The 61,568-nt window shown below is 38.7% G+C and overlaps 1 pseudogene; it reads left to right on the top strand.

Annotated features, from left to right (window-relative positions):
• The first annotated feature begins 27,884 nt into the window (after positions 1-27,884).
• Positions 27,885-31,883, top strand: LOC132904070 (uncharacterized; annotated as a pseudogene).
• Positions 31,884-61,568: the final 29,685 nt, after the last annotated feature.

A 61,568-nucleotide genomic window follows, 5' to 3' on the forward strand; every position in this document is an offset into this window, starting at 1 on the left:
TAATGGCTAGCCTTACCCTGGCATGCGGGGCTCTGCTGGGGCGGACAAAATTGTTCCCTTGCGTCTCGTGGGAATCGCATGGATGCAAATTTTTTGAAAGAGCACCTAAATGGCGGCGATGGTGTCCGCACCCCATCACGTCTCGTTCCCGGCGGGAGCGGTATGCGGTCTGCTGAAAGCCGCTTTGCGACGATGAATGTAAGAGGAGGAATGAAGGATAAAATTGAGGAAGTATGTCAGATGATGGGTGAAAGACGGTTGGATGTGTTGTGCGTGAATGAAACGAAGCGGAAAGGATGCGACGCGACGCAGCACGGTCCTTACACGGCGTATTGTTTTGGAATTTCCAGTACCAGCCGAGGCTGTCAAGGGGTCGGTCTAATCCTTTCTGCACGAATGGCTGAGTGTGTGAATGAGTATGAGTGTGTCAGCCCTCGTCTTCTATGGATTAGGCTGAAAGTTGGAATCACTCGGATCTTCGTTTTAGGTGTTTATGCACCGTGGGATGTGGGTTCGAGGGGTACAACATCAGCAAAAAGCGAAAACGAGGAGTTCTGGAATAGTGTAAGAGAAGTATTGAAAGTTACCAAGCCAAATGAGAAGATTATTATGTTAGGTGATTTTAATGGATGGGTGGGTGTAAAGCGTGATGGATATGAAAAGGTGCTTGGTGCGTTTGGTGACGTAAAGGTGAATGATAATGGAAGAAGTGTATTAGAAATTTGTCTAGAGTGGGATCTTTTTGTGTCGAACTCAATGTTTCAACATAAAGAGATCCACACCTATACAAGAGTGGAAGGTATTTTAAAAAGTATGATAAACTTTGTGATTGTAGATGAAAGATTGAAGAACAAAGTGCTGGATACCCGTGCATATCGCGGTGCTGGCATTGACTCGGACCATTTACTGGTGATATCCCGGATAAGGGGTATCTTCAATCGCTGGCGGCACAGGGTAAGGGAGCAAACCAGCGCTTTGGAAAGAGTGAAAGTAGAAAATTTGCAAGATATGGATGTAGGTAAGAAGTATATTAATAGACAGAAGGATGAAATTGAAGATTTAGATGAGAGGAGCAATATTGAAGATGGATGGAAGGAATTTAAAGAAAGAATTGTGAAAGTAGCTGTTGAAGTGTGTGGTGTAAGTAGAAGAAGGAAAGGGAAAAATCACAAAAATGCGTGGATGAGTAAAGATGTGCAAGAACTTGTGCGATTAAAGAAGAAAGCATGGCTGGATTTGTTAGCAGCAAAAGCTAACTTAAGAATGCAAGAGGTTATAGATGAGGATGTGAATGAAGCACGTAAGGAATATAAAAAAATGAAAGAGTTGGTTAAGAAAGCTGTGATTAGAAAGAAAGAAGAGTATAAAGAGGATTTTGATAAAAGGCTATCAGAAGACTTTCAGTCAAATCTGAAAGTATTCTGGAAATCCGTAAGGTCAGCCCGAGGAAAAACTATAACCAGAGAGCTGACTAGGATCAGATGCCAGGATGGTAGCGTTGTGAAAGGAGAAGAATGTGTGCTAAAGATATGGAAGGACTATTTTGAGAGTTTATTTGAAAAAAAGGAAGAAAATAAGAAAGAGTTCTGCTATAGCGAAGAAAAAGAGAATGAGATGGAAGGCGAAATTGAAATGTTTGAAATTGTGGAAGCACTTAAGAGTATGAAAGCGGGTAAGGCTGCCGGGTATGATAGAGTGTCGGTCGAGATGCTTAAAGCAGGAAAAGGCGTCGTAGCTAGACAGTTGTACTGCCTTTTCAATTTGTGTTGGAGAAGCGGCCGAGTACCAAAAGATTGGTGTAAGGCTGTTATTGTGCCACTTTACAAAGGAAAAGGGTCACAACTGGACTGCAAAAATTATCGTGGTATAAGCCTGCTTAGCGTCGTCGGCAAATTGTATGCTAAGGTATTGATTAATAGAGTCAGGAATGAAACTGATGACAAAATATGGGATGCTCAAGCGGGATTTCGAAAGGGAATGGGATGTACTGATCAGGTCTTTTCTTTGCGGTGCATAGCCGAAAAGTTTTTGACCAAGAGTCAAAAAGTCTATTGCACATTCGTGGATTTGGAAAAGGCCTATGACAGAGTTGAGAGGAATGAATTGTGGTCAGCACTTTCTATGCATGGGGTGAGCAGTCTCTTGATACGAGCACTGAAATCCTTATATGAGGATTCGAGTGCTTGTGTTAGGATAAACGGAGCGCACACTGAGTGGTTTAAGATTGAGAAAGGTGTTAGGCAGGGATGTGTTGCGTCACCGTGGCTGTTCAACCTATTTATGGATAGTTGTTTGACAGATTTGAAAGAGTCTGAAAGTGGATTAAGGATGAATGAATTACTCGTCAAATGTCTGCTCTATGCCGACGATCAGGTTATACTGGCGTCATCAGCGGAGGACTTACAGGAGATGCTAAACTGTATGCATGAAGCTTTAAAAGAGAAAGGAATGAAAGTGAACGTAAGTAAAACTAAAACACTGGTTTCTGAAATGGAGAAAGAAATGACAGCATGTAATATTTTGATTGGAGGAGAAAAAGTTGAGCAAGTGAAAGAGTTTGTATATCTAGGATCAAAGTTTACATCAGATGGCAAATGTGATAGTGATATTGAAAGGAGAGTGAACGCGGGGAACATGGTGAATGAAGCTTTGCATGCCTTTATGAGCAGTCAGAAACTATCCAAAAAGGCTCGACTGGCTGTGCACAGGGGCGTGTTGGTCCCGACATTAATGTATGGGAGTGAAAGTTGGGTATGGCAAAAGAAGCACGAAAGCAGAATAAATGCAGTGGAAATGAGAGCGTTAAGGAGTATGTTGGGTGTGAAATTGAGTGACCGGATAAGGAACAGCGTGATAAGGGAATGTTGTGATGTGAAAGAAGATGTAGTTACAGGAATAGAAAAGGGTATGTTGAGATGGTTCGGTCATGTGGAGAGGATGAATGAAAACAGGTTGACTAAGCAGATATACAAGGAGAGTGTGGAGGGAAAGGTCGGGGTGGGAAGACCTAGACGAACATATCTTGATCAAATTAAGGACGTCCTGGTGAAGGGTCAGGTCAAAAGTGCCCGAAACCGCCGAGCTTGCATGAAGAGAGTTATGAATGTGGATGAAGCAAAGGAAGTATGCAGGGATCGTGGCAAGTGGAAAGAGGTAGTCTCTGCCTACCCCTCCGGGAAAGAGGCGTGAGTTTATGTATGTATGTATGTATTTTTCATTTCAATAGCAGAAAACCACAGATGATTTCTGTGGATCATCTACCAGGGGCAGGGACTACAAGTAACTACCCAACCTTTTGGTCTTTCAGCACTTCTAAGAGCTTGAGCTATGAGACTGATAGTTTACTAAAACAACTTTTATCTGTCTGATCAGATCAAAACAGCACTGTCGGTCTTGTGTGGTGGCAGAGAATCTAGCAAAAATTTTAGAATTCTCTGGTTGGCACATACATATATTACAAGTAATTGAGATGTCTGTTCAGATAATCAATTATCTAGTTCTCACACAGGACACCTGGGATAGCGGAAAAACAATTATTTAGGTCGCTGGAATTTTGGTAAAAAGTGAATATTGTGAAAATTGAAAAACCGAAAGGAAGAAGCGGGAAGCGGGAATGCACAACACGTACCTTAATTTCTCGTATGTTGGCTTCTTGGGCCCTGGCCAGGGTTCTTCTTGTTTCAAAGATGCGCACTTTTATTGTGCGCGTGAATGTGGATGAAGCAAAGGTCTGTCTCGTCGCGCGCGCGGTTACGCTAACTACTTGTGTACGTGCGATCTCCAGTCTTCCGTGGAAAGAATTCGTGATGGCTAATAAGCTTTTGAAATGTTCAACGTGTAATATTGTAATTAACGAGGTGTTAGCTTTCGTTAGTAATAAAATCGATGTGATGGACGAAGATAGTATCGCTCACATATGTGTCAGTGCTTTTTCCGAAAACGATATTCTAGATGCTAAAAACTTGTTGTTTGAGTCTGTGCCGACGACCAAGAAGAAAAAGCAAAGAAAACGTAACGGAAAAACACTTCGCAATATAGATGATATCATCTGTTTGCTTAAGGAAACGGACCCCGAAGAAATCCCAATCTTTGTAGCTCGTGAGTTGCAAAAGCTGCCCCCTGTACTTTTCGATCACGTAGACGTAACTCGTATTTTAAAAGACCTTCTCAAGATACAACAAGATGTTAACTTAATAAAAAGTAATTATGTCACGTCTGAACAGTTATCTATAGTAAAGGATGATATACAGTATTTAAAACATACACCTTTAATCGAGAACAATAACTGTAACATAAAGAATCGTCGAGGTGCTTGTTTAATCGACAGTTTTTCCTATAACAGCGGGCCGATGGGCTTACATCCGCTATGCGAAAACACAATTGTAGATATCAACGACCACCAACACTCAACATCCTCACCTAAATTGGTATACCGAAATATGCAATGTCCCCAAAATCATTCAACAGATCAGGGTAATATTTTAAAACAAACTCAAGTCCGAGATATCCAAGAGGCGGGTAGTCAGCGAGTGCAAATCTGCGACGGAGCGGCCGCTGTGACTCATGCGCGGGCAGAGCCGGTCCCCGCTACCGCGCACAGTATCGAAGCGTGCGATAAGACATCTACCATCGGACCCGACATACGGTCGGCCAGCCTGACAAAACATTGGTTGAGGGTCGTAATGATGATCGTCGGAGACCCATTTTGAGTAATGAGGAATGGACTCTGGTTCAAAAGAAAAGGAGATATAAGTTTGCAGGTATGAGAGGCAAGGCCATGCTCGAACCAGAGGAAAAATTTAAAGCTGCAGATGTGAAAACACCCATATACATATACAATGTGGGCAAGGAAGTTACGGAAAATGATATTTGTGACTACATCAAGAAACGGGCTAACATCAATGTGACAGTGGAGAAAGTAGTTATGAAAGTCTCAAAGGATTATCAATCTTACAAAATATTTGTACCCAAACATCATCTGGGTTCAATTCTAAAAGATGATTTTTGGCCTGAGGAAATAGCATATAGAGAATATATACATTTTAGGCCCAGAAACCGTGATCAGAAATCCTTCAATAATGGGAACAACAAAGATCGTTAGTTTTAACTGCAAGTGTGTCAGACGGTCACTGGAATGTATACGTCGGCTGTGTAGCACCGCGGACGTTATTGCGTTGCAAGAGACATGGTTGCTGCCTGAGGATATTGCTTTCCTTGATACCATAGATGAGGCATTTTCTTTCACCGGAAAGTCAGGTGTAGACATGTCTGCAGGGATATTAAAGGGAAGAAAATAGTATGACTAATCGTAGTGGTGTTATATGGGGTGAGCGCAATGATAAACAGATTGAAATGTTTATGAATTTGTGTAACACTAAATTAACTGACATTGATTTTCCCGAGGAATTACGTGTATGTGCGGACAAGGTGTGCAACGATGACAGCCATAAAGTATTATTGAACAGCATGTATTTAAATATAATAAAAATATTATCTGAAGCTGCACTTTGTACACACTTAAATAAGCAAAATAAGCAGAAAGTGGTACCTGGATGGAATAGATATGTAAGTGAGGCCCACAGGAAAGCTCGACTTTGTTTTGAAATGTGGTTATTGAACGGTAAACCAACAACAGGTCAATATTATGTTCAAATGTGTAAATCGCGTAAGATATTCAAAGCTAAATTAAAGTATTGTCAAAATAATGCACAACAGATTAAAATAAACATTATAGCCGAGCATCATAAAAATAAACAATTTGGTAAATTTTGGAAATGTACTAATAAACTTAGTCCAAAAATGGGTCTTCCTGTGAGTGTAGATGGCTTATGTGATCCGTGTGAAATAGCAAACGCCTTTCGACAACATTTTATGGTTCCGCCATCTTCTGTACCAACCCTGGCGTCCAGGTCGCTCGATGCTGAGACTTGTGATAATAACATTAAATTAAAATTTTCTGCTAAAGAAATAGCTGATGTTATTCGTAAGATGACTAGGGGAAAGTCTCCGGGTCACGATGGTCTCAGCATTGAGCACCTAAAATATGCCGGAGTTCATCTGCCAAGGGTGCTTACCTTATTTTTTAACTTTTGTCTTTCACATAGTTACCTGCCCGAGGATCTCATGCGTACACTGGTTGTCCCAATAGTCAAAAACAAAACTGGCGATGTTTCGGACCTGTCAAATTACAGGCCTATTTCTCTGGCCACCATTGTGGCTAAAGTACTGGACAGTTTGCTTGATAAACAGCTGGAGAAAAATATTAAATTACACGATGCACAGTTCGGCTTTAGGCCGAAGTTATCAACAGAGAGTGCTATCCTTTGTCTCAAGCAGACTGTCCACTATTATACGGCTAGGAACACGACGGTGTATGCATGTTATCTAGATTTCTCAAAGGCGTTCGACCTGGTGAATTATGAGGTGCTGTGGGGAAAACTTGATGGGCTTCCTTCAGAAGTAACCTGTTTGCTTAAATACTGGTACAGTAATCAGCAGAATACTGTAAGATGGGCAGGCACTTTTTCTGATGAGTACAGGTTGCAGTGCGGTGTGAGACAGGGCGGACTAAGCTCTCCGCGGCTCTTCAACCTGTACATTAATAGTTTGATTGGGGAACTCACCAGCACAGGTCTCGGTTGCTCCATAGATGGTACTTGCATCAATAATATAAGTTATGCTGATGACATGGTGCTGCTGAGTCCCTCGGTTGGTGCCTTGAGACGCATGTTGTCTATTTGTGGGCGATACGCGTTGACCCATGGACTCAGATATAACGCCAAAAAGAGTGAGTTCAAAGCCGGTACTAAACAGTACAAAGCTCCAGCTGTCACTCTTTGCGGCACTCCACTTCATCAAGTGAGCAGTTTTAAGTATCTCGGTCACTGGATCACCGAGACCATGTCAGACGATGTGGACATCGAGAGGGAACGGAGGGCGCTGTCCGTTCGCTGCAATATGCTTGCTCGTAGATTCGCACGTTGTACTAGTGACGTGAAAATAACACTATTCAAGTCGTATTGCCAGTCGCTGTACACGTGCGGCCTATGGGTGAGGTATGCGCGGAGGGCGTATGGCGCGCTCCGTGTCCAGTACAACAACGGGTTCAGGGCGATGTTGGGGTTGCCGCGGTGGTGCAGCGCATCCGCCATGTTCGCGGAGGCACACACGCAGGACTTTTTCGCTGTGACACGCGCGCGCTGCGCCTCGCTACTCAACCGCCTCCGCCGCTCCACCAACACCATCCTGATCACGTTGTCTGAGCGTTGGGACTCACCTTTTCTGCAGACATGGACGATGTATCACACACTTCGGAATAAGAGGTGAGTGGTGCATCATCTTTGTCTATGCTTTCATTTTTAATTTTAATTTAATTTCTACTAACACTAGTTATAAGATAATTTGTATTTACTAACAAAATGGAACATGATTTCTGAAAATAAATGATTTATTATTATTATTTCAATTTCTATTATTTATCTCCTCTTCTCTGAGGGTATATTCAGCAACTAACGCGGGCCTTGACCAAGCGATAGAAGCAGTAAATTAAATGGAAAAATTAGAAGAAACACTGGAAGAAGACAGAAACTTTCTTGTAATGCGACAAGTATTAAGAACGGTGGCTTTTTGTAAAAGATAACTAGTATACAATGGTATCTTTAATGTGCTAAGGCTTTGCGCAAGTGATTTTGGTATTATTCCTGTTGATGACAAAACTATAGGTACTGTGTGGACAGTGTTAGCTTTCCATTGTGATTTAAGTTCTATTGCAAGTTCCTGATATTTACTTAATTTCTCTGATATGGTTTTTTGTATATTATGTGAGTTCGAAGAATGCCAATCTAAGGTCTGCCGCGCCGATGGATGCATGGCTAGGGGCGAGCCTAGTCTCGAGCGTGCCACTTCCGCCATGGGGTTGGGCGACCCCCAGGTAATGGCTAGCCTTACCCTGGCATGCGGGGCTCTGCTGGGGCGGACAAAATTGTTCCCTTGCGTCTCGTGGGAATCGCATGGATGCAAATTTTTTGAAAGAGCACCTAAATGGCGGCGATGGTGTCCGCACCCCATCACGTCTCGTTCCCGGCGGGAGCGGTATGCGGTCTGCTGAAAGCCGCTTTGCGACGATGAATGTAAGAGGAGGAATGAAGGATAAAATTGAGGAAGTATGTCAGATGATGGATGAAAGACGGTTGGATGTGTTGTGCGTGAATGAAACGAAGCGGAAAGGATGCGACGCGACGCAGCACGGCCCTTACACGGCGTATTGGTCTGGAATTTCCAGTACCAGCCGAGGCTGTCAAGGGGTCGGTCTAATCCTTTCTGCACGAATGGCTGAGTGTGTGAATGAGTATGAGTGTGTCAGCCCTCGTCTTCTATGGATTAGGCTGAACGTTGGAATCACTCGGATCTTCGTTTTAGGTGTTTATGCACCGTGGGATGTGGGTACGAGGGGTACAACATCAGCAAAAAGCGAAAACGAGGAGTTCTGGAATAGTGTAAGAGAAGTATTGAAAGTTACCAAGCCAAATGAGAAGATTATTATGTTAGGTGATTTTAATGGATGGGTGGGTGTAAAGCGTGATGGATATGAAAAGGTGCTTGGTGCGTTTGGTGACGTAAAGGTGAATGATAATGGAAGAAGTGTATTAGAAATTTGTCTAGAGTGGGATCTTTTTGTGTCGAACTCAATGTTTCAACATAAAGAGATCCACACCTATACAAGAGTGGAAGGTATTTTAAAAAGTATGATAGACTTTGTGATTGTGGATGAAAGATTGAAGAACAAAGTGCTGGATACCCGTGCATATCGCGGTGCTGGCATTGACTCGGACCATTTACTGGTGATATCCCGGATAAGGGGTATCTTCAATCGCTGGCGGCACAGGGTAAGGGAGCAAACCAGCGCTTTGGAAAGAGTGAAAGTAGAAAATTTGCAAGATATGGATGTAGGTAAGAAGTATATTAATAGACTGAAGGATGAAATTGAAGATTTAGATGAGAGGAGCAATATTGAAGATGGATGGAAGGAATTTAAAGAAAGAATTGTGAAAGTAGCTGTTGAAGTGTGTGGTGTAAGTAGAAGAAGGAAAGGGAAAAATCACAAAAATGCGTGGATGAGTAAAGATGTGCAAGAACTTGTGCGATTAAAGAAGAAAGCATGGCTGGATTTGTTAGCAGCAAAAGCTAACTTAAGAATGCAAGAGGTTATAGATGAGGATGTGAATGAAGCACGTAAGGAATATAAAAAAATGAAAGATTTGGTTAAGAAAGCTGTGATTAGAAAGAAAGAAGAGTATAAAGAGGATTTTGATAAAAGGCTATCAGAAGACTTTCAGTCAAATCTGAAAGTATTCTGGAAATCCGTAAGGTCAGCCCGAGGAAAAACTATAACCAGAGAGCTGACTAGGATCAGATGCCAGGATGGTAGCGTTGTGAAAGGAGAAGAATGTGTGCTAAAGATATGGAAGGACTATTTTGAGAGTTTATTTGAAAAAAAGGAAGAAAATAAGAAAGAGTTCTGCTATAGCGAAGAAAAAGAGAATGAGATGGAAGGCGAAATTGAAATGTTTGAAATTGTGGAAGCACTTAAGAGTATGAAAGCGGGTAAGGCTGCCGGGTATGATAGAGTGTCGGTTGAGATGCTTAAAGCAGGAAAAGGCGTCGTAGCTAGACAGTTGTACTGCCTTTTCAATTTGTGTTGGAGAAGCGGCCGAGTACCAAAAGATTGGTGTAAGGCTGTTATTGTGCCACTTTACAAAGGAAAAGGGTCACAACTGGACTGCAAAAATTATCGTGGTATAAGCCTGCTTAGCGTCGTCGGCAAATTGTATGCTAAGGTATTGATTAATAGAGTCAGGAATGAAACTGATGACAAAATATGGGATGCTCAAGCGGGATTTCGAAAGGGAATGGGATGTACTGATCAGGTCTTTTCTTTGCGGTGCATAGCCGAAAAGTTTTTGGCCAAGAGTCAAAAAGTCTATTGCACATTCGTGGATTTGGAAAAGGCCTATGACAGAGTTGAGAGGAATGAATTGTGGTCAGCACTTTCTATGCATGGGGTGAGCAGTCTCTTGATACGAGCACTGAAATCCTTATATGAGGATTCGAGTGCTTGTGTCAGGATAAACGGAGCGCACACTGAGTGGTTTAAGATTGAGAAAGGTGTTAGGCAGGGATGTGTTGCGTCACCGTGGCTGTTCAACCTATTTATGGATAGTTGTTTGACAGTTTTGAAAGAGTCTGAAAGTGGATTAAGGATGAATGAATTACTCGTCAAATGTCTGCTCTATGCCCACGATCAGGTTATACTGGCGTCATCAGCGGAGGAGTTACAGGAGATGGTAAACTGTATGCATAAAGCTTTAAAAGAGAAAGGAATGAAAGTGAACGTAAGTAAAACTAAAACACTGGTTTTTGAAATGGAGAAAGAAATGACAGCATGTAATATTTTGATTGGAGGAGAAAATGTTGAGCAAGTGAAAGAGTTTGTATATCTAGGATCAAAGTTTACATCAGATGGCAAGTGTGATAGTGATATTGAAAGGAGAGTGAACGCGGGGAACATGGTGAATGGAGCTTTGCATGCCTTTATGAGCAGTCAGAAACTATCCAAAAAGGCTCGACTGGCTGTGCACAGGGGCGTGTTGGTCCCGACATTAATGTATGGGAGTGAAAGTTGGGTATGGCAAAAGAAGCACGAAAGCAGAATAAATGCAGTGGAAATGAGAGCGTTAAGGAGTATGTTGGGTGTGAAATTGAGTGACCGGATAAGGAACAGCGTGATAAGGGAATGTTGTGATGTGAAAGAAGATGTAGTTACAGGAATAGAAAAGGGTATGTTGAGATGGTTCGGTCATGTGGAGAGGATGAATGAAAACAGGTTGACTAAGCAGATATACAAGGAGAGTGTGGAGGGAAAGGTCGGGGTGGGAAGACCTAGACGAACATATCTTGATCAAATTAAGGACGTCCTGGTGAAGGGTCAGGTCAAAAGTGCCCGAAACCGCCGAGCTTGCATGAAGAGAGTTATGAATGTGGATGAAGCAAAGGAAGTATGCAGGGATCGTGGCAAGTGGAAAGAGGTAGTCTCTGCCTACCCCTCCGGGAAAGAGGCGTGAGTTTATGTATGTATGTATGTATGTGAGTTCGGGATGGTTATATCGATAATGTATATTGTTCTGGACTCTTTGTCATGTAGCGTTATATCCGGTCTATTATAGTAAATAGTTTTGTCGGTCAATATTGTTCTATCCCAATAGATTTTATGTTTCTGGTTTTCTAATATCGTCTCTGGTTTATATTTGTAGTATGGAGTCATTTCTTTTACAAAATTGTGTTGATAAGCGAGGTTTTGGTGAATTATAGCAGCAACCTGGTCGTGGCGGTGTTTATAGTCTGTCTGAGCAATCGCTGAACAAGCTCCAGTAATGTGTTGTATGGTTTCAGATGTGCTATTGCAGTGTCTACACATATCAGTGGTTTGGTTAACGTCTTTGATTATGTATTTGATGTAATTTCTAGTAGCTATTGTTTCATCTTGTATTGCAACCATGAAGCCTTCTGTTTCAGGAAACAGTTCTCCTTTCTTTAGCCATTCGTTCGACTTTTCTTTGTCGACGTGTGGTAGGCACAGAATGGATCGGTCGATCTGTAAATCCTGTAGATTAAGTAGTGTGAGTTTGTCATCAATTTTTGTTATATGTTGGTGTAGTAAAGAGTATTGCGATTTATTATGAAAGTATTGACGTAGTGTTTGTATCTGCTTGTTGTGTAAATTCTGAATATCGATAAGCCCTCTTCCACCTTCCTGCCGTGATAATGTAAGACGTTGTATGCATGACTTTGGGTGGTGTTTCCTGTATTTAGTGAGATGGGTGTTAATTGTGCGCTGTAACTTTTTTAAACCTGTTTGTGACCAATGAATTATTCCGAATGAATAAGTGAGAATGGGGATCGCGAAAGTATTTATGGCTTTTACTGTATTTTTTGAGTTTAAATGAGTTTTAAGTGTAATGTTAAGACGATGTTTGGATTTTTTTTGACAGCTCTTCTTTAGTTTCTTTTTGATTGATTCTTCTTGACTGTTGGAATCCCAGATATTTATAGGTACTTTGTTCTTCCATTGGTTCAATCGGTTCACCAGATTGAAGTATATAACTATTATTTTGTACTTTGCCTCTTTCGATTGACAAGACTTTGCACTTATCTACTCCAAACTGCATTTGTATATCTTGTGAGAACTGCTGGGTTATATCGGCTAAGCGGAATAACTGGTCTTTACTATTGGCAATTAATTTGATATCATCCATATAGAGTAAATGGGATAAAGTATAATGTGTGTTCTGATTGTTAATTTTAAAACCATTTTGGCTGTTATTTAATAAAGTGGATAGTGGATTAAGTGCTAAGCAAAACCATAAGGGGCTAAGAGCGTCCCCTTGAAAGATACCGCGTTTGATTTTAATCGGTTCAGTAGTTATTGGTTGGTTATTCTGCTTAATAGACAAGACAGTTTCCCATTTTTGCATAGTGATTTCGAGGAAATTAATTATGGTAGTATCTATTTTGTAAAGATGTAGAACATGTTCCAACCAACTATGTGGTACAGAATCAAATGCCTTCTGGTAATCTATAAACATTGAATAAATACTTAATTTTTTTTTGGCTACTCTATTCATAATTATTGCATCAATGGTTAGTTGCTCTTTACAGCCCTGGCTGTTTTTCTTGCACCCTTTTTGTTGTTCTGCCATAATGTCATTTTCCGAAATATGTAAGTAGATCATTTCACTAATGCAAGCGGTGAGTATTTTATATATTGTTTGAAGGCAAGTTGTGGGTCTATATTTTGCAGGATTTTTTAGGTCATTTTTATCTTTTGAGAGCATGTAAGTTACGCCTTGGGTTATATAGGTTGGCATAGTGTCAGGTGATGTTATGAATGTGTTTATATGGTTATGTATGTACGGGTGTGTGCAAGTAAACTTTTTATACCAGTAATTATGAATGTTGTCTGTACCAGGGGACTTCCAATTATGTGTTTTCTGTATAACCTTAAGAAAAATGTCAACTGGTATATGATCAAATATCATGTTAGGTATAGTAGTGGCTTCTTCAATTTTGTCAATCCATTCGGCATTATTATTATGATATGTGGTATTCTCCCAGATATTTGCCCAAAACTGTCGAAGTGTTTCTGGTAAAGGTGTATCTGTTTGTTGGTTTGATGTGTGTAATGATACTAAATTCCGGTAAAAGACTTTTCGTTATATCTGAATTGTTTGTTTTGATTTTTCCGAATTGTACAAGTTGTATATCTTCTCAATCTATTTGAAGCTATATTAACCCGCGAGCACTCGCGCTATGAGCATTTTGCTCACAGTAAATTTGAAACACGTGCCATTTTGTCAAAATTATGCTTACGAGCATCGTTCTTTCGGTAGCTGAGTTTTAACCATTCTCCCGCCCCTGGATACAGTTCGCTCCTCGCTAGTGTGTGAAAGTCGCTCAGACGAGGAGTTTTGTTGCGCCGTGTACCATCATGCGGCGTTTTACTCATCGCGCGAGTATCGACGTAAGTACTTTTCTTCTCATGACTTATTTGTTTTTTCATCATATTGATAGATTTACTGCTACTTTTATGTAATATTATAGTTTTAAATTACCGTCATAGAACACTGTTATGTATTTTTATTATAGATGGATCGAAGAGATGAAAGAATTTTGGCGTGGTTAATGGAAGAAGATTTGGAGGAAGACATTGAGGACCCGTTATAGGGCCGATGATATTGAAAGCGATCGAGGCAGTGAATACAGTCATCATTTCACTGACACCGAACAATCTTCTTCGGAATTAGAAGGAGAGGTTTCTTCAATTTTATTGGAGAATCAGCTGTGTTACGTAGGCAAAGATGGGAGTACAAAGTGGAACTATAATCCGACTGGTTCTAATGTAAGGACTAGTAGGACGTTCTAATGTAATCTGTGAGTGAAGAAATGCTGAATGATATAGTTGGCTTTTCAAATACCCACATTTGGAAAATTAATGATCAATTTTCATCAAAGACCAAAACCTACTAGTATTTTTGGTTTTCACGAGGGCAAGGTTTTGGTATCTTACGTACCAAACAAAAAGAATTTAAAAAAATGTTCTTATGATAAGTACACTTCACAACGATGACCGAATCGATTCAACTACTGGCGTTACAGCAAAACCCGAAATTATTACTCACTATAATCAAACAAAAGGAGATGTTGATGTTGTGGATCGACTAAAAGAAGAATATTCTGTTGAAAGAGTAGCCTGTAGATCCTAAACATAGCCGGAATCAACAGTCAAATCATTTACAAGGAAAGCACGAATATAATCATAACGCGCAGAGATTACTTGAAACAACTAGCTCTTCAACTAATACAGCCGCATATCCAACGAAGAAGCACCTTGCAAAACATTGCATATCCTCTACAGCAAGTGATTAAACGTTTTGTACCAGATTCTGAGATACCAGGACAAGAAAAACCAAATGGAATCTGCGCGGTTTGCCCAAGACGCAAAAACCGCAAGACCAAAAAGTGCTGTATTTACTGGCAAAATTTTTTATGTAACAAGCATAGTCATACATTATGCGATATGTGTAAAGCTCACATATATGATGAAGAATAATTATTTATACACATTTAAGTTATTGCTTGAAAAGATTTTAATTTGTTCTATTTTTTCCATAAGACTGCCTTAGAAGACAGGCAAATTAGTTAGTATGATTGTTAATTAAAATAAAAATAAATCAATGTTGAAAAAGTTTTAAATATACGTTTTTTAGATAAATCAAATTGTATTTTATTTATTAAAATAATAAAGTAAAAATATTATCTGGTAAAACCTGCATTTAATAATATTTCATAAACGTGAGCAAAATGCTCTACGCGCGAGTGCTCGTGTAACTTCTAGAGGCGGTGTGCTGGCGGGTTAAGCTTTTGTTTTAAAGTATCAAGAAAATGTTCAAGATTAGTATTTATATTTTCATGTTGAGCATGTACAGAATATTTTACTTTAATGGATTCTACTGTTCTAACTATTTGACTACGTCTATTGCCATTCATGTATTGGACTAATCTGCCTATATTTGATCTTAATTTATCTATTTTTTTCTCTAGTCGTTTTTGCCAGGATGGCACTTTAATGTCGAATTTGTGAATATTGTTTGTATTAATTTTTGTACCATTACATGTTGCGACTGTGTATGCTGCTGTATATATTAATGTTTGCAATGCTACAAAATCAAGTTCAGTGTTCAAGTGTCCGGGTAAAATATTTTTGTTAATATAATTAACTATCATTACCAGTTTTCTCGACGTTTTCTGTCTTGGAATATATGTATGGTCGCGTAGTTGGGTCTGTATGATTAAATTGGTTCCAAGCTTCTACAAAACGTTCTTTTATAATATCTTGAAATGCAGGATTTAGAGTATTCATTGCACTTGATGTTATTGTGGGATTTGTATCTGAATGTGTACGGTTATTCTCTTCATTTTCTGTAAAGAGCATATTTTCTTGAGACTGGTCACAAGTTGTGCTGGGTGTATAATTTAGAGAAATACTTATATCGTTGACCTCAGGACTGTAACTAATGTTATTTATATGTAGTTTCTCTTCTGCATCTTTCTTTATTTGTAGTATTCTTTGACTAGGGATCATTTTATTATTTACTATTGCTCTTCGTTGGTCTGAAAGTCTCTGTTCTGTTATATGCGATAAGTTTGGGTACTCTTCTATAAATTTTTTATGTAGTTTCTTCCTATATGCTGTCATATTAGTTTCTATTTCAGTTATTTCGTAGTATATTCTTAAGATAGATTCGTTTATTTCATTTGACCAACTCATGCGACTACCGGACATGTCTATTTGATTTGATGGAATAGGTTGTTGATTTAATAAAGTTGTGACTTCTTTTCGGATTTCTTCAATAATTGTTTGGCTAAGCATATGATTATTTATAATAGCTCGGCGTTGATCTCCTAGCCTTTGTTTCGAAACATCCATTTCTGGGAACTGTTCCACAAATTTCTGATGGAGACTGGTAAGGTGACCACGGGTATTTCGTTCGAGATTCGTTATGATCAAATAGTTGCGCCAGATAAACTTGTTCATATCCTGAGTCCAATTCTTTCTCGCGCGTACGTTATCAGAAGTGGGTGCTGGATTACTGGCGAATGCCTCCGGCACAACATATAATGATACGGGAGATGTAGATGAAGAATGAGCAATTCTTTCTGTTTGAAATGAAAATGGTGATGAGCTGAGGGATGGAAATAGGCTATTGGATGATGGTGGTGAATGAGGAATGATATCGGCTGTAGCAAATTGTTCGACGGGAGCCCGCCTGCTCAGCTCCTCGTCGCCGATGGTTTGCATACTGTGGCACTCAGCACCGGCTCCAAGTGCGCCCCGGCGACCCCCGGGAAGCGACCGTAAATTATATCTATTATTCTTTCTTTCCATTTCACTACTAGAGGGTTGGAGCCGTTAGTTTGGGAAGGGTTGTTGTCAAGATGTTGATGACAAATGATTATTATTATTTACTATTTTTATTATATGAGCGGAGCGGTCAATTTGCGGCCATATTTTTTCTTCAATCACTAGTTTTCAAATTTGAATTGAAATGTTCTATGGCTCCATTCGTAAGCCGTCGAGTATTTTCGAGCTCCGAAGAAACCACATATGCTGTCACTGTCGTATTGTGCGGAATGAAAAGGGATAGGAACAATAAAATAAAGCGGCGCGTTCATCCTCCGGCGCCTTGAGAAACATCGCTTTCTCAAAAGAAAAATAAAAGGAAATCACTCATAGAGTAGCGTAAATAGTAGTGGATTTTAATATTAACTAAAGCGGAAAAAATAATATGATTCATAAAATAAGAAATTATTAAGAATATGCGGTATTGTTATTGCGACGGCAATGGACTTAATTTAACGATTGGTCTTTTAAGAAAACCATTTTGAGTTTTAACTAAAGCTACTCTCACAGTACCGTCTGCACCTGGATAAGTCTTTTCAATGATTCCCATTGGCCATCGTAATGGGGGAACATTATCTTCATGTATCAACACTACAGTACCAATTTTGACGTTCGTTACATCTTTCAACCATTTCTGACGAACCTGTAAATTATTCAAGTACTCTAAATGCCATCTTTTCCAATATGAGCGAATCATTTGATCGAGAAGCGATTTACGTGTAACTAGCGGCGTAGAAGAAACAGGTGCGAGTGGCAAGTACTGTACTGGAGAAGCCATAATAAAGTGCGCGGGAGTTAAAGGCTCAAGATGCGGTTCTTCCTGTAGTACGCAGAGTGGTCGTGAATTCATTATTGTTTCAATCTGTGTTAATACTGTTAAAAACTCTTCATATGTAAGTAGTTGATTGCCAATAATGCGGTACAAATGAGTCTTCAAACTTTTTATATTTAACTCCCAAATTCCTCCAAAATGCGGAGCGCGGGGAGGAGACATATGCCATTCTATGCGGCGATTTACAAGCTCGCTTGAGAGTAAATCATTATAATCTGAAGAAAGTAAAAAATTATAAAGCTCATTCAAATAAGACTTAGCGCCAACGAAATTAGCTCCATTATCGGAATATAGATGAGAAACTGGACCCCTACGGGATATAAATCTCTTAAACGCAGAAAGAAATGTAATAGAAGATAAATCTGAGGCAAGTTCAATATGAACGGCTTTCGTCACTAAACAAATAAATAGGCAAAAGTATGCCTTTTGACTTCGCTGACCACGACGTCTACAAATAGTGATGTTAATAGGCCCAGCGTAATCCACGCCAGTATGAACGAAAGCTTTTGTCTCTTGAACACGAAATGCGGGTAAATTCGCCATCTTAGGAGTTGGATGCGAAGGAGAATTTTTAAAACAAAAATTACAATTATGTACTCGTTGCCGTATAACAGATCGAGATAATATTATCCAATATTTTTGGCGAATCAAAGAGCTAAGAAGAGCGGCACCAGTATGACAATGTACGCGGTAAAAATAGTCTATAATCAAGTAAGTAACATGATCATGTTTAGGAAGTAAAATAGGATATTTCGCTTCAAACGGTAAGTTTGAATTAGCTAATCGACCTCCTATTCTGATTAATTTATCTTCCGATATAAATAAGTCTAATTTATTAAGCGGGGCAGAAAGTATATTACCCTTTTTCAAATCTTTTATGACATGTGTAAAATGAGCGATTTGAACTGATCGAAGCAAATAGTTTTCAGCGGTAATTATATGAGAACTAGCTCTTCAACTAATACAGCCGCATATCCAACGAAGAAGCACCTTGCAAAACATTGCATATCCTCTACAGCAAGTGATTAAACGTTTTGTACCAGATTCTGAGATACCAGGACAAGAAAAACCAAATGGAATCTGCGCGGTTTGCCCAAGACGCAAAAACCGCAAGACCAAAAAGTGCTGTATTTACTGGCAAAATTTTTTATGTAACAAGCATAGTCATACATTATGCGATATGTGTAAAGCTCACATATATGATGAAGAATAATTATTTATACACATTTAAGTTATTGCTTGAAAAGATTTTAATTTGTTCTATTTTTTCCATAAGACTGCCTTAGAAGACAGGCAAATTAGTTAGTATGATTGTTAATTAAAATAAAAATAAATCAATGTTGAAAAAGTTTTAAATATACGTTTTTTAGATAAATCAAATTGTATTTTATTTATTAAAATAATAAAGTAAAAATATTATCTGGTAAAACCTGCATTTAATAATATTTCATAAACGTGAGCAAAATGCTCTACGCGCGAGTGCTCGTGTAACTTCTAGAGGCGGTGTGCTGGCGGGTTAAGCTTTTGTTTTAAAGTATCAAGAAAATGTTCAAGATTAGTATTTATATTTTCATGTTGAGCATGTACAGAATATTTTACTTTAATGGATTCTACTGTTCTAACTATTTGACTACGTCTATTGCCATTCATGTATTGGACTAATCTGCCTATATTTGATCTTAATTTATCTATTTTTTTCTCTAGTCGTTTTTGCCAGGATGGCACTTTAATGTCGAATTTGTGAATATTGTTTGTATTAATTTTTGTACCATTACATGTTGCGACTGTGTATGCTGCTGTATATATTAATGTTTGCAATGCTACAAAATCAAGTTCAGTGTTCAAGTGTCCGGGTAAAATATTTTTGTTAATATAATTAACTATCATTACCAGTTTTCTCGACGTTTTCTGTCTTGGAATATATGTATGGTCGCGTAGTTGGGTCTGTATGATTAAATTGGTTCCAAGCTTCTACAAAACGTTCTTTTATAATATCTTGAAATGCAGGATTTAGAGTATTCATTGCACTTGATGTTATTGTGGGATTTGTATCTGAATGTGTACGGTTATTCTCTTCATTTTCTGTAAAGAGCATATTTTCTTGAGACTGGTCACAAGTTGTGCTGGGTGTATAATTTAGAGAAATACTTATATCGTTGACCTCAGGACTGTAACTAATGTTATTTATATGTAGTTTCTCTTCTGCATCTTTCTTTATTTGTAGTATTCTTTGACTAGGGATCATTTTATTATTTACTATTGCTCTTCGTTGGTCTGAAAGTCTCTGTTCTGTTATATGCGATAAGTTTGGGTACTCTTCTATAAATTTTTTATGTAGTTTCTTCCTATATGCTGTCATATTAGTTTCTATTTCAGTTATTTCGTAGTATATTCTTAAGATAGATTCGTTTATTTCATTTGACCAACTCATGCGACTACCGGACATGTCTATTTGATTTGATGGAATAGGTTGTTGATTTAATAAAGTTGTGACTTCTTTTCGGATTTCTTCAATAATTGTTTGGCTAAGCATATGATTATTTATAATAGCTCGGCGTTGATCTCCTAGCCTTTGTTTCGAAACATCCATTTCTGGGAACTGTTCCACAAATTTCTGATGGAGACTGGTAAGGTGACCACGGGTATTTCGTTCGAGATTCGTTATGATCAAATAGTTGCGCCAGATAAACTTGTTCATATCCTGAGTCCAATTCTTTCTCGCGCGTACGTTATCAGAAGTGGGTGCTGGATTACTGGCGAATGCCTCCGGCACAACATATAATGATACGGGAGATGTAGATGAAGAATGAGCAATTCTTTCTGTTTGAAATGAAAATGGTGATGAGCTGAGGGATGGAAATAGGCTATTGGATGATGGTGGTGAATGAGGAATGATATCGGCTGTAGCAAATTGTTCGACGGGAGCCCGCCTGCTCAGCTCCTCGTCGCCGATGGTTTGCATACTGTGGCACTCAGCACCGGCTCCAAGTGCGCCCCGGCGACCCCCGGGAAGCGACCGTAAATTATATCTATTATTCTTTCTTTCCATTTCACTACTAGAGGGTTGGAGCCGTTAGTTTGGGAAGGGTTGTTGTCAAGATGTTGATGACAAATGATTATTATTATTTACTATTTTTATTATATGAGCGGAGCGGTCAATTTGCGGCCATATTTTTTCTTCAATCACTAGTTTTCAAATTTGAATTGAAATGTTCTATGGCTCCATTCGTAAGCCGTCGAGTATTTTCGAGCTCCGAAGAAACCACATATGCTGTCACTGTCGTATTGTGCGGAATGAAAAGGGATAGGAACAATAAAATAAAGCGGCGCGTTCATCCTCCGGCGCCTTGAGAAACATCGCTTTCTCAAAAGAAAAATAAAAGGAAATCACTCATAGAGTAGCGTAAATAGTAGTGGATTTTAATATTAACTAAAGCGGAAAAAATAATATGATTCATAAAATAAGAAATTATTAAGAATATGCGGTATTGTTATTGCGACGGCAATGGACTTAATTTAACGATTGGTCTTTTAAGAAAACCATTTTGAGTTTTAACTAAAGCTACTCTCACAGTACCGTCTGCACCTGGATAAGTCTTTTCAATGATTCCCATTGGCCATCGTAATGGGGGAACATTATCTTCATGTATCAACACTACAGTACCAATTTTGACGTTCGTTACATCTTTCAACCATTTCTGACGAACCTGTAAATTATTCAAGTACTCTAAATGCCATCTTTTCCAATATGAGCGAATCATTTGATCGAGAAGCGATTTACGTGTAACTAGCGGCGTAGAAGAAACAGGTGCGAGTGGCAAGTACTGTACTGGAGAAGCCATAATAAAGTGCGCGGGAGTTAAAGGCTCAAGATGCGGTTCTTCCTGTAGTACGCAGAGTGGTCGTGAATTCATTATTGTTTCAATCTGTGTTAATACTGTTAAAAACTCTTCATATGTAAGTAGTTGATTGCCAATAATGCGGTACAAATGAGTCTTCAAACTTTTTATATTTAACTCCCAAATTCCTCCAAAATGCGGAGCGCGGGGAGGAGACATATGCCATTCTATGCGGCGATTTACAAGCTCGCTTGAGAGTAAATCATTATAATCTGAAGAAAGTAAAAAATTATAAAGCTCATTCAAATAAGACTTAGCGCCAACGAAATTAGCTCCATTATCGGAATATAGATGAGAAACTGGACCCCTACGGGATATAAATCTCTTAAACGCAGAAAGAAATGTAATAGAAGATAAATCTGAGGCAAGTTCAATATGAACGGCTTTCGTCACTAAACAAATAAATAGGCAAAAGTATGCCTTTTGACTTCGCTGACCACGACGTCTACAAATAGTGATGTTAATAGGCCCAGCGTAATCCACGCCAGTATGAACGAAAGCTTTTGTCTCTTGAACACGAAATGCGGGTAAATTCGCCATCTTAGGAGTTGGATGCGAAGGAGAATTTTTAAAACAAAAATTACAATTATGTACTCGTTGCCGTATAACAGATCGAGATAATATTATCCAATATTTTTGGCGAATCAAAGAGCTAAGAAGAGCGGCACCAGTATGACAATGTACGCGGTGAAAATAGTCTATAATCAAGTAAGTAACATGATCATGTTTAGGAAGTAAAATAGGATATTTCGCTTCAAACGGTAAGTTTGAATTAGCTAATCGACCTCCTATTCTGATTAATTTATCTTCCGATATAAATAAGTCTAATTTATTAAGCGGGGCAGAAAGTATATTACCCTTTTTCAAATCTTTTATGACATGTGTAAAATGAGCGATTTGAACTGATCGAAGCAAATAGTTTTCAGCGGTAATTATATGAGAGGTCTCTAACCTTTTAGAGCGGGGCAATAATCTTACAAAGCGTAAAATATATACAATTATTCTTAACAGTTTATTCCATGAAGAAACTTTGCACGATAAAGAACAAAGAGGAGACAATTCTATACCACGAGAAGCGGTTGCGACAAGCGTTTTACTGTTTAATTCTGGCAAGTCTTCACATTTTTCAGGGTGAAAAGATTCTATCGGCCATTGAGGTACTGGCGTAATTAACCATTCAGGACCATTCCACCATAATTTGTGCGTAAGTAATTATTCAGGTAATAAACCTCTCGACAGACAGTCTGCGGGATTTTGAGCTCCGGCGACGTGGTAGAAGTTTTTAGGCTCTAGATTCTCGTGACATTTGGCAACACGATTGCTGACAAAAATATTCCACCGATGTGGAGATGAATGAATCCACGAAAGAGCTATTTTTGAGTCTGAAAAAGCATAAACATTATGTATAGGCGTGCGCGCTGAATAAGTATCGTAGACCAATTTGGTTAGCTTAGACATTATGACGGCAGCACAGAGCTCCAAGCGGACAAGTGAAACTACTTTGACTGGCGCAACCTTTGACTTTGCACAAACCAAGCGGACACATATGTTACCAGTAGGATCGGTAACATGTAAGAAAACAACACAGCCATACGCTTTCATACTAGCGTCAGCGAAAGCAACTATATTAACCCTAGAATCCTGAGCTACAGCCAGATGGCGCGGAATTTTTAAATTAGCAAGAAGTGGCAATTGTTCTCTAAATTTAATAAACATAGCGGATATATTTGTCGGAGGTGCTTCATCCCATCCAACCTTCTGAAGCCAAAGTTCTTAAGCGGGCGATTGAAGAAAGTATAGAACGTTTGGTACAAGAGCGATCATCGTTATTTATTTTAAAAACAAATGTGTCACTCTCCGGCTGCCATTCCAGCCCTAATATTTTAAGAGAAGCGGATTTATCAAATTCTACTTGTTGTGAAAGTCTTAGCGGTAGCGGAATATTATCAAGTACCATTTTAGAGTTACTCGACCATTTAACTAAATCAAAACCACCTGATTTAAACATTTTAATCAACTGCGTGGAAGCTTTGACAGCATCTGATTCATTTAAAATTGAACTAGCTAAATCATCCATATAGAGCTCCTTTTCAGCTATAGCTGCTGCTACAGGAAAATTAGAACGTTAATCATTACAAAGTTGACGTACTGTGCGCATTGCAACAAATGGGCTCGACCTAAGTCCGAACGTCACTCTGTTGAACTTGAACATACGAATTGGTTCAGAAGGGTCAAATCGAAAGAGTATTTTTTGATATTTTTGATGTTCCTCAGTTACAAGTATCTGAAGATACATCTGCCTTATATCTGCAGTTATAGCCACTGGAAATAAACGAAAATTAAGTAATAATAAAAATAAATCAGCTTGAAGATTGGGTCCAGTGTGTAAAATATCATTGAGAGATACACCATTATGACATTGAGCACTCGCGTCCAAAACAACCCTGACTTTAGTAGTTTGTTTGTCCAATCTGACAACTGGGTGGTGGGAATTATATACCCTCCATCAGACTCGTCCGATGGTAACACTGGATCTAAGTATTTGTTATTTATGTAATCCATGATAGCGGCGTTATAGCTCACACGTAAATCTGTGTCGCTAAGTCTGCGTTCCAGTGCCAATAAACGGCGATGAGCAACAGTGTACGAGTTCCCTAAGCTACTGGGATCCTTAGCAAATGGTAACACGGTGCAATAGCGACCAGATGAGTCGCGAGAGACAGTAGAACCGTAAATTTGTTCACATTCTTCATCAGTACGACTAAGAAATTTATTCACAGGAACTTCCTCTAATTCCCAGAATTAAGAAAGAGAGGCTTCTTTACCTTTTTCAAAACAAGTAAGAAATGAAGCGGTAGATGAAGACGGAATTGCGGTTATATCGCCAATGACTGACGAAATGGTATTAGCAGCGGCGTCACCCATGAAAACAAATCCAAAAACAGTTTCAATAGCGGGCGGAGCTGGCGGTGCAATGACTTTTCCACTAAGAAGTAAGAATGGGAATAACTTTGCTCCTAGGACAATTTCGATTTCACCAGGAATATGCCAGAATGGATCTGCTAGCGGTATGTTTACCAGATGCCTAACAATAGATGTGTCAATATAATCTATAGGAAGACGATCGGTAATACAATCTATGACTAATGCGGTTAAGTTAAAAGTTTGTTTATTATTTTTTGCAGAAATAGTAAAATGAGCATACCCTATAACAGGCCGGGAAGTTAAACCAACACCCTTTAAAGTCGAATTTGACAGCGGAATAATTTTCAAATTAAGTTTTTTGCAACAGTTTAGAGTAATCAAATTGTTCTGTGAAGCATTATCAATAAGACATCGAACAGTTTCTTTTATATTCTTATCATTATTATACGCGTAAATACTGGCGGTAGAAAGAAGCACTTCAGTACGATTATGACAAGTTAACGTGGTACAGGGAAGAACATTCGTTAGGTCAGGTGAGCGAGCGCAAAGCGATACGTGCTCGCGATCTTTGCTAATAACGGGCATCAATGCCGCGGAGGTGGTGGCGCAATTCTCTGTACCAGTTGTAGCCGAAGCAGCGCTGTCTTGTATGGTTGTTCTAGTGAACGAATCTCGAAATGACGCAGAAGGTGAGTTTTTATTTGAGGATAAATCTAAATGCAACAAAGAATGATGACTTTTTCCACATTGTCTACATTTATACTTCGAATTACATTTTGACACGGAATGTGTCAAGCTAAGGCAGTTTACACACCCTACTTTCGATTTAATAAATTCAAGGCGATTTTTCGGTGACAACGATTTAAATGCGGGGCAAGTATAAAGCTGAAAGTTTTCAGACGTATAGTATTACACATCGAACATACAGAGCGGTTGTCGATATTATTATTATTGCGGGTTACGAACGAATGGACTGTATGGCGGGAGCGGTTTGAATTATTAATAGTAGCATTGTTATTTTAAGTAGTGCGGTTAAATGAATTATTATTAGTAGTACGATCTAATATTTTTACTTGACTTTTAATGAATTCAACTAAATCTGAATAACTCGGAATCATTTTATCTCTAGCAGTCATTTCAAACGCCTGAGCGGTACTTGAATCTAATTTGCGGAATGCTAAATTAAATAAAATAAAATCAAAAGTATCTTCAATTTTTAATTGATTTAGTGCAGCGGCGGCAGCGTCAAATGTATCTATGAAATTATTTAATGCGACAGAGTTATTTGAAGCGGCTTTAATATTAAGCAACGTGGAAACATAATACGAACCTAGGGCTCTCTTATCCTGATATTTCTTTGTCAAACTGTCCCAAATGGACTTATAGTTTTCGCCAGAAGGAATCACGCCTGCTATAATTTTTAATGCATTTCCGGTGAGCCTTCCAACTAAATATTGAATTCTATGAGAATCTGTTAAATCTGGATTACAATGTATATTAGCTTTAAAAGATTCATAGAAAACGGGCCAATTTTCAATTTTTCCGTCAAAGCTAGGAATATTAAGCGGAGCTAGTTTGAAAGGAGCCTTATTCGTTGTTTGCGGAGATGCACTCGAAGGAACGGATTTACCTTTTAGATTTACACGGAACCTTACAACACGAGCATAAATATCTTCAAATGATGAAAGTGACTTATAACTTGGTTGGAATTTGGGATCTAATTCCATGTGTAATAGGTTAATTTCATCCAAAGTTTGCATGAAATCATTACGCAATATGTCTACAGTTTGACTATCGGACATAAAAGTCTCAATCGAGCGCAATTCGGTAGTAGATGGCGACAAATGTTTGCCTACCTCGTATAATTTAGTAAGACGTTCAAATCTTTTCTTGAGACGTTCGATCGATTTTTTTGTCATGCGTGGAGTGTGGAACATGACTGATCGGGCTCGAAGACCAGCTTGTTGACGATGGGCTCGAAGAACAATAGCGGAACTGTGCGGACGGGCCCACGTATGCCAAAGAACTGACTTATGCAAAAACAATAAACGTCATAGTGACAACCATCATTTACGCGTATACCAACATTCAAAATATTAATAAAAATTCCAATTTACGCGACGCCAACAACTGTATATATCTCAGAAACCTGCGCTGAATGGACTCAATTCTGTCTATATATACATCGTACTGAGGATTCCACACCTGCGAACAGTACTCGAGAATACTGCGCACATATGAGCAATACATAACTTTACTTATTTATGATACTTGAAAACTGAGAGCATGACCTAATAACAAATCCCAGAGATTTGCAAGCTCTTTTAACGATGAAGTCTACGTGTGATTCTTACGTTAGTTTCGAGTCTAGCAATATCCCTAAATTTAAAATTTTATCAACTCGATCAAGCTCGAGGCCTTTAAGTTTGTAATCATAAATTAAAGGTTCCAATTTTCTAGTGAAAGAGATACTGCAACGCTTTGACACATTGAGATCTAAATGATTAAGCTCACAGTAATGTATAACCCTATTCAGATCCTCTTGCAGCAGGATGCAATCATTAATATTATTTATGTTTTTGAATATCTTCATGTCATCTGCATACAACAGGAATTCTGAGTGTTGAAAACAGGAACCTATATCATTAATAAAGATATTAAACAGTAAAGGCCCAAGCAATAATCCCTGCGGTACACCCGAAGGTATAAAATTCCATCGGGACATGTATCCATTCACCGCCACAGCCTTAGACCGATTTTCAACATAGGATGAGAACCATCTGAATAAGTTACCATGGATTCCCGCTGACATTAACTTTTGCAAAAGAAGAAAATGATTAATGCGGTCAAAAGCTTTACTGTAGTCGGTTGATATGGAATCCACTTGCCCACCATATTCCATGTTGGAAGTCAAATACTCCGTAAATAATATTAAATTTGATGTAGTTGCTCGCTCTTTTAAAAACCCATGCTGTTGATGAATAAAAGTACCAGACAGTGAACGGTAAACTTGGGTATAGACAACACTTTCAAAAATTTTGACAAAAATACACAACTTTGAAACCGGTCTATAATTACTTACGTCACTTCTGTTGCCCTTTTTATAGACAGGTATAACAAACGCCGATTTCCATATCCTTGGTACAATACCTTCCCTAATTGATCTATTAAACAACAAACACATAGGCTTAGTTAGTGGTTTAGCACATTTCACTATAAATATTGGTGAAATATTGTCCGGCCCCGCCCCTTTACAAAGGTCAACTGATTTCAACAAATTAAAAATATTATCAGGCTCAATATAGATGTGTCGATTTACCATTCTTTTTATTTGATTTTATGAACGACCAGAAAAGCTTAGGGTTGTCACAAATACTTTTTTCAGTTTTCTTTAAATAATCATGTTGGCAATCGTGATATCCGGCGGCTGTTGACTTCGAAAAATTGAAAAAGATGGCGCCACTGCATCGAGCCGGAAGTCAAAAATACAACGGTGACGATTTACGAAGAGGGCGCTACTGTGGCGAGCTAACGAAGTGACCGCGCAGTGGCCCGAGATTCATTGCTTTGTCAGACTTCGTACTGTGAACTTGCTCCTCACGAAATATTGTCATATAGTTGAATTAATAGTGATTTAATAAAGTTCTACTTACTCAGTTATCGCCCGTGTTATAATTTCCTAACATCAGAAGTGTGATGTGACCTGCGCATCATGGGAAGGCGAAGGAAGCAGAAAAAGCGGCAGTCTAGGAAAAGGGCACGCACTACTTCGAGTTCTAGTACTACGAGCAGTGCCAGGACTCCGTCACCGCCACGAAAACAAAGGAAGAGGGTATCACGTAAGGCTGATACCCCAACTGTAAGCTCAAATAACAATTTCACTTTGAATAATATAATTCCCGAATTTGACCTCCTTAAAGATGATATAAATGCATGGCTTAGTATTATCCAGTCTTACTCTCAAACGTTTGCATGGTCGGACGAAATGATTCGATATCAAGCTCTAAATAAATTGAAAGGGTCGGCAAAAGTCTGGTATGATTCATTATTACGTACTGAAAATCAATGGCCTTCTTGGCTATGGGGAGATTGGAAAAATAAATTAGCATCAAGTTTTCAAATTCGTCGTTACATGTTCGAATTACTAAAATAAATAATAGATAAGAAACCATCTGAACATCAGTCGTTATATGAGTTTTACTTTGACCAAAAATGCAAAATCGATCGCCTCTCATTAGGATTCTCGGAACAAGATATAATTTCTATAATTATTGGAAACTTAGGTGATAGCAGTTTAGGCGCGTCAGTCGAAGCGAGCAATTTTGCCACTTGCGATAGCTTAGCTAGCTTTTTACATGGCCGTATTTATAAATCAAAAGTATTAAAGCAAACCAATATAAATATGCGAGATAATAATATAAATAAACCAACTAGCTTGTCCATGACACAAACACCCACTCCTTCAACGTCTACCCTACCTTCCGCGACGATTTCAAACCAAAATATACCCACTAAACATGACTCTAGCCAAACACAGTATCGTAAACCCATTAAATGTTATTTGTGTGGTGGTAATCATAAAAGGAATCAATGTGAATCTAATAAATGTGCATTTTGTGGCAAACGCGGTCATTTAGAAGCTGTGTGTTATCATAAACAAAACGCATTAAAATCGGAAAAACAAGAAACTAAGGCAGTGTCAATGTCAAACTCACGAAACAAGTTTGTTACAACTGTGTGCATTAACGACTTCAATTACGAAGCTTTTATTGATACGGGTAGTAGTTGCTCTTTAATATCGGATTCCTTAGCAAAAACAAAATCTTTACAGTACATAAAATTACCCTCCCCCGTTCATTTGCAAGGATTTTCAAAACAGAATGTAAAATCAGTTTGTCACAAGGTAACTGTTAATTTAAAAATTGATTCTGTTTCTTTGGAAAATGTGGACCTTTATATTATTGATGATTTAGTGGATTGTGAGATTCTCATAGGAAGGAATGTGACCGAACGGCCTGACCTAATGTACTCGCGTATAGGGAATGTTCTTAAATTCGATTATGCAAAAACATTTACTGAATTTTGTAACTTTGACGACCTTGAAGTCGATTGCAATAATTATCAAAATGAGTTAATGAGCCTTCTCCATAAATATAGTGATTGCATTGCAACGAACGTAAAAGAGTTAGGCAGAGTTCGTGACCATGAAATGGTAATTAATTTGATTACTTCTCAACCGATTCAATGCAGACCCTATAGAGCCTCACATTCGGATAGGAAAGTCATACGCAAAATGGTAAATGAGCTGCTGGATAATAATATCATTTACCTGCATACAATTGCAATTTGCATGTATAGCCTGGTATTGTACATAGTTTAAAAAGTTTCATTCCATACTTGTGTCTTTTGCTCTTATTATATTGCCTAAAGATTATACGGCCTCTGAATGGGACCTGCGTTTCATCGACACATACGTCTTCCTTAGGCCCATAGTGTTTTTTAAAGTTCTCGTTTAATTTGTCGATGAGAGGTCGTATTTTACAAATTCTATCTTTAGTATCAGCTGTTTCGTTATTTGTAAAGTGCAAATTCTGCAATAATATTTCAAATCTGTTTCGGCTCATGACAGTTGGAGGAAAATGTTGCCTGTAAACACGGTCTGTACTCCAATAAAGACTGATTTTTGGTAACTTCACAAGACCCATGTACAATATTAAGCCAAAGAATCTTTTTACTTCATCTTTTGTAGTTGGTTTCCACTTATGCGAGCGTGACGAAGGTTTTACACTTCTTTGTCGTTGTTCTGCAAACAAATTCGTTTGAACTGCGATTTCTTCAAAGATATCATCTGGTACCATAAGGCTGAAATATTGGCCTTGGGCTGCATTTCGCAGTTGACTAGCATATGGTTCCTTCATTCCTATAAAATAATAGAAAATTATATGTACATTTCATTTGACTGTAATGATATATTAATTTGTTAATGATATCGAATATATTCGTAACAAATTAATATAATATTTCCGTTTTCAAGTTTGTTTTAAAATAAATGTTGCAATCTAAAACTAAAAAAAAAAAACAATTACCTGTTGGCTCTGTAAAGGCGATAACAGATGGTTGGTGCCCCTTTGGCTCAACCCATTTTTGTGATGTACTTCCACTCAAACTAGGTATGTTTTCTGTAACGAACTTTTCCACGGGATCGCATTCTGACTCAGAATCACTTGTAATAAAAATACGTCTGCGCTTTCTCGGAACATGAATAACCTCTTCGCTATCTGTATCTTGTCTTTCATTCAAATCCCAATCCCGTCTTATCTTTTCAAAAATACTAGCTTCAAGTAAATCGATGTCACGTAAATCTTCTTGGGTAAAATCTTCCAAATCTGAAGTTTCAATATCCATATTTCACAAGTATTGGGTATAACGAAATAACGAAAGAAAACTGACAATATAAACCTTATCTAAAGCGACGTGCGCGCACCTCCAGTGTAGGCAAACGACTGCGGGGAGTGGGTGACCGGGGTTGCGGACACTCCGGCGCCTTCGTAACGGTTTTTAATATTTTCGCTTAATAGCGCCAAGCAGGTCACCGGTGACCTCGTCAGGTTTTTCGAAAATATTTTGAAAACTATCGAACCGATTTCACATTAAATTAGATATACATTCATATCTTAATATTCCGCGCCAAATTACATTAAAAAGATTTTTTAAAAATAAAATTATTTCTTCTATGGCATCTAACGTGTTAAGTGTCGCAGTCTAATATGTACTTATGTTTCAGCATTTAATCTAGACTCGGGAGGCGCCTGGGACAGGCACCGCGCAGAATGGCCGTGTTGGCAATCGTGATATCCGGCGGCTGTTGACTTCGAAAAATTGAAAAAGATGGCGCCACTGCATCGAGCCGGAAATCAAAAATACAACGGTGACGATTTACGAAGAGGGCGCTACTGTGGCGAGCTAACGAAGTGACCGCGCAGTCGCCCGAGATTCATTGCTTTGTCAGACTTCGTACTGTGAACTTGCTCCTCACGAAATATTGTCATATAGTTGAATTAATAGTGATTTAATAAAGTTCTACTTACTCAGTTATCGCCCGTGTTATAATTTCCTAACAATCATTATAATTTTGTTGCTCCAATATTTTAGCTCTATGACGAAGAAGAGAAAACGTTTCATAATCTGCCGTGTTGCCATACTTTCTATATTTACGTAAAAATTTAAATTTTTCTTTGAGCACTTTTTTAAGAGATGCACTATACCAGGGCGAAAAGGAAGAAGTATGAATATACTAGCTATAATACCCGGCTTCGCCCGGGAGTTGATATAAGATTACACGGTAGGTGAAATAAAAAAAATAAACTTTGACGCGATAGTAAAAAAATTATTGAAAACATTCGCTCATTGTTTACACTATTTGCTTATAAACAACATTTTTCATTTTATTGTCTGGAGTATATATGTATATATAGATTTTTCGGATTTCCTACCCTTGAGCAAGCTACATATAGCTGACCGTGAGAGAAGCAGGGTTCTTTGAGGTTAATGCCACAATATTTTAAAGTTTGTCCTTGCGCTTTGTTAATTGTAAAACTAAAAGCTAATTTAATTGGAAATTGCAGTCTTTTAAATTGAAATGGCAAAGCAGAAGAGATCAGTGGTATTCTAGGTATAAATACTGCTTGTCCTTTGTTCTTTCCAGAAATAAGTTCAGCTTCAATAATATTATTCGATAGCTGTTTTAAGATCATTCTCGTTCCATAACATAGTTTTGGAGAGCTGAGATTTCTAAGTAGTATGATTGGAGATCCAATTTTGAGACGAAGGCAGTGTAATGGCATTCCTGGTACTTGTAAAGAGTTCAGAAATTCTGTAGGGAAGTTGACACTTTCCTCACTGGATACCATCGTGTCCGTCGATTTATATACTACTCTGTCAAGAAAGTAGCGGGAAAAGATCAATAATACACAAACTGTTTGTTATTCATCCAAATTTATTTTATCACCTTCAAAATATGCTCCTTTAGAAACGATACACTTACGCCAACGAATAATCCAATCATCAAAACATTTTTTAAACGCTGTTTCCGGAATTGAGGTCAGTTCTCGCCGCGAATTCTCTTTTATGTCTTCTACCGATTGAAAACGGGTGCCACGAAGTGGTAATTTGAGTTTAGGAAAAAGAAAAAAGTCGGCTGGAGCCATATCTGGTGAATATGGTGGTTGCTCGATGGTATTTGTTGAGTGTTTGGTTAAAAATTCGTTCACAATGATGGCCTTGTGCGAAGGTGCAATATCATGGTGCAAAATCCAAGAATTTTCTTTCCACAAATCTGGCCTTTTTCGTCGGATTTGCTCTCTTAAACGCCGCATAACACTCAAATAATATTCCTTATTTACCGTTTGACCTTCCGGCAAGAATTCCGAGTGCACAACACCGCGATAGTCAAAGAAAACAGTCAACATGACTTTGACTTTTGAACGACTTTGGCGTGGTTTTTTCGGTTTCGGTTCAGTTGGAAGGCGCCACTCCGAAGCTTGTTGACTAGTTTGCATGTCAAACTCATAAACCCACGTCTCGTCACCAGTAACAATGCGTTTCATGAATGTTGGGTCGGAATTGACTCGTTCTAGCATGTCCTCAGCGACTCTCATGCGATTGAGTTTTTGAAAAAAATTCAGGTCTTTTGGGACTAGCCGAGCGGCAACATGTTTCATCCCAAATTATTAGTTAAAATGGTACGGATCGACTCGTGAGATACAGAAAGTTCGGTGGCTATCTCTCTCAAAGTTGAATGAGGATTTTCAGTCACTATTTCCTTCACTTTTGCGATGTTAACTTCAGTTGCAGACGTTGATGGCCTACCAGAGCGAGGCAAATCTTCCATCACATCTCGACCGCTTTTGAACGCGTTGTACCACTCATAAGCACGAGTTTTTGATAAAGTCGATTCACCGTAAGCCTTCTGTAACATTTTCAGTGACTCCGAACACGATATTCCATTGGCAATGCAAAATTTAAGACAAACTCTTTGTTCGATGTTTTTATCCATTATGAAATTAGCAATACACACTAGATATGATATAACTAAAAATAGCACTGTATTTAATGTAAACAACAGATGCAACTCAAACTCCGCGCCAAAATGGAAAACAGTTGTGCCAATCTAACAACAACAAAAAAAACAAAAATTTGAATTTGGAACCATAAATAAATAATCCATTCCCGATACTTTTCTGACTGAATGTATAAATGCCCAAAGCTTACCTGAGCATTACCATGATTTATTGTCAAACTTTTCTAATTCTTCCATTCACGCTATTCTCATTTCGGAAACCTTTCTAAAACCTTTCCTTCCTTCTACAATGTATCCTCTTCCTGGTTTCAAACTTATCAGAAATGATAGGACTTACGAAATCGTCAATAATGGTGTTTCTAGAATGGTGAGGTGTGGTGGAGTAGCCATTTACTTACGAGGTGATATACCTTGCACAATTTTATCTCAATCTTCATCTGTTCACGAAAATCCTGAACATCTTTTCCTAGAAATTACTCTTTCTCATATTAAAATTCTTCTAGGTGTTTACTATAGCCCATCTCTTCATATAAATTACTTTGATTCTCTTGAGCTTTTTTTGGCGGATTTCCGTACTCGTTTTGAACATATTATTATAATGGGGGATTTTAATACCTGTCTTATTAAACATGATTCTAGATCAAGATCTCTCCTTTCCCTTCTTCATTCTTTGTTGCGCAACTTTGCACATATTAATAAAGATTTGTTAATATCCGATTTTGCTCGTGCGGATTGGGAGACTATTCTGAACCTGGATAAGGTTGATCAAAAAGTGGCTGCTTTCAACTCCTTTATTTTATCTATTTATGATAAACATGCCCCTCTTCATCCTGTTCGTGTTAAGCACCTTCCTGCTCCTTGGCTCTGCCCGGAAACATACATACATACATACATATAGTCACGTCCACATCCCTTGCGGGGTAGACAGAGCCAACAGTCCCGAAAAGACTGAATGGCCACATTCAGCTGCTCTGCTTAATGATGGAATTGAGATCCAAATAGTGACAAGGCAATGGGTTGCAAGCCCATCGCCTAAAAAAAAGGATCGCAATTTTATAGGCCTATCCCTTAGTCGCCTTTTACGACATCCATGTGAAAGAGATGGAGTGGTCCTATTCTTTTTCGTATTGGTGCCGGGAACCACACGGCACTCTGCCCGGAAATCCAACAACTTATGGCGAAGAGAGACAAAGCAAAACTGAGGCTACGTCATTGTCCTTCTACCTTCAATCATAATACTTATGTTTCTCTTCGTAATCTGTGCAACCGCAAGTGTCGTGATGCTAGGCGGAAACATATTCACGATAATATTGATAATTGCCCACCCAACAAACTATGGAAATTTCTTAAAGGGCTGGGGATCGGCAAACAGAGATTTGGTACAGATTTTCAGTTCAATCTAAATGAGTTGAACCTACACTTCTCTACCTCGCCAGTTTGTACTTCACTTCATCTGACGAGGTACAAAAAATCATAAATTCTATTAATTCAAAGGCTGTGGGCAATGACAATATTTCCTTAGACATGATTAAACCCATAGCAGACTTTGTTTCTCCTGTAATTGCTAATATTATCAACAGCTCTTTGTCCTCAGGGGTGTTTCCTAGTGCCTGGAAGTTAGGGCTTGTTGTTCCTCTTCCTAAAATATCCAACCCTACTGCTTACTCCCACTTTCGTCCAATTTCCATACTTCCTCTTCTATCCAAAATTTTAGAACAACATGTTCAAAAATGTCTTTCTAACCATCTGGCTAAGTATAATATTTTGAGTCCCTTCCAGTCTGGCTTTCGGGTTGGTCACAGCACAACAACAGCACTTGTTAAAATCACTGATGACATTCGTCTTAACATAGAAAACAAAAATCTTACGCTGCTCGTTTTACTTGATTTTTCTAGTGCGTTTAACTCAGTCGATTTCGAGATTCTTCTTGCAACAATGTACAGTCTTAACTTCTCCTCTTCTACCCTGGCCTGGTTTCGTTCTTATCTCACTGGGCGGCGTCAGTTGGTCAAGGTTGATGACAATCGTTCTGATTGGTGTAGTTTGGATGCTGGTGTCCCTCAAGGTGGCATACTTTCGCCAATTCTTTTTTCTTTATTCATTGATGTAATCACTTCTTCGCTGTCTTCCTCATTCCACCTTTATGCGGACGACCTCCAAATTTATACAGCTGCTACACTGAATAATTTCAACCATGCGACCAGTGTTATCAACTCTGATTTGGCTCGTATTGCTGAATGGGCCAAATCCTTTGGTCTATTGATCAATGCGGCCAAGTCTCAGGCCATTGTTATAGGTAGTCCTCACTTTATCTCTAAATTTAAGTCATTGGTGTTTCCCAAAGTTGTATTAGGCAATGACACTATACCTCTTGCTTCCAAAGTTAAAAATTTGGGAATAATCATTGACGAAACTCTTTCTTGGTCCCCTCAAATCAGTGAACTTAGCCGGAAAACTTTTATCTTGAGCCGCACGAGCAGGCTGCGTCTGGGCCGTAGCCGCGGACGCACCCCGCTTCCCACCTCTTCTTTTTTTATTTAGGCGCGTGCTGGAGCACGCCTTGCTCCCCACGCGGACACACTCCCCAAGATGCACTTGGGGGCGGCGTTGCACGCCGCGGCCTTGTGACCCGGCTCGCCGCACCTGTAGCACAGCAGGCTCCTGTCGGACTCGGCAGTGCACCGCTGCGAGACATGACCCGTCTCTAGGCAGCGGAAGCACTGCATGGGCCTAGCCGGCAGCAGTTTTACCTGCGCCGAAACCCATCCGACTAGAAGCCTGGTGCCGTTGGCGGTCAGCCGTTTGGCCGCCGCGATGGGAAACCTGACAAAGGCGGTACGAACGCCCGTGCGGTCCTCCCGAATGTCCCCGACCCGGATTTCGGATTCGGGGCATTGACCAGCTCGGGCGATCGCACCACACACCACAGCTGGGGTGGCAGAGTCGCAAAGCTCCAGCACGCGCAAATCGGCGCATTTTTGAGGCCTGGATACTTCCGCTACCTGGGGATCCAGGACCTCTTATAATTTGGCCGCCAGGAGGTTAGCCTTTGTGTCTTTCTCGGTACCCGCGATTTCTAAAATGCGGGCACCGGTTGCCGCCTTTTTAAATTTGACCCCGGGTATACCCAGGGCGCCGAGGTCCACTTTACCCATGGCCAGATCCATGATCTGACCATAGTTCGCTCCACGCTTTTCCGCGTCCGGCTGCAGCTTGATCACAACCGCAGCCGACCGCGGAGGGCGGAGTTTGGGCGGTTGTGGACCCTTCTCTATTTTGGCCGCAGCCTGGTTACCCCGGGGTGGGGCAGCGGCAGCGGCAGACTTCCTCCTGGCACCCTTCTCCGGCACCTTTTTCCAGGGCCCTTCACTTGGCCCAGGAGCCGGAGGCAGAGCGGGTGGCCGTGACGCCGGCGCAGCGGTTACGGCTGCGTAAGATGGCGAGTTGGCCGACCTCGGTGACGACAGTGGTGGAGTCGCCAACGGTACCGGCTCAGGCGCCGTAGGGGCAGTATTCCCTTTCTTGCCCTTTCCCTTCCTACCCCGTTTGCCTTTGCCCTTTCTGGGCTTAGGTTCAGGGGTCGGTAGGGGGGGCGCCTTCCGCCATACGGCGGTACGGCTTGCCGGAGCCGGCACCGGCACCTCCTCCACATCGGCGTCTGACTCCAAGATCATGTCGGCCACCGAGGCAGCCAACCTCTCATCCGTCGTCTGGTTTGCCGGCGTACGGCGTTTATCGGCCGCCAGTGCGGGCCGCATACGTTTCTCCGGCAGGAGACGGTCCTGGAGGCCCTCAAAACGGGCGTCCAGCACAGGACCCATTGTGGTGAGAATGAGGCGCTGCAGCACCTCAGTCTCCTCCTGCCGGAATTCCGTCCGACGCTCCCTTTCTACGGCGGCTCTGAGCTCCGCCATTTCCTTCTCAAGTGAGGAGATCTTATTTTCCATGCGCTCGCAGATTTCGCGCAGGCGCTCAGTCTCCTCACCTGTCGACCCGGAGCTCAGAGTCGACATTTCCTTCTCTAGGGACGCTGCAGCGTCCTTCAGGCCCTTTTGAAACGTACCCTTGAGGTTCCCTGAATGGGCCGCAATTTCCCGAATAATTTTTATATTCGTTGCGGCCTGGTCCCCAAGGGTGCCCTTGTCTGCGGGCGATGTCGCCTGCAGCGTCTCCGCCTTTTTCGCCATCTCGGCCACGACCTTTTCGGCCTCGTCGCGCTTTGCCGCCACTAACTCCCGACGGGCGTCAGCGGACAAAGTCGACTTCGGCCGACCACCTTTTTTGGCCGCTTTCACGGCCTTCATAGTTGGCGCCTTGGGCGCTTTCGGTGCCGGCATTTCTGCACTGGCACAATCTTCCCCCTCACGGCCCCTTTTTGGAGCCCGCTGCCGGGGTTGCTCCTCGAACAGACTCTCTACGCTCACCCATTCCGCATCGGAAAGTGAGCCAGCCTCTGGCTGCGGCGTCAGAATTAAGGGACTTACGTCCCTATGTCGGTTCTTGCCCCCCCCCCCAGATACGGTGGGGCAGCCCGCGCCCGAGGACGCGGGGAGGGATTCTCCGACCGCGGAGCGGCCGGTACCCTCCTGGGATAGTGTAGTCTTCAGAAGCGACATTTTTGCATGAAGTTCCTTTTTTACTAGGGTTTGGTCCCTGAAAGTGATGTTGGGCGCTCGGGACGGGGTTTGGGGTTATTTTTTATTGAGGTTTTCTTCCTCGCGGCGCTGGCCATGACAGCACAGCACCCTCGGCCCCATCAGTTGGGGTAACGAGTTGCCCGACGCCGGCCGAAACCGGAACGCCGCGCGAAGAGTTGCGCCACATCCACTCTCGTCTGAAAGCAGATAAGAGGGAGCGGCACCCGACACGCGAGGGTCTAATAAATAGACCTCGCCCACCAAAACACACGCGAAGGCCCCACAGGGGACTCCGCTTTTGCGGGACATTGGCCAACAACAAACAAGACCCCGTCAATCGGGGAGTTATTTGCTGTCGCCCGGGGTGCACCGTCCCGTGTCCCTCGTCAGCCCACCGCTGTCACCGGATTCATTGGAATCAAGCAACAGAAGCAAGGCCTTCAAGAGACAGGGCACTCGAGGAGGTTTCCCGCACAGCACCCCTTATTTGACCGCACCTAGTCTATCTTTTGATGCAATGTTGCTTAAAACAGGCGTTCAGTTAGAGCTTATCAATGATTTATCTATTATTCGAATGTTACAACAGGGCATTCGCGGCGGTGTGTGCCTATGTTCCCATAGACATGCTAAAGCAAATAATTCTTTCTTACCTGATTACAAACCCTTAGAGCCTACATCGTATATTACTTACTAGCTGTGCCCGCGACTTCGTCCGCGTGGAATTGTTATTTTGAGCATCATTGAAGCCCACAAGGATGAATAATTTTCCCCGTTTTTTTTCACATAGTCCATTTTTTGTTTTCTCGTTAAAGTTGCAGCGTGATGTTATATAGCCTAAAGCCTTCCTCGATAAATGGTATATTCAACGCAAAAATAATTTTTCATTTCGAATCAGTAGTTCCTAAGATTAGCGCGTTCAAACAAACAAACTCTTCAGCTTTATAATGTTAGTATAGATTATGCAAAAAAATTGATGAACCTACGTGAGTGCTTGTTTGAGGATGCTATTCAATCACGCAAATTCTATTGGATGGATTTTGATGAAACTTACGTACACGGGAAGAATAATGCCTGGAATAGAACATAGTTTATTTTTCTTACAAAAGCAAAGCTCGGAAGCGCAGCTGTTAAAAAACGAATAAATTCTAAAGACAAAAAAAGGAAATTATAATAATGGAAAGTTAAAGTACCTATCTCTTTGTTTACAACATTTGCTGTCTTGCCCATTGGAGACATCACAAATTAACTGTCACAGCTGGTGACCCGCGAGCAAGCGACGTAGAGCTGTCCGTGTGAGAAGCAAATCGTCCTGAGGTCGACTCCGGCTGCTCCAAGTGTTTGACCTTGCGATTTGTTAATTGTCATCGCGAAACATATAGCCATTGGAAACTGTACACGCTTAATTTGAAATGGAAAATTGTTGGGAATGAGCGGAATGCGCGGTATAAAAACAATTTCACCCGCTGCACAACCAGTAAGAATTTTAGCTTCTACTATAATGTTATGAAGCGACACCACTTTAAGGCAGTCCCATTACAAAATGGAATGTCTACTTTTAGAGCAATTGTATGCGCGGGCAGTCCAGATGCCGAAAGTGAATTAAGGAACTATACCGAATAAGTACCGATGCTGCAAGCATCGGTACTATCTAATTTTGCCAGCGGCTACAATCACGTTATTTCTTAAATTCTCGTGGCGCCATCTCGTATCGGATGGTCAAAAAATAAATATCTAAACCACGGGAACTAAATCAATGGTGAAATGGTAAGTACTGGCGTTACTACATGTGTGTTATTCCTGCTAATCTTGAGGAGCATGGCAACCGTCGCCGATGCGGGGCGCGTCAAACCCTACCTACATAAAAAAAAATTCTTCTCAAAGATGTGGTGAAACAGTAAGTGCTGGCGAAACTAAATCAATGAATAAAAGAAGTTTTAATTATATAATTAATTAAAAATTTTGCCAGCGGCTACAATTGTGTTATTTCTTAAATTCTCATGAGGCGCCATCTCGTATCGGGTGGTCAAAAAATAAATATCTAAACCACGGGAACTAAATAAATAAACAAAGCATAATTAATTTAATCAATAAAATGCTATTTTTTCAATCATAATAAATATGATAATTAATTATTTATAGATTTTTATATCGATTCAAAAATGACGAAGTTCCAAACAAACTTGCACCCCCTATTTCATCCCCTTGGTATAGAATTTCAGGATAAAAAGTAGCCTATATTCTAATCCAGGTTACTAACTATATCTGTGCCGAATTTCGTTCAGATCCGTTCGGTAGATTTTGCGTGATGCGCGTACAAACATACAGACAGACAGACGGACAGACAGACAGACAGACAGACAAAAATTAAAAAAAAAATGTTTTGGCTTCTATTGACCCTAAAAAGACCCCTTACAATATTTTTTCTTAAATATCTTCAATGTACAGACAATGTTCAGTTACAGTTTTATTATATGTATGGATATACAAACAAATAACTTTTATTATGATTTAAAAAAATACTTTTTACATTATTTTGATACTAGTAATTGTGAAAGTAATGAATATTGTAGCGACATCGTCGTACATACAATCAGCACATAACCAGATAAGGCACACTATAAGATAAAGTTTAGAGATTAAGTTAGATAGCAAAACGCACGTCCTTTATTAGTATATAAGCAACCGATATATGTAAAATAGACACACTTAAAACCATTACGTGTTTCACTACATCTCCTTGCCGGACCATCGGCAAATTGGTGACCCCGACGAACAGCAAGCAACTGACCAAGAAGAAAATTCGTCAAAACAAAATGTACACCTCGGCACAATCACCCTGCAAATCAAGCAACAACGCACAAGAAACCTTAGAAATAGCAGCCGGTACCTCCGTTTTATCCCGCATTCCGGAGTTTTGGAGGGACCAGCCGAGACTATGGTTTACGCAGTTTGAAGCGATAGTAGCACCGCAAAAACAAGGAGATGACTACAAATATTACACTGTGACGGCCAAACTCTCAAAAAAAGAAATAATACAGGTTAGCGATATCATCACCAGCCCACCGGCAACGGAAAAATACAAGGCCATCAAGGAACGTCTAATCAATTGCTACGAAGAATCAGACGACCGTCAACTACAGAAATTACTATCAGGAATGGAGCTCGGCGATCAAAAACCTTCACACCTTCTACGTAAGATGCGAGTGCTGAGTAAGGAAAAAATCGGCGACGACACCATTAAACTCCTATGGTTGAGGCTTTTACCGCCATCCGTAACCACGGTCCTGGCTGTCACAGAAAACATGGACGTCAACAAAATGAGCGAGATCGCCGACAAAATATTAGCAAACTCACAGATTACAGAAGTATCAGCCGTGAATCAAAACAAAACAAATGACGACACAATGACGTGCATATTAGCGCAATTAGCAAATATGCGAGTAGAACTGAATGCAATTCAGCAAGGTCATCGACGCAGCGGTCAAGATTATTACAATCGTCAGCATTATCCATTAAGGTCAAGACCAAGAACAAACAGTCGGAAAAGAAGACACCTTTGTTTCTATCACGAAAAATTCAGAAAATACGCGAAGAAATGCGTAAAACCTTGTGATTGGAAACAGGAAACTAACTCAGGAAATCAGGGAAACTAATTCAAGCACAGACTACGGCGGAACTCTGTGCTATCCACCCGTCCAACCGCCTCACTATTACCGACCGAAAAAGTGGTATTAGATATTTGATTGACACGGGAGCAAACATATCAGTTATAAGCAAGCCACAGAGTCACATAATCGCGCAAAGCGAACCTTATACACTCTACGCCGCAAACGGAACAAAAATCAAGACATACGGCGAAAAAACACTTACATTGAACTTGGGACTACGAAGAAGTTTTACATGGAACTTCGTCATTGCCGACGTAACACAATCAATTATTGGAGCAGACTTTTTAGAGCATTTTAAGTTATTAGTCGACATAGCTGGTCGGAAACTGAGCTGACAACGCCGGCAACCCTAATCACATCGACGCAGCAAACAATTCGCACTATTGACATTGGAATCGACATACGCATCACTCAAATATTAAAAAAATACGAAGATATTACGAAACCGTCCTCACTCAGCTCTACTCCTAAACACAAGATTAAGCATCACATTATAACAAAAGGACCGCCAGTATCAGCACGCGCAAGACCACTACCCCCGGATAAATATCACATAGCAAAAGAGGAATTTAACAAAATGATGGAGCTAGGAATTTGTCGCCCCTCGGACAGCCCATGGGCAAGTCCTTTGCACATGGTGAAGAAAAAGAACGGTGAATGGAGACCATGTGGAGATTACCGTAGCTTAAATAGCACGACAGTACCGGATAAATACCCGCTTCCACGATTAACAGATTTCACCTACATATTAGAAAATAAGAAAATATTCAGCAAAATCGATATCCGGAAAGCTTACCATTGTATTCCCGTAGAGGACGTGGAGAAGACCGCTATAATCACTCCTTTTGGACTTTTTGAATTCCCTAGAATGCCCTTTGGTTTACGCAATGCAGCCCAAACCTTCCAACGATTCATGGATTCACTATTTAGAGATTTGGATTTTGTATTCATTTTTGTCGACGACTGTTTAATCGCCTCGGAAAATGAAATAACACATATTCAGCAGCTGGATACAGTTTTCAGGCGTTTACAGGAAAACGGTATTACTATTAATCTCGAAAAATGCGACTTTCTCAAAAACGAAATGGACTTTTTAGGCTATCACATAACTAGCCAAGGAATACGTCCAACAGAAGAGAAGTACAAGGCAATAGTGGAATTCCCTAAACCGAAGACAATCAAAGAATTAAGAAGATTTTTAGGCATGATTAATTTTTACAGAAACAACCTTCCACACGCCGCTCAATATCAAAATATCCCAAACGAATACCTGCATATATCAATAAAGAACGATAACTCTCCTATTCCTTGGACAACAGACGCCGAAAAAGCTTTTGAAAAATGCAAGGAAAACATTATGAACGCAGCATTGACAGTGCACCCCTCACGCACGGCCACGCTGGCACTCATGACGGACGCCAGCGCTACCTGTGTTGGCGCAGTTCTACAACAAAAAAAGGGACGCATTTGGGAACCATTAGGATTTTTTTCAAGAAAACTAAGTGATGCACAACAGAAATATTCAACGTTCGATAGAGAATTACTCGGAATATATATGGCAGTCAAACATTTTCAAAGATTGATCGAAGGAAGAGAATTCACGATTTTTACGGATCATCGACCTTTGACTTACGTATTCTCTCGAAAATCTTCACCTAACGATACACCACGAAGAATACGTCAATTAGATTTTATTTCACAGTATTCTACCAATATTCAACACATAAGTGGACGTGACACTATTGTCGCGGACACATTATCACGTATAGAACAGATAGATATGCCATCACCAATCAATTACGCTGAATTAGCAAAATGTCAACTCAGCGACCAAGAATTAATAAGACTTCGTGACAATAAGAAATTATTATTTAGAAACATCAAACTTCCGGGTTCTACGGAAAACATCAGTTGCGACGTATCTACTGGAAAAAATCGCCCTTATTTACCGGAAAAATTTCGAAGACAGGTTTTTGATGTCATCCACGGTCTAAGCCATCCTGGGAAGAAAACTACAAGAAAGTTGATAACGCAAAGATATTTATGGCCATCTATGAACAAAGACATTAACAACTGGTGTAGATCATGCATAGCTTGTCAAAAGTCAAAAGTACAACGCCACACAATATCACCGGTCGGTAAATTCATGCCATCGCAGCGTTTCGAACACCTACACATCGATATCGTCGGACCGTTACCTATTTCTCAAGGAAAACGATATCTAATCACAATTATAGATCGCTGTACCTCATGGCCGGAAGTATTTCCCGTGGAAGACATTACAGCCGAAACGGTGGCTCGCGCACTATATGAGGGATGGATTTCAAGATTCGGATGTCCAGTACGTATCACTACAGACCAAGGACGACAGTTCGAATCAAGAATATTCGAATCACTTTCACAATTTTTGGGAGTACATAGAATTAGGACAACGCCTTATCATCCACAATCTAATGGAATGATAGAAAGGTTCCATAGAACTTTAAAAGCAGCCCTCACAACCAGGGAAGCCAACGCTAACTGGGTGAAGGAAATTCCCTCCGTCTTACTCGGTTTGCGTAGCTGTGTACGGGATGACACAGGATACAGTGCGGCGGAAATGATTTACGGAACACCCATCACTCTCCCTGGAGAATTTTTTGAACCATCACACCAAAATTCAACGTACGAAGAATTCATCAAAAGTATCCAACGGGACATTACACACATGACGTCAATTCCAAAACGCAAAAAACATAGTGCAACCATTTTTATTCACCCTGAATTGAACAAATGTTCGCACGTATTTGTGCGATGCGATAGGTTAAGGAAAAGTCTGACTCCGCCCTATGAAGGGCCATTCCCAGTAATCAGCAGAACGGACAAAGCATTTATAGTTAAAATAGGAAATAAGGAAAATACAATATCCATAGACCGATTAAAACCCGCATTTACGATGAATAGCGAAACTATGTACGTGCCAATCTCAGAGAACGCACAAAACAATTCAAGCACGTACATCACGAGAACAGGACGAGCCGTCAAGCCAGTCGTACGATAAAAATAGCTGATTCAAGCAAATCATCCATATAAATACTCACGGCAATTAGAAGGAAAACATCATTCACCGTCAACAAATCAAGAATGGGCACACAAAGTTCCAAGGACCAGATCACTTACAACACGGACAACTGCCTCAACCAAAACGAGGCAGACCAGCTCAGGAGCCTCGTCTTAGAAGAACTACGATGGACGAGGAACATCGCCATCGGACAGATCATAATCTCTCTAGGAATCGCCCTCTTATACGGAATAATGAAGACGGTAGACAAAAGAATACGATCAGCAACAAAAAATAATCAGCATAAGTGCATCGGGTGACAACAAACATTTTTTATCAAGGGGGGAGTATATGTAGCGACATCGTCGTACATACAATCAGCACATAACCAGATAAGGCACACTATAAGATAAAGTTTAGAGATTAAGTTAGATAGCAAAACGCACGTCCTTTATTAGTATATAAGCAACCGATATATGTAAAATAGACACACTTAAAACCATTACGTGTTTCACTACATCTCCTTGCTGGACCATCGGCAAAAATATAGTTTACCAATTCAAAATAAAAAAGTTCCTGGTCTATTTAAACTTGAAATGGGGACTAAAGTTATAACCGAATTGTATTAAAACCACCAATAGCACAATAAAAAAAGCAAAAGGAATTAAGAGAAACATTGTGCATGATTTTAATGTATCGGATTATGAAAAATCTCTGCATGAAGGTATCGTAATTCGTAAAACAATTATTTTATTTAAATCAATTAAACATGAATTATTTACATGTGCCATAAATAAAATTGCTTTATCAGCTGATGATGATAAGAGAGCCATATCAAAGGATAAGATTTCGACTAAAGCATGGTAGCACACAAGTATATTTAATTGTTAACAGGTTTTGAAAATGGATACTTATTTGTTAAATTTAAATGTTTTAAAAAAACATACATATTTGTAACATATTTCATATTTTGTTTATATTCTAAGTCAGAAAATGTCTGTATTGTTTGTAAATATATAGGAAAAAGAATAAAATGGGTATAATAAAATAATAAATTGTTTTATTAATTCATATTTTTAAAATAAAAAGTTTTATAAAGAAACTTATGACGAAAGAATACTATGAACATGCTCACAAGGGATAAATTACATAAATTGAGCCCTACAGTAAGTTGTAAACTTGAGTCGCAAAATACTAACTCAACAATACTTTATTTTGTTAATTCATGTATGGAAAACCATACTCGGGACAAACTGAAAAATCAGATCGTTTTACATCTTGACCCGGTCGGGGATCGAACCCGAGGTCTCCGTGTCTCAGTTCAGCTTGATAACCGCTGAGCCACGGAGCTCGTCAAACCGCCGTGTGGACGAAGCGTTCTGTGCATGTATTTTTTGTTCATTGTAATAAATTTTATTGATATACCTTGGTATCTAATTACAATATGAATGAACGCGTTCTAACGTGAATAGTAATTTGAACGACTATGACACAAAACATTTTAGCAAGGACAAAATCGCGCCGCGCATGCATTTTTATTTGAGTGCAGTGCGCAAACTGTATGTGACATGTATCACTTTTGTACGATCAAGCGTATAGTCCACACCACAGGACGTTGCTTCCAATAAATTTAAGTATTTAAAAACTAAAACAATGGTAAGTTGCTTTATATATTTAATTGTTTCTTATAGATATAAGATTGATTTAATGTTATTCTAAATTTATGTTTTTTTTCAGACGCCGCAATACGTAGATGATGTAACTGCGAATTCAGATAATGAAACATTTATTCCCGATTCTTTTGAACATGCTCAACGTCTATCAGATGGATTGACTGAGGAATTAATTAAAATACAAGCTTTCGAAATCAAAAGCAAAGGCGTGTGAACAGAAGGTACGAAAAAATTTCTTTCTTTATTATTAATTTAAATAAGATGGTATAAACCACACAGATTGAGCTAGCCCCATAGTAAGTGGTAAACTTGTGTCGCAGGATAAGTACCAACGATACTATAATTTTTAATAAATCCCACCCAGGTCAATCTAATAAACACTATTTTTCCATGTTAGCCTGGTCGGGGATGAAACCCGTTTTATTAGAATAATTGTTATGTGTATTTTTATTTTTTGTTACAGACAACAGGACGCGATATCGCTATCTTTCCAGATAGTGAAACATTAATACCAGAGTCATTTCAATGTCCTCGAGATTCGTTTGGATTCTCCGAAGAACTTTTCAAGATACAGAGTCGTCCCACCGAACAATCAAAATTAAGTACTCATAAACGGAAAATGAAGTTAAAGGGGGGTCGCAATAAGGTAGATTTTTCCAAAAAGATTGTCAAATCACATGTTCCCCATCAATCGTTTGTGATAAAAAGTGCTCCCCACAAAAGTCTTAGACTGATCAAGATTCAAGTGCTTGACTTAGAGTGTAATCAATTAATAAGTGACTGTCTTCAGGACGATAGGGTCTTATTGAGCTCTCAATATGTGGTAAAAGATGTTGGTGATGAAATTATGGACCAGACTGAAAAAATTATTAGTAATACTTCAAAAAAAAATTGTAACTATAGTTATACCAATTGGATTTAAAATTATATATAAATGTATGTCAATTAATGTAATTTCCTTTATCAGTTTTCATGTCATTGTGTTATTTTTTACAGATTTGTGTTATTTGCCTAGTATCAATAAACGTAAAATTTAAAAGATATGTGCCTTTATTTTATTGTTTAATTAGGAACCATAACCTAAATAAATTAAAAAAAAGACAGTATATTTTATTCAGTAAAATATTTTTATTATTCGAAAAATCTTATTATAATTTAAATAAAGAATTAAACACAAAATTGTCTTGACACCACTTTTTTAAACAGAGTGCATTTTTCAAAGCACACCTTTTTTTATGATGAACACAATTTAACACCTGATTATTCTCCTCACAATAATCCTCATATAATTTAAGTAATTTAGGACAACCCTTTTCACCCAGTTCTATAATTTCACAATCGTTGCATAACTCTTGAATCCATACAATCTTCTCATTTCCTTTAATTAAGACATTTTTATTTTTTAAATATGGAATTATAACTCGCCGGAATTCTCGATAATCGATAAACCCGTCATACCAATGTAGTCCCAGATTATTTTCTAACCATCGAACTTGCTTTTTTTCTTCATCAGAAAGAGTTTTAAAAGAATAAGGTGCTTTAACCAAGAAAGTTTGTGTGCATTCCTTAGTTGCAATCGAAAATTCCTTAACAATAAAATTATTTTTCAAATCCTTAAACCCTTGTAAATCTATGATTATTATATTATCATTCATGATAACTTCTTAACAATGTTGCTCAATGGTTTGTATTCAAATATGCAATCGTTTAGTATCAGACAATATGCAGCCGTTTGATCGGGTATGTCTTGGTCAGATTCAAATTCAACTCTCACATCAATTGATCCCTTTAACATTTCATGTTGTCGTGAACAGTCTATTACAAATAACGGAGCTATGTCTCTAAATTCTTTTAATCCCATCAATGGCTCCGCCCGGCGACTATGATAAGACTGATGAAATCTTGCGTATTGTTCATATATTAATGAATATCTGTTGTCTGCGAAACTAATATTTAAACCTTCATACGGATAATATGAAGAATTTAGAAATACTCTTACGTCTCGAATATGACAATGGTCGAACTCTGCCATCGACATTGTTGCATTACTTTTACGGTTTGTTTGTAAAGCAATAATAACAAATCTTGGTTTTTCCAACTGTGATGAAGTTTTAATGGACCAAGTATGTTTCCTGGTTTTGGGTAACAATGGGTACTCATACAAATCCCAGTTACGAAACGCTAAGGTTATCGCTCGATCTTTTTCTAAATGTTTAAGTAAATTGATTCTTTCACGGTCCGACACTCGAACATGAGGAACTCGCCAAACTATTATATTTATAATTATATCTTCGACAATTTCTCCAGAACTTAGTAATAAGAAATTGAGATTTGTATTACTTCTCAATAGTAGGTACTAATTCATGTTTACAGTTCATTATGATTTTTTCATAATCTTCTGCAAAATCTAATATTTTATTTAACGGTATATACACAGAAAATCCTCCATCAGAGGTAATGCCTGAAGGAGACCAACCCCAAACTTTTTTGCTTTTGGATTCATTTTCGTTCAATGATAGATAAGATTTAATTGTTGTGGTAATACCTGCATTTTTAATCTTATCTATTTCTATCCTATTATTTCAAATCTTATATCTTGAAATAGAAATAGTACAGGGTTGTTTACGAAATGCACACTCGGCACTTTTTCTTTTTTTTGTTAGTTTTTTTTTTAATCGCAGCGATGTTTCTTTGTAAGGTGATCCTTTAGGACTGAGTCTTTTAATAGGAGTGAAGGTGTTTTTATGAAAATTTAACATTTTGGTTTAAAGTGCAAATACAACTGTACTTCTTCACCGCGTAAGTTAATTTGCTTGTTTTCTGCATCTAACAACCTTATATTGAGTGAATTTATTGAGCTCTGATTGACAGGAAAGTAAATTAAATTCTTAGGTATTTCAATAATTCTGTAACCAGGGGGTACGTTAGGCACAAATTCATAAATAATATGGCTTGCTTTTCCGTTTACAAATGATCCGCTGATAACATCACATTCGATGCGTACGATAGTTGTTGCTAAAATGCTGACAGGATGCTGAGATTCAGTACTTATATTAGCTTTGATTGATTCTCTATTAAGTCCTAATATTTTTCCGATTGAATTATTTTTATTAAAGTGTACATCTTTGGAACAAAAAATTCTTGTTTTTAACGTATTATTATTACAACCCAATTTCAACGCTGCATTCTTTATGTTACTTTTCAGATAATCACAAATATCTTGAAACTCATACGATCCTTCAGGAATTTCAATAACTTCATCTTTTCCATAGTAAAATTTGTTATTTTTTGCGTCTATGTTAGGTATAGAATTAAATGTAGAAAAATACAAAAGCCCACATTCGTACTCTCCATTCAGTTGTAATGTAGGGGAATAGTTAGTTGTTAAAAATTCTCCTCTGCCTGTTATTGACACAGTGAAAGACATTATTATACTGATACAAATATATTTTTATTATATTATTTATACAAATGATGTTTCCAAAATTCTTTTAAAAACTTTAAACAAAGGTTTATAGTACCATAAGATTGATATTGCAAATAATTATAATTTATAGTTAAAGGACTTAAATAATTTACTAGTTCCAATGGTGGTTTTAAATCACCAGAACTATCAAAATATTCACAGTAATTCATATATTTAACGTAGGCTACCCAATGTGTTCCAGGATTGTCAGAACTATCTAAATTTAATACAGCACACTCATTTTTTTTTTGGTTTTAGAGGAAGAGTATCTCTCATATACACTCCGCGAAAGTAAGGAATATCAATAGCATGTTCCATTATATCTAAATTGGTTAGTGCTCGTCTGGGTAGCCGCTTTTTCAGTTTTTTGAAGGACTTAGATATAATCCTGCTCCCTTTTTATATGGTTTTATATGTAATGAAATGACATTTCATCTTTTCAAATTTGCCGCGCTTTTCAAGTTTATCTGTGGCGTGGAGAGAATTGAAGGGGGATGTAATGGCGGATGATGTTAAGATTATTGTGTACATAAATGTTATAAAAAATTAGTTTTGGAAAGATAAACGAAAGGATATAGTTGAGGAATCGATATTAGTGAACTTTAAATGTCGTTTGTTTGTATTTTCAGGTGAGATATAAGTGTAATTGTCATAGGTAAATAATAATTATTGTGATATTATAAAAGCGTGTTAAAATAAAACAAAACTTTGTATTTTCAGAGAAACAATTTGTGGTTTATTTTGAAAATCCTCAATAATATATTAGGTGCGCAACTAAGTTCTCGCTGTTTATCGATAGATGGCTCCAAAAGTGAAGTGAAGCCAATTTTTACGCATCAAAGTGTCATGGCGGTAGCTTAGACATTCAGTGAACAAGTGGCTTCAACAAAATCGTGATTCCATTGCGGCGTCATATTCTTTTATTTGAATGAACATGTCCGATTTTGTGCCGAAAATTGGTAATTTGCGGGAAGTGGTAGTTTTCTTATTTCATTCAAAGAAAACAGCAGCTGAAGCACATTGAGAGCTGCAAAAAGTTTACGGGAACGGAGTTATAAGTGAGACAACGTGCCGTGACTGGTTTCGCCGCTTCAAAGACGGTGATTTTGATGTTGAGGACAGTCCACGTGAAGGAAGGCCAAAAACTTTTGAAGACGCTGAATTGACGAAACTGCTCGACGAGGATGCATGTCAAACGCAACAAGAGCTTGCTTTAGCATTAGGAGTAACTCGCCAAGCCATTTCGAAGCGATTGCATACGTTGGGAATGATTCAAAAGCAAGGAACATGGGTTCCTTATGATTTGAAGCCAAGGGACGTCGAGCGTCGTTATTTCGCCTGCGAACAACTGCTCCAGAGGCAAAAAAGGAAAGGTTTTCTTCACCGAATCGTGACGGGCGATGAAAAGTGGATTCACTACAGCAATCCAAAGAAAAAGAAGTCGTGGGGACTGCCTGGTCATGCGTCCACGTCATCGGCTCGGCCGAATATACACGCTGCGAAGGTTATGCTGTGTATTTGGTGGGACCAGTTAGGCGTTATTTATTATGAATTGTTGAAACCAAGTGAAACTCTTACTGGGGAACGATATCGAACTCAATTAATGCGATTGAGTCGAAAACTACGCGAAAAACGGCCACAATACCAGCAAAGGCACGAAAAAGTTATTTTACTCCATGACAACGCTCGGCCTCATGATGCCAAACCTGTTAAAATCTACTTGGAAACGCTCAAATGGGACATCCTACCCCACCCGCCATATTCCCCAGATATCGCGCCTTCAGATTATTACTTGTTTCGATCGATGGCACATGGTCTCGCTAATCAGGAGTTCCGCTCACATGAAGAAATCAAAAAATCGCTTGATTCGTGGATAGAATCAAAAGACGAACAATTTTATCCTGAAGGTATTCGTGCTTTGCCAGAAAGATGAGAGAAAGTTGTGGCAAGCGATGGAAAAAATTTCGAATAGTTTGTATGTATATTTTTTTGTAGAATAAAATTCAACTTTTAAAGAAAAACAGCGAGAACTTAGTTGCGCACCACTATATATCTTATAAAACGACATTTTCGTTAACTAAAAGAAAATGGACCGGCTGCAATTTGAGTTTACGATGATAGCCTCCAATGATGGCAAAAGTAATGTATTAGCCATAACCTCAATATCTACGGAAGAGGGAAAATGTTATGTTTTACCTGATGAGCTGCAGCCGGTGATTCATCATACATATATTGTTAAAATGAACATTTTTTCAAAAATAAAGAATAGCATAAAGAAAAGGCATCAAAGTAGAAAGATATGGATAAAATTGGATGAAGACCAAATGAAAGCATACATAGACGAGGAAGGTAATATACAATTTTATGATCAATATTTGGAAGAAATGATTATAAAACAACCAAGAAACAAAGATGATAATTTGCAACAAATCTTGGAAAAATTAATAGAAAGCACAACAAAAAAAGAAAATCAACATAACTTAAAAAATATTTCAGAGAAATTCATTATTGAAAAATTCACAAGCAAGAATTCTAATGCAATGCAATGGATAGAGAAATTTGAAAAAGAGTGTGAACGCTTCAATATTTCAAAAGATGAAACAAAAATAGAAATATTGAGGTTGTTTATGGAAAAGTCTTGTTTGGATTGGTATAGCTCGATGGCCATGAAACTAACAATAAATTCAGAATGGAATGAATGGAAACATACATTTTTAGAAACTTTTAAGAATCAAGGATGGGACATGGTCACATATGCATTTGCATTCCGGTATAAAGAAGGACTGTTAATTGATTATGCTTTAAAAAAAGAACGGCTTATACTAGACATAAACAAATCGATAGACTCCAAAACAATGATAGATCTTATTGCAACAGGCTTACCTGGGTTTATCTTTAATAAGTTAAATAGGGACGAGCTCAACAACACAACTGATTTGTTCAACGAGATAAGAAAATATGAAAGTATGATGTACAAGAAGAACCCAACTACAATACGGAGTGGTACATTCCTTCAAAGAAATAAAACAAATGAAAAAAAGCCATGCAAGACTTGTGAATCTTTAGATAAAGGAATTAGATATCATCCAGAGGAGACATGCTGGTTCAAGAAAAATAAAATTGAATCTGAAAAGATTTTTAAAGCTAGAAATGTAAATAATAACTCGATTATTGAAGTAGATATGAATACTGATAAAAAAAACGAGTAAGTACACCATTAATCAAAATCAAGCTTTTATTAGAAAACTAGCTGTGCCCGCGACTTCGTCCGCGTGGAATTGTTATTTTGAGCATCATTGAAGCCCACAAGGATGAATAATTTTCCCCGTTTTTTTCACATAGTCCATTTTTTGTTTTCTCGTTAAAGTTGCAGCGTGATGTTATATAGCCTAAAGCCTTCCTCGATAAATGGTATATTCAACGCAAAAATAATTTTTCATTTCGAATCAGTAGTTCCTAAGATTAGCGCGTTCAAACAAACAAACTCTTCAGCTTTATAATGTTAGTATAGATTATGCAAAAAAATTGATGAACCTACGTGAGTGCTTGTTTGAGGATGCTATTCAATCACGCAAATTCTATTGGATGGATTTTGATGAAACTTACGTACACGGGAAGAATAATGCCTGGAATAGAACATAGTTTATTTTTCTTACAAAAGCAAAGCTCGGAAGCGCAGCTGTTAAAAAACGAATAAATTTTAAAGACAAAAAAAGGAAATTATAATAATGGAAAGTTAAAGTACCTATCTCTTTGTTTACAACATTTGCTGTCTTGCCCATTGGAGACATCACAAATTAACTGTCACAGCTGGTGACCCGCGAGCAAGCGACGTAGAGCTGTCCGTGTGAGAAGCAAATCGTCCTGAGGTCGACTCCGGCTGCTCCAAGTGTTTGATCTTGCGATTTGTTAATTGTCATCGCGAAACATATAGCCATTGGAAACTGTACACGCTTAATTTGAAATGGAAAGTTGTTGGGAATGAGGGGAATGCGCGGTATAAAAACAATTTCACCAGCTGCACAACCAGTAAGAATTTTAGCTTCTATTATAATGTTATGAAGCGACACCACTTTAAGGCAGTCCCATTACAAAATGGAATGTCTACTTTTAGAGCAATTGTATGCGCGGGAAGTCCAGATGCCGAAAGTGAATTAAGGAACTCTACCGAATAAGTACCGATGCTGCAAGCATCGGTACTATCTAATTTTGCCAGCGGCTACAATCGCGTTATTTCTTAAATTCTCGTGGCGCCATCTCGTATCGGATTGTCAAAAAATAAATATCTAAACCACGGGAACTAAATCAATGGTGAAATGGTAAGTACTGGCGTTACTACATGTGTGTTATTCCTGCTAATCTTGAGGAGCATGGCAACCGTCGCCGATGCGGGGCGCGTCAAACTACCTAAACACATAAAAAAAAATTCTTCTCAAAGATGTGGTGAAACGGTAAGTGCTGGCGAAACTGAATCAATGAATAAAAGAAGTTTTAATTATATAATTAATTAAAAATTTTGCCAGCGGCTACAATTGTGTTATGTCTTAAATTCTCATGAGGCGCCATCTCGTATCGGGTGGGCAAAAAATAAATATCCAAACCACGGGAACTAAATAAATAAACAAAGCATAATTAATTTAATCAATAAAATGCTATTTTTTCAATCATAATAAATATGATAATTAATTATTTATAGCTTTTTATATCCATTCAAAAATGACGAAGTTCCATACAAACTTGCACCCCCTATTTCATCCCCTTGGGATAGAATTTCAGGATAAAAAGTAGGCTATATTCTAATCCAGGTTACTAACTATATCTGTGCCGAATTTCGTTCAGATCCGTTCGGTAGATTTTGCGTGATGCGCGTACAAACATACAGACAGACAAACGGACAGACAGACGGACAGACAGACAAAAATTAAAAAAAAAATGTTTTGGCTTCTATTGACCCTAAAAAGACCCCTTACAATATTTTTTCTTAAATATCTTCAATGTACAGACAATGTTCAGTTACAGTTTTATTATATGTATGGATTAAAAATTTTGCCAGCGGCTACAATTGTGTTATTTCTTAAATTCTCATGAGGCGCCATCTCGTATCGGGTGGGCAAAAAATAAATATCTAAACCACGGGAACTAAATAAATACACAAAGCATAATTAATTTAATCAATAAAATGCTATTTTTTCAATCATAATAAATATGATAATTAATTATTTATAGATTTTTATATCGATTCAAAAATGACGAAGTTCCAAACAAACTTGCACCCCCTATTTCATCCCCTTGGTATAGAATTTCAGGATAAAAAGTAGCTTATATTCTAATCCAGGTTACTAACTATATCTGTGCCGAATTTCGTTCAGATCCGTTCGGTAGATTTTGCGTGATGCGCGTACAAACATACAGACAGACAGACGGACAGACAGACAGACAGACAGACAGACAGACAAAAATTAAAAAAAAAATGTTTTGGCTTCTATTGACCCTAAAAAGACCCCTTACAATATTTTTTCTTAAATATCTTCAATGTACAGACAATGTTCAGTTACAGTTTTATTATATGTATGGATAAACTAGAGATGAGTGGCATTTATGATTCAGGCTCACAGATCTCTTTAATAAATTCAAGGCTGCTCAAAGTAAAAGGAAAAAAAGATAACTTGAATATAGCATACATGAAAACGGTTAATGGTGTGAAGAAGACGGATGGCTTGATTACAATAAAAATAAAAATATTTGATTTGGAGGACGATGTGGATGTTTACATAGTAGAGAATGAAGATTTTGATGATTTTATAATCGGATTGGATATGATAAAGAAATTCAAACTTACTCAAAATGAGGACTTACAGATAGAACAAAAGAAAATAACAAATAATATAGACAGAATGTCTAAAGATAGCAAAAATGAAGAAAATAATGTAAAAACGTTTGCAATAAATTTCAATGAACACATAGAAACAGAAGAATTTGTAAGTATGACAGATCATTTGGATAATGAAAAGAAAATTGAAATAGAAAAAATTATACAGGAATATAAAACAATTTTCGCTAAGGACAAGTATGATATAGGGTCAGTTAAAAATTATGAAGCTCATATAGATTTATTAGTACCTAAATAGATACTGTAGCAAAAGGCCATACAGATGCACAGTAAACGATAAATTAGAAATTGAAAAGCAAATATCCATGTTACTCAAGAATAATTTAATAGAAGAATCTTACAGTCCCTTCGCTGCTCCGGTAACGATGGCATTTAAAAGAGAAGAAAATAAAAAATCCCGCTTGTGTATAGATTTCAGAGAATTAAACAAATTGGTTGTACCACAAGCTCAACCTTTCCCGTTGATAGATGATTTGATAGTTAAAACCAGAAATTGTAAATATTTTACTACACTGGATATAAATTCAGCATTTTGGGCAATACCACTACGGGTAGAAGATAAAAGTAAAACGGGATTTGTCACACAAGATGGCCACTTCCAGTGGACTTGCCTCCCTTTCGGTTTGAAAACATCACCAGCAATCTTCCAGAGAATTTTAAGTAATATTCTGAGAAAGCACGATCTTACAGGGTACTCTGTGAACTTTATCGATGATATTTTGATATACTCAGCCACTTTTGAGGAACATATAAGACACATAAGAAATGTATTAGAGGCAATAATAAAAGAAGGCTTTAGATTGAAGTTTCAGAAATGTACCTTTGCTTCAGACTCAGTAAAGTACCTAGTAATTCCACCAGTACCATGTAATTCAGAGTAATTCAGTAAGACCACTAAAAGATAATTTAATCTCAATAAAACATTTTCCAACTCCTAAGACGCAGAAGAATATAAGACAATTTTTGGGAAAAATTAACTTCTATCATGAATACATACCAAGAAGCGCAATTATATTAGATCCGTTACATAATTTATTAAGAAAAAACGAAAAGTTTGTGTGGTCAGAGAAGTGTGAAGAATCATTTAATGAAATAAAAAGATATTTATGTTCTCAACCTGTGCTGGAAATATTTGACAATAACTTACCAATAAAAATCTTTACAGATGCATCTTTGGAGGGTATCGGTGCAATATTAAAACAGACACAGCTAGACGGTACAGACAAACCGGTGGCATATTTTTCAAAAAAACTGAATGAGTCTCAAAAACGAAAAAAGGCTATATATTTGGAATGTCTTGCTATGAAAGAAGCTGTTAAATATTGGCAACATTGGCTTATTGAATGGCATTATTAAAAAAATCACTATTTATTCAGACCACAAACCTCTAGAGAACATGAATATTAAATGCAGGACAGATGAAAAATTGGGTGACCTTACATATTAATAATAATAATTTAATAATAATAATTTATTTATTCAAATTCAAATTCAATTTACAGCAAGACAATATTAGACAAAAAATTTTGTATGCATAGGAATTATAATTCTCTGCTCCCTAAGCTAGGAACGAACCTGTATTTTAGGGAGTAGTGAGTCTGGTGTGATTAATTTGCATACGCGTAATTATACAAACCAAAAAGAATAACAAAGGTATTAACAGTAGGCCTAACTGATATTTATTACTTAAAATAAAAATGGTTAGGAGCTTAAATTAATGAAAAGGTGAGTGAGTATGGTGTGTATCTGTGCGTGTGATGTGTGTGTGTGTGTGTGTGTAAGTGTGTGTGTGGAAGATGTGAGGCTGTGTGTGCGCCATATATAATGAAACTTTAGAAAGATAAATAGGAAAATGACATATGTACCTATATTTAACAACTTTTAGCTAAGTATTTAGCAGTTTTTCGCTCTTATTATAATTTTGGCTAAGGAGCCATTGTTCGACTTTATTCTTAAGCATATATTTGTTTAACGAGAAGATGTTCGTAATATTTTTGTTAACATTATTATAAATTGTGGAGCTAATAACCCAGTAATGTCTTGAGGCGAAAGATGTATTATGTATGACTGTGGGACAAATGTATTTAGTGGACCTTTTATTCGGATTAAGTGAGGCGGGAACTTCTGGATGTTTACGTAAAACAGTGCGAAGAATGAATAATTGCCTGACAGTCAACACTTTGGTCAATTTGTATAGCTCTGCGGTGGGAAATCTGAACCGTTTAAAAAACATGACCTTTAGGACAGCGCGTTGCGCACGCTCGAGAGAGATCATGAGCGTCGAGGCTGCACCGCCCCATGCGGGGATGCAGTAGCTTAAAATGGACTGGCAGAGGGAAAGATAGACCAAACGAAGAGTTTGTGTGTCAGCTGAGTGACGCAGTAATTTAAAAACGTATATGAGACGTCTACATCTGGAAGAGAGAGCGGCAATATGTTCTTTCCAGTTTAATCCTTCATCGATAATAGTGCCCAAATACTTGACTTTGGAAACTCGATTTAGGGCTGGGCAGGAGCAGACAGAGTCTTGATTGCAGCAGCTATGGATTTTAATGCTGAGTGTTGGGGGAGGTTTAGTTGTAGATCGTATGAAGAACGGGATGTACATTGTTTTGGAAACATTTAAGGATAGGCGGTTAAATGACAACCAGTTGTGTACAATATTGATGGCCCTTTCGCCATTTGAAACAACATCGTTCCATGTCTTGCCAGATATCAATAAAACTGTGTCATCAGCATAAGTGATGATTTTGCAATTTGGTATGGAGAGTTGACAAAGCTCATTGATATAGAGGAGAAATAAGGTGGGGCCAAGAATTGAACCTTGGGGGACTCCGTATGCGATAGGAACTGATTGACTAACTTGACCGGAAATTTTTACATGTTGGGTCCGATTTGAAAGATAGCTACTGAAGATGTTATGGGTTACGCCTCGAATTCCGCATTTTTCAAGTTTAGAGAGCAGGGTCGGGACATGAACAGTGTCAAATGCTTTAGACAAGTCTAGGAAAATTCCAAGACATCTAATTCTATTATCAAGATCCTTGACTACGGTTTCAACCAGTTGTGTGACCGCATCTTCCGTACTAATTTTGGAACGAAAACCAAATTGGTTTTCAGCAAGGATTTCATTTTTGTTTAAGAAGCTTACGAGTCTACTATTGAGAATTTTTTCAAGGATCTTGGATAGTACGGGGAGAACTGATATTGGTCTATAGTTATTGACACTGGTCACGTCCCCAGCCTTAAATATAGGATGCACAACAGCGACCTTAAAGCATTCCGGAAAGACGCCCCTTCTTATAGAAATATTACAGATATGCGTTATAATTGGGATAAGCACGTCTTTAGAGTTTCTGATTGTTTTGGCAGAAATTCCATCAATGCCTGAAGCGCAGTCAATTTTCAACGATAGAATTATCGCTTCGATCTCTGCACTGTCCGTCTCTAATAAAAGCATGGAGCTGCTAGTTGATTTAGGATGTAGAAAAGGTATGAAGGTGCTGTCACCATTAATAGTGATGTTAGATGCTAAGTTGTTACCAATTTCAGAGAAAAACTTGTTGACCTGATCAAGAGATGTAGAAGGATTGTCTGTGATTTTTAGTAAATCGCTTGGAGGAATAATATCTTTAGTAGTATTTGTGATTTGTTTAATAGCTTTCCACGTAGCTTTAGGATTGTTTTTAGCAAGTAGCAATTTGTTTTTTTTCATAATTTGTTTTAAGTTTTCGTAAAATTTTATTGCAAAAGTTACGGTATCTAGTGAAAGTTAGGTTTATGACTGGGTCCTCCGGGAAAAGTTTTGCTTTTTATGTAAATTGTCGCGGTGAATTGTGCATCTAATTAATCCCGGGGTGATCCAGGGTTTGATATTTCTATATTTCCTCGAGGTTTTGATGACACTTGTATGCTTGGCTACAATAGAAGATAACTGTGTGACAAGAAGGTTTGCTGCAGCATTAGGATCTTCGGATTGTAGAATTTCTGAAAAGTCTGTGGAGTCAATATCAAATTTTATAGAATCATGGTCAATGCGGGTTTTTGTACATGGAGACCTAAATGGTGTATTGCTTAGATTTAGATTAAGGAAAGATGGTAGGTGATCAGTAATATTAGTTTCTAAAACGCAAGCGCTAGCGGGTAATTTAGTTTTAAGAAGTATGTGGTCAATACAAGTGTTAAATCTAGTACAAAAGCGGTGCGTAGGAAGGAGACCATGAGAAGCTGCTAAAGTTAGGTAATCACCCGAGCGACTTGTGTCATTATTTGGTGTAATATTTATATTGATATCACCTATGACAGCAATATTAGGGATATTATTGAAAGAGCTCAATACTCTATATTACCTCTCTCAATATGACTTTACAGTAAAATATATACCTGGTAAAGAAAATGTAGAAGCTGACTGTTTGAGCCGCAATCCGGTATTAGAATCAGAAGATAACAAAGAGGAACTATTGAAAATAGTCAATTTGATACAATTAAAAGATATATTAAATGCCAATCTAAGGTCTGCCGCGCCGATGGATGCATGGCTAGGGGCGAGCCTAGTCTCGAGCGTGCCACTTCCGCCATGGGGTTGGGCAACCCCCAGGTAATGGCTAGCCTTACCCTGGCATGCGGGGCTCTGCTGGGGCGGACAAAATTGTTCCCTTGCGTCTCGTGGGAATCGCATGGATGCAAATTTTTTGAAAGAGCACCTAAATGGCGGCGATGGTGTCCGCACCCCATCACGTCTCGTTCCCGGCGGGAGCGGTATGCGGTCTGCTGAAAGCCGCTTTGCGACGATGAATGTAAGAGGAGGAATGAAGGATAAAATTGAGGAAGTATGTCAGATGATGGGTGAAAGACGGTTGGATGTGTTGTGCGTGAATGAAACGAAGCGGAAAGGATGCGACGCGACGCAGCACGGCCCTTACACGGCGTATTGGTCTGGAATTTCCAGTACCAGCCGAGGCTGTCAAGGGGACGGTCTAATCCTTTCTGCACGAATGGCTGAGTGTGTGAATGAGTATGAGTGTGTCAGCCCTCGTCTTCTATGGATTAAGCTGAAAGTTGGAATCACTCGGATCTTCGTTTTAGGTGTTTATGCACCGTGGGATGTGGGTTCGAGGGGTACAACATCAGCAAAAAGCGAAAACGAGGAGTTCTGGAATAGTGTAAGAGAAGTATTGAAAGTTACCAAGCCAAATGAGAAGATTATTATGTTAGGTGATTTTAATGGATGGGTGGGTGTAAAGCGTGATGGATATGAAAAGGTGCTTGGTGCGTTTGGTGACGAAAAGGTGAATGATAATGGAAGAAGTGTATTAGAAATTTGTCTAGAGTGGGATCTTTTTGTGTCGAACTCAATGTTTCAACATAAAGAGATCCACACCTATACAAGAGTGGAAGGTATTTTAAAAAGTATGATAGACTTTGTGATTGTAGATGAAAGATTGAAGAACAAAGTGCTGGATACCCGTGCATATCGCGGTGCTGGCATTGACTCGGACCATTTACTGGTGATATCCCGGATAAGGGGTATCTTCAATCGCTGGCGGCACAGGGTAAGGGAGCAAACCAGCGCTTTGGAAAGAGTGAAAGTAGAAAATTTGCAAGATATAGATGTAGGTAAGAAGTATATTAATAGACTGAAGGATGAAATTGAAGATTTAGATGAGAGGAGCAATATTGAAGATGGATGGAAGGAATTTAAAGAAAGAATTGTGAAAGTAGCTGTTGAAGTGTGTGGTGTAAGTAGAAGAAGGAAAGGGAAAAATCACAAAAATGCGTGGATGAGTAAAGATGTGCAAGAACTTGTGCGATTAAAGAAGAAAGCATGGCTGGATTTGTTAGCAGCAAAAGCTAACTTAAGAATGCAAGAGGTTAAAGATGAGGATGTGAATGAAGCACGTAAGGAATATAAAAAAATGAAAGATTTGGTTAAGAAAGCTGTGA

This window comes from Amyelois transitella, chromosome W (assembly GCF_032362555.1).
Source record: "Amyelois transitella isolate CPQ chromosome W, ilAmyTran1.1, whole genome shotgun sequence".
In the NCBI taxonomy this organism is placed as follows: Eukaryota; Metazoa; Arthropoda; class Insecta; order Lepidoptera; family Pyralidae; genus Amyelois; species Amyelois transitella.